This window comes from Phocoena sinus, chromosome 20, assembly GCF_008692025.1.
Source record: "Phocoena sinus isolate mPhoSin1 chromosome 20, mPhoSin1.pri, whole genome shotgun sequence".
Lineage (NCBI taxonomy): Eukaryota > Metazoa > Chordata > Mammalia > Artiodactyla > Phocoenidae > Phocoena > Phocoena sinus.
In genome coordinates this window covers 35,486,135-35,542,376 of record NC_045782.1, presented here as the reverse complement: position 1 = coordinate 35,542,376, position 56,242 = coordinate 35,486,135, and the positions used below count along the sequence as shown (strand labels likewise).

Here is a 56,242-nt window from a genome sequence, read left to right as displayed (position 1 = left end):
ATTATTGCTTTATGTAATTGTCTTTTAAATCAGGTAAAAGAGGAAAAGAGTTACAAACAAAAATACATTTATGGGAGTTCCCTGGTGGTGCAGTGGTTAAGAATCTGCCTGCTAATGCAGAGGACATGGGTTGGAGCCCTAGTCCGGGAAGATCCCACATGCCATGGAGCAACTAAGCCCATGCGCCACAACTACTGAGCCTGCGCTCTAGAGCCTGCAAGCCACAACTACTGAGCCCACGTGCCACAACTACTGAGCCTGCAAGCCACAACCACTGAGCCCACGTGCCACAACACTGAAGCCCACGCACCTAGAGCCCGTGCTCTGCAACAAGAGAAGCCACCGCAATGAGAAGCCCGCACACCACAACAAAGAGTAGCCCCCGCTCGCCGCAGCTAGAGAAAGCCCACACGCAGCAACAAAGACCCAACGCAGCCGTAAATAAATAAATATAATTAATTAATTAATTTAAAAAATACTTTTACATTTACTTGTGTATTTACTTTTGCTAATGCTCTTTATTTCTTCATGTGGATTTGAATTACTGTCTAGTTTCCTATCATTTCAACCTGAAGGACTCCCTTTAGTATTTCTTGTAGGCAATTCTGCTAGTAGTGAATTTTCTCAGTCTTTATCTGGGAATGTCTTAATTTTTTCTATGGTTTTTTTGTGTGTGTGTGTGTGTGTGTAGTACGCGGGCCTCTCACTGTTGTGGCCTCTCTCATTGCAGAGCACAGTCTGTGAACGTGCAGGCTCAGCGGCCATGGCTCACGGGCCCAGCCACTTTGCAGCATGTGGGATCTTCCCAGACCGGGGCACGAACCCGTGTCCCCTGCATCGGCAGGCGGACTCTCAACCACTGCGTCACCAGGGAAGCCCCCCTTCTATGCTTTTTGAAGGATATTTTTGCTATACATAGAATTCCTGGCTAACAGGGTTTGTTTCTTTGTTTGTTTTGGCCATGCCACGCAGCTTGTGAGGTCTTAGTTCCCCGACCAGGGATTGAATCTACACCTTGGCAGTGAAAGCACAGAATCCTAACCACTGGATCTCTCAGCACTTTGAATATGTCATCCCACTACCTTCTGGCCTCCATACTTTATGGTAAGAAATCAGCTGTTAATCTTATTGAGGATTCCTTTGTCCATGATCAGTCATTTTTCTCTTGCTGCTTTGAAGTTTCTCTCTTTGTCTTTGTCTTTTTACAGTTTGGCTCTGACGTGTCTAGGTGTGATAATTGCTAACTACTTACTGATGACTTCCAAATACATATTTCAAGCCCAGACTTCTCCTGGACCCCAGACTCATATATTCAAATGCCTACTTTTTGTCCTCACTTGAATGTGTAACAGTCACCTCAAACTTAATATGGTAAAATTGAAATCCTAATCCCACTTTCCCAAAAATATCCTGCTCTAAACATAGTCAAACCTTATCTCAGTTAATGCCAACTCCATTATTCCAGCTTTTTAAGGTAGAAACCTTGGAGTCATTCTTAATTGCTCTCATTCTCTCATTCTCATCATCCATTAATAGCAATTGTTGTCTCTACTTTTAAAATAAAACCAGAATCCTATGATTTCTTACCACTTCCACTGGTCCAAGCCACATCATCTCTCATCTAGATTATTACAATAACCTCCAACTGGGGTCCCTGCCTATCCTGGTCAGTACTGTTTTCTCAGAATTACCCTTTTAAAACAGAAGTCAGACTATGTCACTCCTCTACTCAAAACCCTCTAATGAGTCACCATTTCATTCAGAGTAAAAGTCAAAATTCTTACAAAGCTAACATTTACAAGACCTCCTCTCCCACCACCAGTATCTCTCTCATTACATCTCCAGTGATACTCCTTCTTGCTCCCTCCTCTCTATTCAAACTGGTCTATTTCTACTCCTAGAATGTGTTAATCATTCTTCTGCCACAGCACTTGCTGTTCTTTCTGCCTGGAATATGTTTCCCCCAGATATCCTCATACCTTATTGCCCCTCTTTCAAGACTTTTTCAAATATTACCTTCTCAGTGAAACTTTCTATTGTAGACAAATTGTTTTTCTTTGTGGTAACTTTTAATATCTTCTCTTTGTAGAGTGGTCTGTAGTTTGACTAAAATGGGAAATGGGATTTTTCTTTTTTTATAGCTATCCTACTTGGGATTGGTTGAGATTTCTAAACTATAGGACTCATGTTTTTTATCAGTCTGTAAACGTCTCAACCATTATATTTCAATATTTATTATTTCCCATTCTCTCTGTTCTCTCCTTCTAATATTCTAATTAGGTGGATGTTAGCTCTCATTTTGCCCTCCATGGCCCTTAACCTCCTTTTCATATTTTTGATCTTTTATTTCTTTGTGCTTCAATAGGAATAATTTTCTCAGACCTGTTTCCAGTTTGCTGACTTTTCCTTCAGCTCTCATTAATCTTTTGTTTAACCTATCCATTAAGTTTTTTCTTAACTTCAAGTACTATATTTTTCATTTTTTGTTTAATTCATTTCTTTTTTATTATTTATTTACTTATTTTTGCTTTTTACTGAAGTATAGTTGATTTACAGTGTTGTGTTAGTTTCAGGTGTACAGCACAGTGATTCAGTCATATATATATATATATATATATATATATATATAATATTCTTTTCCCTTATAGGTTATTATAAAATATTGAGTATAGTTCCCTATGCTATACAGTAGTAGGTCTTTGTTGGTTACCTATTTTATATATATTGTAGTGTGTATATGTTAATCCCAAACTCCTAATTTATCCCTCTCGCCCCCCATTTATTTCTTTTTCAAATCTGCAAGTTCTTTTTTATACCATCTTGATTTTTTCTTATGTCCCTAATCATTGTAAACATACTTAGTTTTAAATAATAACAAATGCTCTGTGACACTATGTGCCAAGCACTGTTCTAGGTACTTTATAAATATTAATTCATTTAATCCTCATAACAACCCTGTATAAGGAAGTGGAGGCACAGAGAACTTAGTCAACTTGCCCAAGATCACCTGGATAGTAAGTAGAATGCCTTGACTAGAATGCCTGGCAGTCTGGGTTTAAAGTCCACATTCTTAATCACTACACTTTACTGCCTCTTTTATAGTTGAGTTGTAATCTGAATATTGTGTTATCTGAAATTCTTGCTGTTTGTTATGTTTGCTGATCCTCGCTCATTGTGGATTGTTTCTTTATGGAGATTATGTTTCAGTTATTGTGAGAATCCTGCATGGGTCCAGAGGAGTTTGACATTGTTTCATCCCAGGGACATCCCCTGTCTAGAACAGCTTTCAATATCAGTTCCTTAGCCTGGACATTCCTGGACCCAGGGTATAGATTTGAATCCAAATCCCAACATATAGTCCTGTCACTATAAATTCTCAGGAAAGTTTTTGTTTGTTTGTTTGTTTGTTTTTCCTTTCCCACTGAGAGCCAGGAATAGGCACACAAGCTTCATTGTTACCTCCCTGTGGATGGTAGTGCACATTTGAAGTCCACCCTTCAAAGGGTGTAGCCTTTTGAGGATCTTAGGTTTATCCGCAAATTTCAATTTTAACTCCTTATTTTATACAGACCCCAAATCCTTCTATCCCCATGGGCGATTAAAAGCCAAGCCACTTAATTGCTGCGGCTGATACCCCTTTCCCTATCCCACTATATTCCCAGTCATGGCAGTTTCAGTTTAATATTACATGTTTACTGCTCTAATTTTATGTTCTCTCTTTCTTTTGGGTCCTTAGGGACTCTCGTTACTTTCTTGTGAGCTCAGCTATGCATTTAAAAGCTAGGATTTATCACCATGAATCATCTATGCCAAAAGCTCCCCCCACCCAAAAAAACCCCTCCCTTTATACTTGTTACTATTGTTGTTACAGAATATATCATCACCACCTGGGTCATTTGGCAGAGGAGATATTATTTTCAGACTGTGGGAAGTTGGTAATTTGGATATAATATAGAATATATTTTATTTTAGCTGTCAAAAACAAGGCTATGCGTTTTAAAATATGTGTGCTATATTTATGTAGCATTTTTAGGTGTTGTGGCAGGAGGATTTTCAGAATACTTAGTCTGGCCATATTGCCAGAAATGGAGTATAGCAGTCATATTTCTGCTGTCCCATGGCCATGACTGATTGGTCTAAAATTGGCCACACCAACTCTCCTGGGTTTCTACATCTCATTCACTCTGCCTGGAATATCTTCATCCATTCTCACTCTCTCCCTTGATATATCTAGCTAACATATGTTTATCCTCAAATCTCAGCCCAAAATTTTTTTTTCCAAAAAGTTCTTCCTTGGTTCTCTCCACCTCCCTTCTCTATACTTTGCAGGAAGTTTTCTTGTAGTGCTCCTTAAGATACTAGTTCTTAGTATTTATTTGCCTATTTATTTTCTTGTTAACTGAGTTTCCTTAGTGTGGAAACTGGTTCTATTCATCTGTGTTCCCCCAGCACCAAGTACACTGCTTGGAGCTGTCAAGTGATCAAAAATGTTTGTTGAACTGAATTCCTAAAGGAAGAGTGAAAAGCAAGAGGAAAAGCAAGACGATCTGAGATAAGACTCTGGGTGGAAGAGGTAGATTTGAGGAGTCAGAAATGCCTTTGGAAAGAGGGACCTGCTGGTATTATTATCCACAAGTTTGCCCTTTGCCACCTTCATCAAAAGCTTTTTTGCCATACAAATGAACTTATTTACAAAGCATAAAGAGACCCACAGATAGAAAACAAACTTATGGTTACCAAAGGGTAAAGTAGGGAGGAGGGATAACTAGGAGTTTGGGATTAACATATACACACCAAAATAGATAACCAACAAGGACCTACTGTATAGCACAGGGAACTATACCCAATATTTTGTAATAATCTATAGGAGAAAAGAATCTGAAAAAGAATATATATATATATATATATATATATATATAACCAAATCACTGTGCTGTACACCTGAAACTAACACGACATTATAAGTCAACTATAATTCAATAAGAAAATATATCTCTAATAAATCATTTTGTAACCATAAGAAAAAAGCTTTTTTGCCTACTCAGGAATCCTCTCAGAGTTCCCACAGAAGTTTTTGGGCCTCCTCCAAGCCAGCTAGTACAACCCCCAAGATGTCAGGTCTGGGTTTGAGGTTTCCCAACCTCCTTCCACTTCCTACAGCCTCTCCTGGTTTACCAGTACTTTTTACTTCAATAATTAAAGGAGCACCTCTACATGTACTATCTCATTTACTCATAACAATTCTGTTGAAAAAGGGGTATCTCCTTTTTATAGATGATGACAGAGCACTAGAGAGGTTAAGAGCCTTGCCCCAAATCACACAGCAGTAAGTGGCATTGCCAGGATTTGAATCCTGCTTATTTAACTCCAAAATTCATGTCCTAAACATGGCACTGAAATACCTGATTCCCAGCAGGTCACAGGATAAACTTGACAATGTTGAAGTTAAGCTATGAGTAGAGCTATGTGACAAATCTGGAAGTGAAAAAAAAATTAAAACATGTAGACAAAGTTAGGGATTTCCACACGAAAATATAACTTGTCCTAGAGTAGTAACAGACAGGGACTATTCACCAACCTAGGCCTGGCATTTATTTTACCTCACATTTCTATAAGGTAAGTAGTATTAACCCTGTTTTACAGGTTCCCCAGTTTTAGGGAGACTCAAGAGCTGATGGTTAAGCACTTTGGACCCAGACCGACCTGGGTCCACATACTGACTTCTTACCAAATATTCCAAACTGGAAAAAAGATGCTCTGTAACATGGGGGTAATCTGTAAAATAGGGATAATAATATCCACTTAAAAGGCTGTTGTTGGGCTTCCCTGGTGGCGCAGTGGTTGAGAGTCCGCCTGCCGATGCAGGGGACACGGGTTCGTGCCCCTGTCCGGGAAAATCCCACATGCCGCGGAGCGGCTGGGTCTGTGAGCCATGGCTGCTGAGCCTGAGTGTCCGGAGCCCATGCTCCACAACGGGAGAGGCCACAACAGTGAGAGGCCCGCGTACCGCAAAAAAAAAAGGCTGTTGTCAAGCTTAAATCATATAACAGGTGAATCCACCTAATCCAATGCTTGCCGTATGGTAAATGGTACCTTATTACACTAAAGCCAAAAGAGATGTGGTAATCTGCTCGGAGACAGACATACCTAGTTATATGATAGAGCCATGATAGGAACTCAAGTCTGTGTGATTTCAAAACTCCACATTCTTTCCATTGTACCATTCTTGCAGGATACCTTAAATCTCAATCTTAAAGTATTTTTTCTAAGAGTCCAAAGTTCAGACTTTCCAGATTAGCATAATTGTTAATATACTGCTATTATAAATCTTATACAGGGACTTCCCTGGCGGCGCAGTGGTTAAGAAACCGCCTGCCAATGCAGGGGACACGGGTTCGAGCCGTGGTCCGGGAAGATCCTACATGCCACAGAGCAACTAAGCCCATGCACCACAACTACTGAGCCTGCGCTCTAGAGCCTGTGAGCCACAACTACTGAATCCCGCACGCCTAGAGCCCATGCTCCGCAACAAGCCAAGCCACCACAATAAGAAGCCTGTGCACCACAATAAAGAGTAGCCCCTGCTCGCCACAACTAGAGAAAGCCTGCGTGCAGCAATAAAGACCCAATGCAATCAAAAATAAAGTAATTAATTAAAAAAAATTTTTTTTAAATAAATAAAGGTACATCTGGCTGAAGTCAGATTAAAAAAAAAAAAAAGGAATCCGCCTGCCAATGCAGGGGACACAGGTTTGGTCCCTGGTTTGGAAGACCCCACATGCCACTGAGCAACTAAGCCTGTGTGCCACAACTACTGAGCCTGTGCTCTAGAGCCCGCGAGCCACAACTACGGAGCCCACGTGCTGCAACTACTGACACTCACACACCTAGAGCCCGTGCTCTGCAACGAGAAGCCACCACAATGAGAAGCCTGTGCACTGCAACAAAGAGTAGCCCCCACTCACTGCAACTAGAGAAAGCCTGCCTGCCCAGCAACGAAGACCCAACACAACCAGAAAAAAAAAAAACTAATACATACTCATAAAAATATAAATCAACTTTATTATACCATACTGAATTAACTATTGTTTTATTTTTTTTAATCTTTTTTCCATTTTTTTCACAATGCTATACAGCTCTGCTTTTAAATCTTCAAAATTTGTCTTACATCATGAAAATTTTCTCAGTATAAAACATAAAACCAGAAACATGGTTTTACAGGCCTTGCCCCAATTTCTGATGCTGCCTCCTGTTCCTGGCAGCTGCCCACAGGGAGGGTTCACAGGTAGGGACCAAAGTAGGGCTAAGCACGAGCCACCTTAATGCAACCTTGGATCTGAGAGCCCAGAGGATGGCTGGGGAGAGGGGGGTAGTAAGGGTGGGGTCAGGGATTGAGACTTGGTCTTGTTGAACCCACCGTGCTCACCTCGGAGAAGCACTGAGCAAGAACCCAGGCTACATCAAAACTGCACAAGATCTGGGCAGCACAGAACATCTCCAAGACAATCGCCACGTCACAGAATCGTATCTATCTCACTGCTGACAGCCTTGTGCTGAACCTACAACATGAAGTGTAGGTCACTTCCCTACACCCAGGGAAGTGACAACCTCATCAAGGGTAAGAAATGAGCCTGGTGACCCAGAACTCGGCCCCCAGAGAAGAAGTGGATCTGTTTCTCCCCTGGTTTTTCAGGAGCCAGTTCGGGGTCCAGCACACGCCCACCCTGCCCCCAGCAACATGTGATGGTCCCCTCAGCATCTGTCCTCCCAACACTTCTTGGAATAATGAGAACTGACCCATTTTCAGGGGAATGACTTTCCTCCCTATGTTGGCCAGGGGTGTTGGGACTGTGTGATTTCTCAGTGATTTCCTAGTGTTGGTTGTTCCTCTCTTGAGGTTGGGAAGCCACAACCACCATCCCAGGAATTCTTAATAAATTTTTATTACTTAAGCTGAAAAAAAAAGGGGGGGAGGAAGGAAGGAAATTTACAGTGCTTATTTCATCAAGTGAAAATATCACAATTTATTTAACGTTTACCATTTACTTGTTTCCAATTTCAACAAATTCTGCAATGTACACCCTTTGAAGGGAATCTTTGCATTTCTGATTTTTTTCTTCAAGACCGATTTCTATGAGTGATATTCCTGGGTCAAAGAGGATAGAGAGTTTAAAGGCTCTCAATTCCTCGAGAATTTCTGAGTCAAAGAGGATGGACCATTCAAAACCTTTCAACAAACATTACCAAATCACTTTCAAGAAAAGTTCTAATTCATACTTCTCACCAGCAGTACAGAAATGCCTGGCTCACATTAGTAAAAAGAACTCTGCTTTTTGATTTAGTGAGAAAAGTTGCGTTTAAACTTCTATTTCTTTTTATAGTTTAAGATTCTTCCCTTCAATTTGTATTTCTTCTGCCTGTTTCCCATCCTTTGCTTGTTTATCAGGGTGTTACGCGTTTTGTCCTTGGAATGTTGTTTTTAACAATACAAAAATACTTAAAAAAAACAAGCAAACAAACTACTGGTTGCTAGCTCATGACTGCTCAACACTGGCAGAGGCCCACAAAGTTGCGCTCACCCACTAGAGAACTTACATGGAGGCAGGTAGCCTTTACGCCTGTCGGCGGAAGCAAGACTCCCACAAAACACTAGGGCGGGAGTTGCTGCAAAGGCATTGGCTCTCCCAGCCTGGGGAGAAACGTCTCGCGGGATCTCAGCCGCCCTTAGGGCCTCTGACCCGACTACAAATCCCAACATGCAACGCGCCTCAGGGCCCGAGCGCTCGAATGAAGGCTAAGGTCCAAGGTCATGTGTCTGTCTGTGTAAGGCGACCGGTCATCTCTCCCACGCCTTTTTCTGCTGCTTTCCACCTTGGCCGCCATTTTGTGCGGGAGGTTATAGAACCTCTGAGTCAAGCCGACTCTGTGATCGAGCCCTTCAGGGATCGGCCAATCGGAAGCCAGATCTCGGAGGAAAACCCCGCCTTTACCCGCACGGAGGCGGGAACTGCCACGAAGCTCCTGTGGAGAGAGAGGAAGAAGCTGCGGAAGACCAATAAGAAAGGAGGACTCGAGGATGTTAACCAACGAGGGCGCGGGGGGATTGCGGCCAATGAGAGTGGGGGGACCCCCGGACACGTGGGCCGGGGAGCTGAACGCTGAGTCCTAGAGCTAAAGCCCGGAGGTGAGTCAGTCACCTTGAGCCGGGCGAGCGCTGTGTTCCGAGCAGGGGCAGCGGGGCAGTGGGAGTGCAGGTGACCTGGGGCCGAAAGCCAACTATCGGCAGGGATGTGGCTGGGTTGTGTGGTGGGGCATTTGCCCCTAGGGCCGGGAAAGGCAATGGCCGTCTGTAACCTTAACAATTAATGTTAGTTACCAACGGTAATGAGCAATTTACTGTCCCGGCTGAGGCGGGCCGTGTACTGCTGTGTGAAATGGGCAGGACCCTGAACGGCACCTGCCTAGTTTCTGCCTCCCCAGTCTTCCCGGCAGATCAGCCTCTTTGGGTATCATTTCCCGGCTGGGGCTCGGGCCTCCTTCCTTTACTTCCGATCTCCGTGACCTTCCTTTAAAGACCTGTCGCGCAGAAAGTGGTGGAGAGGGAATTTGCGCTGTCCCTCTGACCTCTAATGGTCTCCTCAGCTGGGGCATGGTTCGAGGAAGACCGTGGTCCAGGGAGGACGGGCGGGGTGAAGGGGACGACCGAAGGTCGCGACTGTAAGCAAACAACCAGGCTGTCAGTGGATTTTTTTTTTTTTTTTTTTCCTCTGCAGACCGAAAAAATGCAGACCACCAGGGCACTACTCATTCCTCCTGCTCTGGTAAGCTGCGGCTCCCGGGTGCTCTGTAGCGCCAGGTGTGGGAACCATCAGTGTTTAATGAATGAACTGAGAGGAGCTTGGCATTCTGATGATGTTGCCCCTTTAGCGAAGCAGTAGGATGGATGCAGTTAACCCCTGAATAATTATTTAAGCCTGTAAACCAAGCTATCTTGGCTTTGCAATGTGGTCAGTCTGGATCTGACCTTTACCCCCAGTCTGACTTGGCCATAGTTAGCCCATTGAAACAGTGATTTTCAACATTGGCTGTACATTGGAATCATCTGGGGAGCTTTTAAAACTCCTGATGCCCAGGCTGCACCCTATGGGAGTGGAATCCATGCATCTGTATTTTTTTTATAACTCCCCAGGTGATTCTAATGTTCGACCAAGTTTCACAACTGCTACATTATATTTCTTGAAATAGTTCAAGAAAGCCTTGTTAAAGGAGTCTCTGCTTAGGTGACTGTTTCAGGAGCCTCACCAGGCTTACTGGCTCACTCCATTCAGGGTGTATAACAGTGACTACAGTTTTAGCAAAATAAGATTTTCCCCTTCTGATTCCTTTGGTGGTCTGGGTACAAACCCTTCCTGTACTTGGTTTGATGTTAGTGTGGGTTTTTGGTTTTGTTTTTTTCCATTCTGGGATATTGATTAAGGGCTGTGCTCATAGAAGTGAACTTTGTTACCCAGTTTTAAATGGAAGGGTTGCCACTGCTGACTACACCAGGGTCTCAGAACAGCTGTCTCTGGTGTGGGCATATCTGGTAGCAACAGTAACATGTTAATTGACCTTGAAATACCTTGTTTTGTTTATAATATTTGTAGTCATTTTTGACTGAAGCTCAGCAGTTAGGGGGATTTTTTGTTTTGTTTTGATTTCTTGCCTGATTTAGAGAAATGTGTCTTTCTGATTTTATAGATCCACTCTTGTACCAGGGGTCTGAGCAGGCCTGTGTGTGCCTCCTTCCTGAGTAGGCCAGAGATCCCATCTGAACAGGTAAAGGAGATTGGGCCTTCTTAAGAATTTCCCCAGACTAAGTTCCTTTAAGTTTGTTCAGTTGCCTTTAGGCCAAAGTGGGAGGAGAGTCTGTGGTGCTTTAATAGTTCTAAGTACCTCAAGGTGAGCATTGTAGGTGAGAAACTTGCAAAAGTGAAATTGGGTTTATCATGAACCCCACGAAATTTCCCTAGTCCTGTCTGGAAACGGACCCTAAGACTAATTCCAAGCATGCTCTGCAGTCTGAGCGTTCTGTACTTGCTAAGAGCTTGCCAACAATTTCTGAGCTCAGGTGGGTGGGGTGAGGGGTGGAGTCAGCCACCTGTCCTTGAGCCTATCTCCCTTCTTCCTCTCTTTCCTGCTCTACTTCCCTCTCTCTCCCCCTCCTTCTAGCCTTCCTACAGCAGTGTCCCACTCCAGGTGGCCAGGCGGGAGTTCCAGACCAGTGTTGTCTCCCGGGACATTGACACAGCAGCCAAGTTTATTGGCGCTGGGGCTGCCACAGTTGGTGTGGCTGGTTCAGGGGCCGGCATTGGAACAGTGTTTGGCAGTTTGATCATTGGCTATGCCAGGTAAGTTGTGGGGTGGCCTAAAGTGTCTTCTACTATAAATTCCATCTTATTTGGAGGAAGCCTCAGCAAGAGATCCTTCTAGCTTTGTGTTGATTTCATCTACCTCCTGTTTTCTCAGAATTTAAATATAAGTTTCCAATCTGGCTCACTTAAACTTACCATGTTGGTACTCTGCTTGCCTGTCCAATTCCCAGGATATATGCAAGCTAGGCCCTCTCCCAGTTTCAGCACTATCCATTCATCTAACCTACTTGAGTCCTCCACCACCACCCATGACCCATACCCTCACCCCTTCCTTTCCCTGTCTCTGTCCCCGGCAGGAACCCGTCTCTGAAGCAGCAGCTCTTCTCCTATGCCATTCTGGGCTTTGCCCTGTCTGAGGCTATGGGGCTCTTCTGTTTGATGGTCGCCTTCCTCATCCTCTTTGCCATGTGAGGCTCCATGAAGGTCACCTATCCACCCCTGCTGCTTCGACTCCAGGCCATGCCCGGTGCTAGAGTGTGCTAAGCTTTACCATTAAACACAATGTTTCTCTAAACTCGTATGCCTGCGCCTCTGTCCTTTGCCCTTGGGGAGGGCCTTCATAGAAAGGTGGGACAAGGAAATGGGATTGGGTCAGGAACCATTGGTGATTAGGAACTTCTCAGGGCTGAGAAGTAGCACTGCCATGACTGTAATAACGTCTCCCACAGGAGGGAACACGGATTTGTCTAATGATAATTGGTGCTTTTTTCCCTTCAAATTTACTGTAATAATACGTAACATTTTTGAGGGGCTTAATTTGCACCAAGCTCTTTACCAAGTGTTTTGCATTTTTTATCTCAGCAACACTATGAATTGTAAGTGCAGTTATTATACCTGTTCTGCAAATGAGGGAACTGAGGCTTAGGGAAGCAAAATAACTTGTCCATCATCACAGAGCTGGAAAGTGGCAGAATTGGAGATTTCCTCCCCACCCCCACCCCCGCCTCGGGCCAGCCTAAACCTTTACCTGCTGTGCTGTGCCATCTATTTTCATTTTGGCCACACAATTAAGGTGGCACAGATAGGGAAACTTTGTCCCAAAGAAGTTGTATAGCACGTTAGAGTTGGAGGTGGGCCTCCATCTGCCTGCACTTAGCTCCACCTGTAAGTTTCATTTCCTTTCTTAGAGTGCCTAAATGTTCTTGAATAAAGCAGATGAGGGACATGGTCTGTGTTCTTGGAGAACTTACAATCTTAGCTTTGCTAGGAATGAAAAGGGTGTTTGGGGGGTGCGGGGTAGTGAACCAACAAATGAATTGCTTAGAGAGCTCCTCACGGTGTCATCCTGTGCTCTCAGTCTGTGCCCAGCAGGTGCCCCCCACTTGGCCTGACGTGGGACTGATAACCCAGGTAAGAGAAAGCTAAGCTGATACATCCACAGAATGAACTCAGGGGTGCTAGTAGGCATGGTCTGTCTCAAATATGGGACCCATTTTTTGAAAACCCAATACTTCAACTTATTGCAAAACTCTGAACTAGTGAAACCAAAATAAAATTCCTAATAATTGTTAACACCTTCCAGCTGAAGGGCAGCTAGTAGGGTTAAAACACCAAAAAATGTGAGTCAATAAGAATGGATTCAATTTAATGCAATTTAAAGACAGTTATGGGACTTCCCTGTTGGCGTAGTGGTTAAGAATCCGCCTGCCAATGCAAGGGACACCGGTGCAAGCCCTGGTCCGGGAAGATTCCACGTGCCGCGGAGCCGCTAAGCCCGTGCGCCACAACTACTGAGCCTGCGCTCTAGAGCCCACGAGCAACAACTACTGAGCCCGCATGCTGCAACTACTGAAGCCCGCGCACCTAGAGCCTGTGCTCCGCAACAAGAGAAGCCACCACAGTGGGGAGCCTATGCACTACAACAGAGTAACCCCCACTTGCCGCAACTAGAGAAAGCCCGTGTGCAGCAATGAAGACCCAATGCAGCCAAAAATAAATAAATAAGATAGTCGTGCAGTTATTTAGGTGTTATTTAGTTATTTAGGTGTTAAGCATCCTCCCAGGAGTCTTGGGAATTGCTGAAAAATCAAGAGTGGAAGCAATACTGAACAATGCCATACATTATTGAATACGTGGGTACAGAAGCTATGTGCTATAGAAGAGGAAAAGCAAGGAGGCTAGTGTTGATTGTAATAACATGAGCTAACATTTGAGCACTTGTATGTCAGGCATGGTGGTAAGCATTTTCAATGAATAACTTCAACCTCCCTATGAAATAAGTCATTCTATAGGTAAGGAAAATGAGGGAGATTCAGAGAGGTGAGGAATCCTGTGAAGGTCATACGGCTGGTTAGTAAAGCTGGGATTCAAACTCCAGAACCTGTGTTCTAATCACTGTGCTGACTCATGCAAGATTCAGTGACATGCTCAAGGTCGTACAGCAGGCCAATGGTTCAATCCGAGACCACCTAACATTCAACAACCATGCTCTTCTTCCACAGGATCGCTCACCCTTGGCACATTCCTGGCCAGATAAATCATTGTCTGATAATGTTTAGCAACATCCCTAGTCTCTACCCACTAGATGCCAGTGGCAACCTCCCCTCCCCCAGTTGTGACAACCAATTGCCAAATGTAAGATTGACAAATGTCTCCTAGTTCTGGGGCAAAATCACTCCCGGTTGAGAACTGTTGGTCTACTGTAACCTGCTACTTGTCCTCTTAGTCTGTTCACCTTAAGTAACTCTCAAGATTGTCCACAGCAACCCGGTGATAGAACCTGAAGCAGAGCCCAGGAATCTTAGGGCCAAAGAGAAGGAATCAGACTGAGGTGGAAGTGGCAGCTGAGGTATCACCAAGGGAGCAATGGATTAACTGGTAATGCTGTTATGCAAATGGAATGCAGTAACCTTTTGGGATGTCGGGCTGGCATCCTTGCCAGGTCACTACCCTTTGGTGGTAATCAAGGAGCAGCCCCCAGGGAAGATGGTTACCTTTTCCTTCCTGTGAAGCTCCAGGAACTTATGTTTTTCCCAAGGGGCTGGTAAGAATTTCCCTTCATCATGGGTTCCAAAGAGCTTTGGATTGCTGGGCTTTCAAATCCAAATCAGCGGGGTTGGGAATGTGGTTGGTGGGCCCACAGAACTCTAGAATCAAGAGAGAATGTGCGGGACTTCCCTGGTGGTCCAGTGGTTAAGACTTCGCACTCCCAATGCAGGGGGCCCAGGTTCCATCCCTGGTCAGGGAGCTAGGTCCCGCATGCTGCAACTACAAGATCCAGGTGCCGCAACTAGGAGCAGCCAAATAAAGAAATACTAGGGAAAAAAAGAGAGAATGTGCTCCCACCTGCAAGCAGGCAATTAGTCCATTACCATTGAGATTCTTTATCTAAGCTCTATGGCCCATGGATGGGACCATTTTGCTTACCGCAAAATATTTGTGAGTGCATACAGAGGTGCACTGTTCTTGGGAGAAGGGTAACGACCAAAAAAACACTGAGTAACCACTGCCTTAAGAGTTCAGCAAGGTGGCAAAGACCATGAACTTGGGAGTTAGAGGGGAGTGCAAATCTCAGCCCTGCCATTTCCTAACTATGAAGTTAATTATCTCTCTTTTTTTTTTTTTTTTTTTTTAATTATCTCTCTTGAGTCTTGATTTCCCCATCTGTAAAATGGGGATGAGAACAATTCATAGTGATTGTGACAACAAAGTAAGATAATACAGGTAAATGTATGCAAATAATGATAATATATGTAATGTATACATGTACAGTATTTTTAATGTACATGTACAGTATTAATTATATGTAATATAAAGATGTATTGAGATATGTAATGAGATAACACATAACACGTGTATTATTAAAAATTTTAATAGAGCTATTACTTATAATCAGAAGCCTCCAACACCCAGTCCAAGTTCTGATTTTTCCTTTTAGCCCCCAATTTGTGACCTGGGTGGGAACTCTTCATCTATTCCTGGCACTGAGCCCAAGACAAAAGGCTAGGCCCTGGAGGGGAAGGACTGCTCCAGAGAGCAGTGGGACACAAGACCTTGGGGAAGAGGAGAAGGATCTTCACGATGTATCTATTTAGAAGGTTGAAGCACAGCAGTGACCGGGACATCAGGATACTTGCTGGTCTCTGTCCTGGGGGAGAGTGCTTGCCAGGTTGCCATGAGCAAGGTGCTACCAAACTTTGCTGCACTGAGAGATGGCTCGATGCAGTCCAGTGTGCTGGGGAGGAGAGAGAGGCTTGGATCCAGTTTCCTGTCGGAACACAGCTTGGTTGTGTCATCCATCCCTAGAGGCCGTGGGAGTGGCTTCAGAAGGCATAGTCTTGCTCTCTGGCCAAGCTACCAGGGAAAAGCAGCCAGGTGTTGCCTTGAAAAAGTCAGTGAGCACTGGACTAAGCAATGCCAGTTCACAAAGTTCTGCCAGCCTCTCCCTGGTCCTTCCTCTTCCCAGTTTAGAGGCCTTCTGGAGTTCCCTTGGGAGTTGGTGAGCTGGTCCTTCAAGCAGCTGCAGCCCTTTAGACCTTGAGTTGAAGATTCTTTGTACAAGCTTGGCCAGCCCTTTGGAAAGAAAATAGGCATTTCTGAGGAAGAGGAGGTGAAATCTTAAAGATCCGTGGCCAGGGGAAGGGCACCTGGCTACCAAACACTTCCATTGTGTTTACCATTTCTGCAATACTCACTGAACGTCAGGTCCTGGAGATACAAGATAGGTGCTCCATGCTTACTGCCCTAGAGGACGTCATATGTAGTAGCTAGACAGATGAGTAACCAAACCACTAAAATAAAAAGCAGGGCTTCCCCGGTGGCACAGTGGTTAAGAATCCACCTACCAAGGCAGGGGACACAGGTTCGAGCCCTGGTCCGGGAAGATCCCACATGCCGCGAAGCAACTAAGCCCGTGAGCTACAACTACTGAGCCTGCGTGCCACAACTACTGAAGCCCGCGCACCTAAAGCCCGTGCACCGCAACAAGAGAAGCCTCCGCAATGAGAAGCCCGCGCATCGCAACGAAGAGTAGCCCCCGCTCACCGCAACTAGAGAAAGCCGGCACACAGCAATGAAGACCCAACGCAGCCAAAAATAAATAAATATATTTTTTTAAAAAAAGCAGTACGTGCTATAATAAAGGTATGAATTACTTCAGAGGATGGAGTAATTAAAAATGACTAATAATATTAATAATATGCCTGGGGGTGTTAAGGCTTGGCAGAGAAAGTAATATTACAGCCAGGCTTGAAGGTAAGAATAATAAGAGTTATTAATTATTGGGACTTCCCTGGTGGTGCAGTGGTTAAAAATCCGCCTGCCAGTGCAGGGGACACAGGTTCGAGCCCTGGTCCGGGAAGATCCCACATGCCGCGGAGCAACTAAGCCCATGTGCCACAACTACTGAGCCCACACACCCAGAGCCCATGCTCCACAACCAGAGAAGCCACCCAATGCAGCCAAAAATAAATAAGTAAAATTTAAGATAATAATTATTATTATTATCGAACACTTACTTTGGCCAGGTATCGTGCACAGTCGTCATCACATTATCTCTTCTTTATAGCTACTATTTTTTTAATCAATATTACTGATGAAGAATAGACGCTTAGAGACTTTAAATAACTAGGATTTTCCCTAATAAAGGGAAAGCGTATTCCAGGTAGAGAAAATATGAGCACAGGCCCAGAGGAGAGAAGGCACATGGGCAAGTGAGGTGCCGATTATTTGGACAGTGCCTACCACTTTGCAAAACACTTCTAAAAATGCCACACGTAATCCTCAGAAAAACCCTGAGAGGTAGTAATTATCACCATTCTATGGATGCAGAAATAGGCTCAAAGAGGATATTTGCGGAGTGGTACACATCAAAGGTTGAACCTCTTTTTTCTGGTTCTGAGGTAAGTGGTTTTCTGTTCATTGTCCCATCTCTAATGGACCTTGTACCTGAAAACAATGGTCCAGTAATAAGTAAGGGACCCATTGAGGAGTCCTCTCACCCCATGGGCCCCCTATGGGCCTCTGCAGTCTGTAGCCATGGAGAAGCTATGAAGTAGTGTTTTTCTTTGCATGAGGTTACCCAATGACTTTTGACCATCTTACTAAGTAAATAATACCCAAGAAAAATTCTAGAATCCTTAAAAAATGAATGAAATATATAGTTTGAATAGGCAATAGATGTACAGCACAACATTTAAAAGGTACAAGTGTGTTTGTGTGTGTGTATATACATATATATATATATATATATATATATATATATATATATGCCCTTTGCCCCATCTTGTCTGCAATCAAGAGGCAACCGCTGTTACCCAGTTTCTTGCATATCCTTTCAGAGATATTTAGGCTTCTTTATTATAGAGTGGTAAAACGCTATACCAATAAAACATGAAATCTGTATAAAATATTGTATCGATTCATTTTGCTTCATGTTAAGTACCTAAGCTGTGACAGGCCCCATGCTGGATTCATAGATAATACACGATCTAGAGTCTGAAGAACGGGGAGCAGGGGGGAGTATGGGGTGGAAGCAACAGGTACCAAAGGACTGTAATTAGTACAAGGTACAATGTGATAAGTGTGAGAGAGACTTCCAAGCTGTGACAGTATCACATAGTGGTCAGAACGTTTTTTCTGGAGACAGATTTGGCTTGCTGTCACTGTGACCCATGTAAATGGCTGAACCTCTGTAAGCCTCTCTTTTTCCATCTATCAGAACGGACTAATAATAGTACTTACTTCATAGGTTTGTTGAAAGGAATAAATAAGCCATACAAAGCACTTGGCACGGGACTTGCCTGGTGGTGTAGTGGTTAAGTGGTTAAGAATCCCCCTGCCAGGGACTTCCCTGGTGGCAAAGTGGTTGGAAATCTGCCTGCCAGTGCAGGGGACACGGGTTCGAGCCCTGGTCTGGGAGGATTCCACATGCCGCGGATCAGCTAGGCCCTTGCACCACAACTACTGAAGCCCACGCGCTCTAGGGCCTGCGTGCTGCAACTCCTGAGCCCATGTGCTGCAACTGCTGAAGCCCGCACGTCTAGAGCCCATGCTCCACAACAAGAGAAGTCACTGTAATGAGAAGCCCGCGTACCGCAATAAAGAGTGGCCCCTGCTGGCCGCAACTAGAGAAAGCCTGTGCACAGCAACGAAGACCCAGCACAGCCAAAAATAATTTTAAAAATAAGATAAAATTTTAAAAATAATAATAAAAAAAGAATCCGCCTGCCAATGCAGGGGACACAGGTTCGAGCCTTGTTCCAGGAAGATCCCACATGCTGCGGAGCAACTAAGCCCGTGAGCCACAACCTACTGAGCCTGCGCTCTAGAGCCCACGTGCCACAACTACTGAGCCCTTGTGCCACAACTACTGAAGCCCGTGCGCCTAGAGCCTGCACCCGGCAACAAGAGAAGCCACCGCAATGAGAAGCCCGCGCACCGCAACGAAGAGTGGCCCCCGCTCGCTGCGACTAGACAAAGCCCACGAGCAGCGGCGAAGACCCAATGCAGCCAAAAATAAAAATAAATAGGTACAACATTAAAGAAATTAAAAAAGTTTAAAAATAAAGTTAGGCTATTCGTCTGATTTTGTATGAATATTCATAAGTGTACCCAAATTAATATGAATATTCATATGCTTTGCTACAGAAGTATCAGTATGTTTGGTTACTGAGTGCTGCCCCAGGTCTTGCTGGGAGTGTTAAATTATGATCCTGTACTTTTTTTTTTTTTTTTACTTTTTTTATTTTTGGCTGTGTTGGGTCCTAGTTGCGGCACGCGGGATCTGTGTTGAGGCATGTGGGATCTTTCGTTGCAGCGCGCAGGCTTCTCTCTAGTTGTGGCGGCGCGTTTTCTCTCTCTAGCTGTGGCGTGTGGCCTCCAGAGCGCATGGGCCCTGTAGTTTGCGGCACGGGGGTTCTAGTTGAGGTGCACGAGTTCAGTAGTTGTGGCACGCAGGCTTAGTTGCCCTGTGGCATGTGGGATCTTAGTTCCCCGACCAGGGATCGAACCCATGTCCCCTGCATTGTAAGGCGGATTCTTTACCACTGGACCACCAGGGAAGTCCCGATCCTGTATTCTGGATAGGGAAAAAAGGGAAAGCTTTTTTTTTGGACGGCTTGTTTTTGTTTTTTTGATGGCTTGTATTTTTTCAGCTTAATCTCAGTAAAGTCCTGAGGAATCCTCCCAGGATTTAAACTCACAGCCCCTTGATTCCTGCATATTCAAGGCCTTGTGGAAAGAAATGTTGAGACTGGAGTCAGGAGGCCTGATTTTCTTCTTTTTACCAAGCTTCTCTAGGTTTGTTTTATTATCCCTATGGCAACGCCTAGCAAAAGTGCCTGGCATTTAGCAAGCCCTTCATAAATATATATCGAATAAACTCTAAAACGAGGTAGTTTTTCACTCGTAGTTCCTGATTCCTTCCTTCCTTCCTCTTGGTCCTGTTGCAGGCAGGGGGCAATGGCAGCCTGCCCTCCGTGGGTGAGGGTGCAGGAAGGATAAATCACAGAGACTTTAGGACAGGAAGGGCCCTAAGCGGGTCAACTCTACTCAGCACCTCCCCACAAGGAAGCTGGATCCCCAGTCCTACCCCTTGGGCACGTCAGAGGGTCGCTTTCCTAGATGTGGTAAATGGTCCTCCTCTCCTCCCCTTTCAACGCTTGAAACTAAAATATTCCTTGGAATTGGGTCCTCAACTGCACCTAGGAGTCCGTACCCGCCTCAGAACTTCCTCCCGCAAAGCACGGAACCCGCGCAGGCCCAGTACCCTCGCTTGGCCGGCGAGCTCCGACCCCCGCCCGCCCTGGAGGACTGTGGGTGGACGCTCTTGCAGAGCGCCTCTCGCTGGTCGGGGCGGGGGTGGGCGGAGCCAACACCGCCCAGGCCGGGGAAGCGGAGGGTGGGGACACTCTGGCCCAGCTCTCGGTGGTGCGGGGAGCGGGAGGGAGCAGCGGCCGCTCTGGTCGGCGGACGTGCTGCCGAGCAGTCCCGGAAGCGAAGGAGCGATGGCGGAGAGTCCGACTGAGGAGGCGGCGACAGCAGGCGCCGGGGCGGCGGGCCCCGGGGCGAGCGGCGTCGCCGGTGTTGTTGGCGTTAGCGGCGGCGGCGGGTTCGGGCCGCCTTTCCTGCCGGATGTGTGGGCGGCGGCGGCGGCAGCGGGCGGGGCCGGGGGGCCAGGGAGCGGCCTGGCTCCGCTGCCCGGGCTCCCGCCCTCGGCCGCTGCCCACGGGGCCGCGCTGCTTAGCCACTGGGACCCCACACTCAGCTCCGACTGGGACGGCGAGCGAACCGCGCCGCAGTGTCTACTCCGGATCAAGCGGTGAGCCGGGGTTTTTCCTCCCCCAGCCCCGAGCTCCGGGGCTCGACCTTCCCCGCCGCCCCCACCCTGTACCACTACCACCCCCACTGCCCTCGCGGTGGCCCAGCTCCCAAGCCCACATCTTGCCAGCCCGGAGCGTCGGGATCCAAGTCCCCTTTCCCCCCGCCCCCAGCCCCACACGCACCAAGCCCCTCCTCGCGTATCCAGGTCCGACCCCGCCCCTCGGTAACCTCCCTTGAGCCCTCAGTCTCCAGTCCGGACACCCTCCCCCACACCTCCCGACCTCCCGCCCGAAACCCGACCCTTTGGCGCTTCAGTAACACCCCCTCCCGCCCTCCGCACCGCCCCTCTCCCCCCTTCTTCACCCCAGCCCTGTTAGATGCAGCCCGGAGGCCCCACCCAGCGGTCCCCTGCGTCGTCTCCTCCCGAGCCCCATTTGTAAGACACACACACAGCTTGCTTTGCCCGGCCTGAGACGTCAGGCCATCCTGGCTTTATTCCCGGCCTCCTCAACCCCCTCCACAGAGTCCCCTACCCAAGTCTAGGTCGCTTCCCACGCATGCCAGCAGCCTTCTCTTGAACCACTTTTCCAGAACCCCAAAGCTCTCTACTCTCACACCTGTTCCAGGAACTCAAGCTTCCATCCCCCCGCCGCCCCCCCACCCAGTCTCACATTGGCTTGTGATATCCCAGTCAAGACTTTCTTTTCTGTATTCTTTCTTCTGAGTCATGTGATTTACTTTCTGAAGCAAATGTACCCAATTGAAATATAGGAACAAAGGCCCAAGGCCCTTCTGTGCTTATTTCTTGGGTGACTGATCTCAGATCATATCATTTAATAGATAATGTTTTTGTGAAATTGCTTAGCATAGTACCTATCCCATAGGAAAAGGGAATGCTTTTTAGCTGCTATTAATCCTGAAACCTGTTTGCTGATAGCCAGACTCTCTCCCCATGCCACCATCACAGTCATCCTCATCTAGGTAATCACATTCCCCACATTCCAAGTTCTTTCAGATGTTTCTACCTACTTTCAAGGTTGTACTAAAAATTAAACAGCATACTGTGTGTAAAGTACCTGGCCCAGTGCCTGACACAGTTTGCCAGCTCCATCAAGGCTGCCACCTCTAACAAGAAACTCAGCACTCCTCAACTCTTGTACTCCTTCAGCCATTTCAGTCTTCCAATCCTAACATACCTCTGAGTTCTGCCAATACTTCTTTTCCTCCACTCTGTCACTTGTTTGCACTTTTTTATGTCCCTCTGTACCGTAGCAAGTCCCTAGATTTCCCACCTATAGGCCCTTGCTCACAACTGATCCATTCTAGTTTATGAGCTATGACCTAGAAGTCCTCTCATCTTCTATAGTAATGACTTCATGTCATCCTCCACCTGTGAGATTCTCAGCAGTTTCAGAGGGTCCCCATCCCAACATGAAGAGGTCTGTACACTATTAGTCTCCTGGGCAAGAAGGCCATTATTGCTCCCTGCTAGCTCACTTGCTTCATATAATCCCCGTGCTAGCAACGGTCCACTGTGTGGTTTATGGAATTAGTTTTTTAGTGGAGTTGATTATGCCATCCCAGTTACCGAGAAATCTTCATTTAGCATTCAGCCGTAGTACCTGGGAATCTCGGAGGTGGGGAGTGAATGAAGTGCCATGTGGGAGGAAGTGAGAGTAAATGGGATGTGGCTTTTCCAGGGTGACATTGGATACCATTGGGATCTCTGATTTTTTTTTTCCCCCTCTCCCTTCCCTCCCCCTGAGGAAACAATGCCCCTTTGATGATAATTTGCTCTCTGCTTGCCTGACAAATACTCAGCTGAGATTTCTCAGCCAACAAGACGGTGCAAACATTTGTGGTACCAAGCACCACTTTCTCGAACCCTGGCCTCACTGAGGTGATAACAACTGTCCTGCTCAAGGGATTCCCCTTTTTTCTCCTCTCCCTCACTCCCTCCCCCACTTCCTCTTGGTGTTATACAGGGATATCATGTCCATTTATAAGGAGCCTCCTCCAGGAATGTTCGTTGTACCTGATACTGTTGACATGACTAAGGTATGTACCTTGGTGGGGTTTGGGGGTTATTGGGAAATTGGGCCCATAAAGTTGAAAGAGCCTAAAAGAGATTATCCAGCTCACATCTCTGATTACACAGATGAATAAATCAAAACCCCAAGAGAGTAAGTGGCTTGCCCAAGGTCACACAGTGAGGTGGAACGGAGCCTTGAACAGGTATCTGTTTTGGGGTGCCAAAAGGTCCTGGTTGGCTTGGAAAAGCCCAGTTTATGCCTGTTGTCCAAGCTTAATTATTAACAGAGCACTCTTTACCTCTCAAAAGTGCTCCAGTTAGGATGATAAATTATATGGTCACCCTATTGTACTAGCCAGCTCTTCCCCCATCCTGCCACTCTTGACCTTTAAGTGTGGTGCTGTAAGTCAGATGCCAAGAAGGTTGGGGATGGGACAAGCTTGAGTGAACAGTGTTTGTAGTTACAGGGCCTTGTTTAGGCTCCTGTCCTTACTGATTGCTTTTGAATATCCTTTCCACCCCAAAGACCGTTCCTCTCTTGTCCACACACAGACACAAGAGAAAGCTTAAATTCCTCTGGCATAGATACCTAGACTTCTGTGTCATTGATTGCTCTACCCTGAGAAGTGAATTTTTACTTAAACTGATACCGGGAAGAAATCATATTACCTAAATCTAGTGTTGTTTAAATGAAAACTCCTTTTAGTGTCAAATTTCTTATAGTAAAAATTCAGATTTGGTATTATTTGTGTGTCTGTTTTGTTTTGAATAGGTTTCCCTTTAAATTGATTTTTTTCTTTTTATGTGGTTGGAAATGTTTTTCCTGGGACATATTGTTCTTAGTCAAGTATTAGTGTTAATATGCTAGTCCCTGGGGTCCCAGAATTGATGTCATGTTGATACCATTTGAGCTTGCTATTCCAAATGACTGAAGGGTAAAAGATAACAGGATGCCACCAGGGCAAGGTGGGGACTATAGACAGAGGCATTGGATTGCAGGTCCTTTTTCCTCTTGCTGTTTAAATTCTGAGCAGACTTAAGTGCCTAGGAGCCTTTGTAGATGAAGAAATATAACTGAGTCAGTTAGGTTTTCTTCCCTTCAAGAAGGGAAGTCTTGTTCAATAAATCACAGCTGGAGGAAGAGAACTTAGCATTTTGTTTCAAGTGCTGCTGATTTTTTTATATTATTATTAACCTACAGTGTTGGGGAAAGTTCTGGGGATAGTCTATGGCTCCGAGTGGACCCTGAGTTTCCCCATTTTTCTTTGTATCTTTCACACAGCTGGATGCTGCCTGAGCCACATCCTCCACAGTAGGTTTGAGCCTCTGCGGAGGAGACAGATACCGTAGGCCTCCATCACAACCCTCAGCTCTGCCCTGTGATTGGCACCGGTGCTGTGGCCTCCAATCCCTTTCTTCTTTTCCATTCATCTCCTCCCCTTTGTGCCACATAAATGGAGGGTGGAGTTGCATCGTACGCATGTTTAACCTAGGCAAATCAAACATACGTACTCAGTAAAAATATGTATTGATTTCTTAAAATTAAGCATGCTAGGACAATATTTTACAGATGTATATTATGTTTTGCACGTTGGTGTTCTATCCATTTGTTATATAAAATACTGATCAGGGAAGTCTGAACAAAAAACATGCTTTAAGGGAGTTTAAGGGACACTCAAGGGTGATTCTGGCTAGATTCAATTTTCACCTTGGGCTCTAACTTTAGAATGTAACCCCTGAGTAAGATGCCACTACACTGTAATGGGGTTTCTTAAAATTCCAAAAATATTTATTGGTGTGAGTGAGCACAGGCTATTCATTTTTCATGGTGAGGATATGGAATATGGATTCAGATGAAGGTCCTGCTTCTGGCGTGGGTAGCAAGTGGAAGCCAGGAGGGTTTGGGATGGGACATCACCTCACAATTTTGAGATGGGGTTTTATTTTGCAGATTCATGCATTGATCACAGGCCCATTTGACACTCCTTATGAAGGGGGTTTCTTCCTGTTCGTGTTTCGGTGTCCGCCCGACTATCCCATCCACCCACCTCGGGTCAAACTGATGACAACGGGCAATAACACAGTGAGGTTTAACCCCAACTTCTACCGCAATGGGAAAGTCTGCTTGAGTATTCTAGGGTAAGAGGAGACTTCTAAGTGGCCAAGTTGGTTGTTAGCAAATATTACTCTAGGCCAGCCTTCATCAACCAGGGTTTCTCATCTGAATCACAGGACACAGAAAATGATGGGAGTGACTGTTTCCTCAATTCTCCCCCGGATGGTACTTGATTACTGTCATTCTAGATGCAGAAAAAGAAGTTAATTCGTGACGTACAGTGGATGCCTTAGTGAAGTGGTTCACCCCGAGCAGCAGTAGCATCTGGGAATTTATAGCCATGTAGAGTCTGGGCCCCCACCCTAGAATTATTATATCAAGAACTCTGGGGGTAGGGCCAGCAGTCTGTGTCTTACAGGCTCTCCAGTTGATTCTGGTGCAAACTGTTGGAGAACCACTCCCTTAGGGCATCAGGGCTTAATTCTCTCCTGAGCAGGTTGAGAAAGGCTGCAGATCCTGTGCCATTCAAGGCTGTGAATGTCTTATTCCTGAGTCTCTCGTGAGTGGCTTTGGAGGCAGTGGTGGTGATGATGATGATTATGTTTTAGCAACTGAATGAAAAATGTCTGAGGTTGGAAGTCACATCAGATATGAAACACAGATGTTTCGAGTACATTTTTGTTTCTGGGTGCTACCAAGATTTTGCTTCATGTGGCTCTCATCCATTCCCTTTTAATCTCCTTCGGGGTTAAAAATTCAGAATGGAAATATCTTCTAGCATATTCTGGATTGGTCTTTTTAGTGTGGTCTGAATTTCCCTGGGGCATAGAACAAGTAAAAGTTGAAGTTAAGAAAGTTGCCCAGACTGATGATACTGTTTTCTTTCTTCCTGTCTGATCCAATATATTAGGTTTGTGTAGGGAAAAGGCAGCTGAAACAAACTTCTCCCTCTGCCCAGTTCTCTCAGATCGAAGAATATGTTCTGTGATTGCGGCAGTGAGAAAGTCTTTTGAAGGAGGTTGTCCTTAAAGAAGTCCTTTATCTCGTTAGGGTATAGGATTGTCTGTGCTGGAAGGATAGTGGTATATATAAACCACAGTGGTAAGGAAACTTAGTTGTTGTTTCTGTATGCAAGTTGTTCTTGTGTTTTTGTATTAGGTTTTCCTTCATTAGGCCAATATAAAACTATTTCGAGCAAACATCAGTTCACGGTAGAAACAGGGGAAGTAAGATGGTGGGGTAAAAGTGGCAGAAGTATCGGGTGGAAAAGGAGAAGCTACTCTGACTTTGAAAATTTGCCGTCAAGAATCAGAGTAGAAAATTCCCATGCGTACTTAGTTGACTATTCACTTTAACAGCTGCATTCCTTTCCTCCCTACCTAGAAAAAAATATTGGGCTGACTTACAAAAGAAATTGAATGAGTTTACCCTGTTGACTTCAATGCCCGAATACTAGATGCTTCGGAGAGCACAAGGTCTAGGGTTCCTGGGGGACCGAAGCTGAGAAGAGAGGTTGAGAGGCACTGAAGAGCGAGCTCTGAGGAAGTTACTGTTCCCCATTACTTACTGACCTTCCCTCAAGGCCAGCAGGGAAAGGGAAGTGGCGAGTTAACTTGAACAAGGCAGTCCTGGTTCGGGTTGTGTTCAGCTTCCAGCTCAGGTGCCATCTCTTCAATTAATTGAGTTAAAAATAAATGTCCTTAATGTCCAAGCTTCCCTCCTTCTCCCAGCATTCCATCAGGCATACGAAAGAGAGGAGCAATTTTGGTGTTTCTCTGTTGTTGAAGATGTTGTTCATGTATTATTTTCAAACCCTCCACACTCTAGAAGTGCCCCTTATTCCCTTTCTGTCCTTTGGCAGAGTTCTGTAGTTTTCAGAGGATTTGACACTCTTTGGGGGTTTGATAGAGAGCTGGATCCCCGATCATCAACCCCACCACATGGCCTCTAACCAGGGAGCTTCAGTCCCTTCTCTGCCTCTGTGCTCTACTTCTCTCTCCTCTCTGACTCCATCACCACCCATAAATAAATAAGCTCTTTAAGATCCATAGAGGTTAACATTTAGCTTGCCTTTGGAGCTGTTTTCTTACCTTATTTCTTTCATTTTGATGAAGGGAACCTTCCCTGGCTACTGTTTCTCTCCTAGCCCAAAGAAAATCCCTTCAAAGTTACTTTGCTTGCTTTGCCCTCTTTTGTGACACTTGATAAGAGGATTAGGCAGTTGAGTGATCTCTGGTGAATGAGGGTGAGATGGAGGCTGGGAAATTCCAGAGTATTAATAGTGAAAGAGAAAGTGAGTCACTTATGATGGTGCTTCCAGGCCCCGGGGTACTCGTACACTGGTCTTTCTGTAGGGCCTTTCCCGTCTCTCTCTGCCTCACCCTCTTCCCTTCCCTCTGATGTGTTTTGCAGTACATGGACTGGCCCTGCCTGGAGCCCAGCCCAGAGCATCTCTTCCGTGCTCATCTCCATCCAGTCCCTGATGACTGAGAACCCTTATCACAATGAACCTGGCTTTGAGCAGGTAAGGCCAGGTGGGCCCAGCTTTGGGGTGTAGAATATTGGGTTTTGAGAGATCTGAAAGATCTACTTGAGGGTTTTTGTTTTGTTTTTGACCTGGCTCAGCCCCATGTATTAAACTCGTCACTGTGGGAGAAAAAAGGAGCTGGCATGTGTGTGCCTTAATAATGAATTTTTTTCCCTATTACAATAACATTGTCAAGTTATTTCCATTTGACTTGGATTAAAGTCAGTGGAGTCATTTGGAAATTGATTCTGCGTCTGTTTTGGGGGCTCTTGGAGCCAGTGTGTTCTTCTGTATGCCTTCATTCCCCAGTATCCCTTTAAGGTGCTCCCTAGTGACTACTGCTGAGCCAGACTTTCTTTTGGAGTTACGAAGTACTGTTACCTGCAGAACCACAGGAACAGTCATTGGCTAGGGCAAGAATATTTTAGTCAGTGCTGCCAAATAGAAGGTGGAGAAAACTCATAATTTCCAAGGGTGTACTATATGCCAGCCCCTTCCAAACTTTTATATGTAACTTCTCATTTAATCCTCATACTAACTCTGCAAGATAAATGTTATCCCCATTTTCAGCTGAGGTAATGGTGACTCGGAGAGGTTAGTTAACTTTCACAAGGACACACAGATCAGGATGTAGTCCCAGGAGCCCAAAGTCTTCCATTGTTTCAAAGCCCCTTCCAGATTACTCATGAGCACAGGAAAAGAGTTCCAGTGATATTATCAAAAGATATAATAATTCAGTTTAAATGATTAAAACAGCTTAATTCATTTTGAAACTATTTGAGATGACACTAACATTGGTGATTCTTCTGTAGTCTTAAACAAAGGGAAATACCCTTTAAGAATGAAAAAAATTGGGCTTCCCTGGTGGCGCAGTGGTTGGAGGTCCGCCTGCCGATGTGGGGGACACGGGTTCGTGCCCCGGTCTGGGAGGGTCCCACATGCCGCGGAGCGGCTGGGCCCGTGGGCCGTGGCCGCTGAGCCTGTGCGTCCGTGGCCTGTGCTCCTCGGCGGGAGAGGCCACAGCAGTGAGAGGCCCGCGTACGGTAAAAAAAAAAAAAAAAAAAAGGAACAAAAATTATTCCCTAAGCCATCCTTTCAAACAAATAGTGAATGTGATTTCAGGAGTAGGTGGAAATGGAAACGGACCTCATTGGCTAACCAAGGACCTGATTTTTACGTCTTGTTTGGAAATTCAAGAGATGGGACTTTTATTCTTAAAACTACCAAACATTCTTGGTTCACAGAACCCCCTTGTCTTGGTAGTTTTTTTTCACAGTTCCCTAGGCAGAAAGAAATGCCACACTGTTCCATTTGTTAAGTAGTTAGGTCTAAACAACTTACTTCCTTCTCAGATGACTACACTGACTTAATAATAGGATGTGTACACCTGTTCAGTGCCATACGACTTTTAAAATCTTGGAATCAGATCAGAGCCACCACCCTCATTTCTGTTCCCTCCTGTTTTCATATGCTACTTGCTATTTATTAAAGTAGTGACTGAAAATCCAGCTTTGTGAAAACAATATGTCATCAAAAGGAATGTAATACAGTTCAACATTAAAACTGAACTACCTAGGGCTTCCCTGGTGGCGCAGCGGTTGGGAGTCCACCTGCCGGTGCGGGGGACGCGGGTTCGTGCCCCGGTCCGGGAGGATCCCGCATGCCGCGGAGCGGCTGGGCCCGTGAGCCATGGCCGCTGGGCCTGCGCTTCCTGAGCCTGTGCTTCGCAACGGGAGAGGCCACAACAGTGAGAGGCCCGCGTACCACAACAACAACAACAAAAAACTGAACTACCTATCTCAAGGTAGTAGTTTGCATGGAATTTCACAGGTGTTGAATACTGTGGTTTTCCTCAAAAAGTTTACAGTATCCCATAGTGCCCTTCTCATTTCGCTGTGGTGCACGTTGGGAACGTGGTGGTAGGCTGAAGGCATGTGTGTATTTCCTGTTCATTACATGTTTTGATCAGAGCCAAGGCTCTGATTGACTAGAGTTGGTGGTGGGAGGGGGGAACAAGGGAAGAGTTAAAGGGTGGAACGCCATGCTCCCGTCTGTTCACGCCCACATGTTCCTATCAGCTCTCCAGACCAGGTTCGGAGTTTTTTCTTTTGAAAACTTCAGGTTCTACTTCTGATAGACAATAGTTGAATTCAGTGATGGTGGAATCCACAGATGTGTAAAGGAGTTACCCAGGAAGCATCCTGATATCTATAGGTTTTTCAGGCTAAGACTCCTAGCATCATTTATACCTTTTTGTCCCACCATTATTCTTATACATGGTTATTTCCCACTTAATCCTTCCTGCGAGGCCTTTCATTTCAGGCTTAGGGAAATTTGATGGATGTGGTTTGCTGCTTATAGGTCAAATGACCCATAACAGAGGATGGGTACTGGTATGTGTGGCGGGGGGGTGGTGGTGCGGGGTGAGTGGTCTCAAGGACTTAGTTGCTCTTCATGGATCTGACATATAGTGGGAAAGGTATCCTCTTAGTTCATTTGCTTGGGTCACGTACCCCATACTAATCCTAAGATCTCTTCCCATTGGCTTTTCTTTTCACCTAAATTTTGTACTTGGATACTGTGGTGTCTGTCACATTATAGGAGAGACATCCAGGAGACAGCAAAAATTACAATGAATGTATTCGGCATGAGACCATCAGAGTGGCGGTCTGTGACATGATGGAAGGGAAGTGTCCCTGCCCTGAACCCTTACGGTATGTGTGAAGAGAGCCCACTTGCTATTTGGTATTCCTTCTGGTATTCCTTCTGGATATTTAGCTTGTTCGTACATTTGAGAACCTTTGCGGAAAGATGTGGTTCATGCTTTTAAAGAGCAAGTGACCAAGGGGTTACCCAAAAGGAAGTTCAGAGAGCTTTTCGGTTCTTGGAGAGTGCCGAGCCTGATGGGAAAGACATAGTCCATGCCTTCAGGGAGCCCCTGTTTGACTAAAGACACTTAACTGTTATACAGCCAAATGAGGTGTAGAGTACTTCATAATAAACCCATTTCTTAGGGTTCAAGTTTATTTCTTGGTGTTAAAAACTAGATGAGCAAAGAGTTAATGAAACAAACTTTTCTAGGAAGTGGGGGGGCAACGGTTTTTTCTTTCTTTTTTCTTAATTGACGTACAGTTGATTACAATGTTTCAGGTGTATCTAGGAGAATTTTGAGTAAGGTTTGGGATTAGGGATGGCCTGTGGAAAACGAATGAGAATGAGCGAAGTCATGAGTTGAAGTTGGAGTTCAAATGATCAGTATTAACAGTCACTCTCATTTTATAATCCTTAGGGTATAAGGGAAATCAACCATGGGCAGTCAGCTGTTTCTTTTTCCATTTTCCATTGAAAGATCTTTGTAGGAAACCAAATCTGGTCTTGGGAACTCTAGCTGCTGAATTTGGCATTAAGGTTAGATGGTGAAGGGGTGGTGCCTTCCCCTCTTGTTCCTAAGTGAAGCTTCTTTGCTTGTTTTCCAGAGGGGTGATGGAGAAGTCCTTCCTGGAGTATTATGACTTCTATGAGGTGGCCTGCAAAGATCGTCTGCACCTTCAAGGCCAGACTATGCAGGTAACAGAGCCCCTGCTGCTGACTCCAGAGGCCTTACAACAGACCATGTAAACCCCCCTCACAAGGGTGACATCCACATCTCTCATAGAGTTCAGAGCCAAAAGGAACCTGGTGCATTGAGTAGCTGAGGCCCAGAGAGAGACTGAAGTCATATGGAGTTGGTTCTAGGTTCCTGGCATAAAGTAGGTACTCAAGAGTAGAATCTGAATCCTCCTGCTTTCTAGCCTGGAACTCCTTCCCTTCTTGGTCAGTAGTCTTTTCAAACCAAGAACATTCGGCCCTCTCAGAACTTAGGGATTATGAGAGTCATCTGTTGGAATTCCATCCCTAGCTCAGGGGGGTGCTAAGAGAAGGAATGCTTAGGGAAACATTGGGTGTGCAATTATTGTTGAAAGAACCTAATACAAGGATGGTAACCAGTTGTTCATTCTCTGCCTCTACTGGGGAAATGTGCTTCTGCTTCCAATAAAAATGCAGAATTTAGGCTTGCTTAAAAGAAGAGGTTCTTATTAAACCGAATTGTAAATAGGATCCAATATAAGCAACTGGTTGAGAAGCTTCCTGTCCTGAAGGGCCAGTCCTGTGTCTGTTGGACCATTTACTTGCTTAGAAAAGTGGTGACTTGGATAAGTGGCTAAAGCCTCTTCAGGTTCTTTCCAGTTATTTTTGGTCTATGTTCCCACCCAGCCAGCACCACCAGCAGTGGGAGTAACTGTTTCCTCAGGTGCTGCTCAGAGATGGTAGCTTCCCTGTCCTCCCTTCAAGGACTTCCCTCCTACGTCCCGCATTTAAACTCAAAGGGCAGGACCAGCTCAAGACTGACTTGTCTCCTGAACCTTTTTTGAGAACATACCGAGGATGATGCATGCTGTAGCTTGTTCCCCATCAGGAATTATCATTGCTGGTATCTAGCAGCATTTCTAATATTCAGTCTGTGAAGGAAAACCAACTCATGACAAGGGAAGGGCAGGGAGGAGCAGCATCTGGGAAGGTGGAGAATGGGTGGAAATGGAGCCAGTGAGGGAAGGAGGAAGGTTTGGGAAATTAACAGCTCCAGAGTAAGTGTGGAGTTCAGTTTTGGGAGAACATAACCCTCAAATGTGAAAAGTATGGGCTGTAGTCACAAGAGACTGACTTACATCCACTGGCCCTTGATCATGATGGTAATGTGTGGGCAGAAGTGTGGAAGGAGTTTAGGTGGGAGAAGCAGACGTTATGTGAGAGGGAAAATCGTGGACTTTTTGTAACAGCCAAAAGGAAAGAGGTCTCCACTTGTTTGAACGCTGGGCAAGCTACTTTGCTGCCATAATCCTTATTTAGCATTTTAAATTTCTTTTTTTACACCCTTCACCCCACCCATAGTTATTTTTGAGACTTTAAGGACAGTTAACCCCTTTCCACGTAATGTTTGGTTATCTTTGATCTCGAATGACAAGGACTGGAGTGATGCCCAGAAACCTGGACAGGAATGTGATGACTGGTCCGTGGAGAGGAGGGCAGGTGCTTATCCGAAGTCAGAACTCCTTCATTCTAGACCTGCCTGTGATCTCAGAAAAGCAAATTACCCTTTTTGAGTATAGGGAATGAAGGATAATTTTCCCCTTATATAGTTTGTATGAGGTTAATTGAAAACACCAGCACACTTAATGATTACAGTCCTGGTCTTGAATTTCTCTTCCCTATCTATCTCGCCGTTACTGTGTCCCCCCTTCTGCACAGTGGCTTGCTTTGGGGGAATGCAAACACATTTTAATGTTGGCCCAAGCCAGACCTATCTGGGGTGGTGAACGTGCCACAATATTCCTAAACAAAGATGATGTTGTCTGCTGTTGGCAACTCTCTGTGCTATGCCCCCTTCTGTCCCCATGCTCAGAAGTTGAGCGTGTGTTTCACGTGGGCCTAAAGCTGCTCTGTCTAGGGTGAGCCACCCAGACTTGAATCTTCCTTCCCGCTTGTCTCCTTTCCCCCACAGGACCCTTTTGGAGAGAAGCGGGGCCACTTTGACTACCAGTCCCTCTTGATGCGCCTGGGACTGATTCGTCAGAAAGTGCTGGAGAGGCTCCATAATGAGAACGCCGAAATGGACTCTGATAGCAGCTCGTCTGGGACAGAGACAGACCTGCACGGGAGCCTGAGGGTTTAGACCCTGCTCCCCTCTCCCCTCCCCCCACTCGAGAGTCCCAGCAAAGTCCCTTCCCCCCACCCCAGGGATGGAGAGGCACTTGTGTATCTCCCTCCAAATGTGACATCATCCTGCAAGATGGCAAGAACCAAGCAAGCTTGGATCCCAGGGTGTGGAAGTGGGGAGGCTGTTCCCGATCTGACCTCCTTGGCTCTCGAGCATCTGGGGCTGTGTTCATCCCATATCAGGGGCCAAGGTACCTATGCAGGAGCACCTAGGGCGAGGGCCTCTGGCAAAAACAAAACAACCAACACACCTCTCCACAGGGCCAGGTCCTTAGGGACAGGTGGAGACAGAAATTGCAATTCCTAGAGGGAGTGTGCCCAAACGATTTATGGGGATATCTGGAAGGGAGCTTGGGGTGGGGAGCTGTCTGTGACACTTAAGCAGTCTGGGTGGTTGTCTGTCTGTCTTCAGTTTTGAAGCAGGGCTTCCCAATGCCCTTTTCCTCCCTGTCTCTTTACCCCCATTATTTCCCACAGGCCAGCCTAATTTTGTTTTTCCTAATTTATAGTCACTGTTCTAGACAGACCAAAGAGAAGGAACAGTGGTGGAGTCTAGGCTGCTGACGAGTAAGCTTTACCAGCACCTGAGCACCTTTCTCCTCTGCCCCCCATTCCCTCACCCACTCTAGATTTAAGACAGAAGGTAAATGTGACTGGGCCTGAACCGAGGTCTTGGGAAAGCCTGCACAGGCACCATAAGAAGCTGACTTGCCGTTCGTTCCCGCAATCACCGATTTGAAAAGTTCCCAATGCAGACAACTGTTGTGTGTTTGGGATTAGAGCCACTACATAGAACAGTCTCTTACAGATTTTTCATAAATACTAGTCACAATGAGGGTATTACTCCTGGGGGTGGGGTACAGGGGGGAGGCTGATGCTAGTCCTATTGTATTTTGTTTGGCTATCCTTGTGTGTTTTCACCTCAGCCTGTAGTCCCCCTCCTCATTTCAAGGCCCAGGGAGGGGGCTTCCATGATGGTGGGGCTTCCGTGGTGGCGCAGTGGTGGTTGAGAGTCTGCCTGCCGATGCAGGGGACACGGGTTCATGCCCCGGTCCGGGAAGATCCCACATGCTGCGGAGCGGCTGGGCCCGTGAGCCATGGCCGCTGAGCCTGCGCGTCCAGAGCCTGTGCTCCGCAACGGGAGAGGCCACAACAGTGAGAGGCCCGTGTACCGCTTAAAAAAAAAAAAAAAAGGCCCAGGGAGTTGTGGGGAGCAAGGGTGGCCAATGGCAGAGGGGATTGGGGCTGGGACTCTGTGAAGACTCCTCTCCTTCTCCCTGCCCCCCCACCCCCAGCTGCTCTGTCACTGACTCTGATGGGTGTTTGCCTGGCTGTGTCGCTTCTCTATCTATTTAGCTGCAGTGATCCTTTATCTGGTTGGCTCAGAAAAATGTGCTTTAGGTGCCCTGTGACACTGGGCATCAAGGGAACCCATCCTTCCCCTTTTTGATGTGTTCTCCTGTACTTTCCAGATTCTTACTGATAGGTCTCCCAGGGGGGTATTGGTGAACCACATGACACAGGGCCTCAGTCAGTATCCAGCCACATGTAAGGGAGAGGATAACTTGTACCTGCTCTGCCCGCTGCTAGAGAGGCCTCTGCCTTGTGGGTCATGAGACTTCCTGGGGAAGTTGGGAAGGGGGTTGGGCACAAAGGAGAATGTCCTACTTGGGAGGGCAGGAAGCAAAGGAACTGGACAGGAAGTGGGCTTGGGGGACAGAAGTATAGCTTTGAAACCTGAAGGCTGGGCCTCTTCACAAGAAGACTGAAGAAGGGGCCCTGCTTCCAATTTCCCTCTTCCATTCCCAGAGCTAGTACAGGGCTTGGAAGAATGCCCTTGGTCTGTTGGTCCAGTGTTACCTGTCATACATTTAAGTGTTCCCACTTTCAAGTGACAATCCTCTCCTTGGTCCTGCCATGGGCAGAGCATGTCTGGCGTACCAGCCTGACTTTCACGTCCTAATCTTGAGTTGAGGAACTATATGCACAGGAGTCAAAGAGATGTCTTTATATCTGACTGTACATAAATGACGTTTTTTGTTTTTTTTTTTTTTCTTTTTGGTGCAATAAAGTTTGTTTTGGCAGAAGGAGGAAGCGCCTATGGGTGTGGGAGGGTTTGTGTAAAAGGAAGAACGGGATTGTTTTGACAGCCACACCTCTCACCTAGGCCTGAAACTGTCAGGGATAAAGATAGTGCTCAGTGGAAGCCAAAAACTTGGGTTATGTGGTGTGGGTGGAAGCAGGACTACTGGTGGCAAAAGTTCCCATCATTAAGAAATAGGGTCCTTTTTTTTGAGGCTGTAACTTTGGCAGTCAGGAAAGGAATGCCATCTTAGCCTCGGCTGCTTCGAAAGAAATACCTGTTCAGGAAGTGAGCTTGTCCTCAAGGACAGGCAGAGGTAGAGATGGGCTCAGGCTATATATTCCCCTTGCTAAGGGAAAGGTGTCTTAGTATAGATAGTCCAAACCATTGGGTTTTCAGTTTTCCGATACCAAACTACCCCTTCTTAGGAATTCAGAATTCAGACCATGAAGATGGGGCTTAATGCTGGCCTCCCAGCTCATCACCTTCTCTACTTGCCATAGAAGGCTCTTGCTTTCTGGTACAGAGGCTTTTCCTCTTGGCTGACCATGTGTGTCGGAAGAAATTATACACAAAATGTCCTGCCAGCCTGTGCCACGCAAAGCTGCATACAAGAAAGCGTGGGCCCAGGCTCTAGCTTTGGCTCTGCTTAAGGTGGTGGCCTCTGGTCAATTAGATTCCTCACCTGCCAAAGTTAAGGACACCTATTTAACTTTTAAGGTTGTGAGGACTATACAAGGTGTATATAAAACTGGGTGTCTGGTAGGTGTTCAATAAATGATTCCCTTTCCCACCCCTAAGGTTAGAGGGATGACCTGATGATCACTATAGGAGGAAAAGGTAGTAAGGAATTTGAGGAATACTGCATCCACTATTGGTTAACTCCCCTCAAATTAAATTTTCTTTTCTGTAACCACCATTTAACATTGACCTCTATTTCCTTCATACTCGTAGCTGACCCTGCTGCCATAACCTGGAACCTCTACAAAGGAAGCTGGAAGAGACTGAAAGGGTGACTATTTACTGGTCCGTTAGGGTCTGCTCATTTGAGATAAGGAACATTTTATGAGGAAGGGGTTTGAATTAACAGAGGCTATAATTTATGTCTCAGGGCCACAGAAACTAGACTGTCTAGCCAGGAGACAGAAGGCCTTCATTCTAGGCCCAGCTCTACCATGAACTTGTAGATGACCTGTGCAAGTCATTTTATACATGTTCACTGTTATCTATGTTACTCAGGTTATCCTTAGCGGATAAAAAAGGTTTTCTCCCATAAAGATGCAATGTGAAGGCACTTTAAAAAAAAAAAAAGTAATGGCTGAAGAATACTGGGGGAAGAAAAAAATTGGAATTTTTTTTGGTTTTTTTGGTTCTTTTTTAAAACAAAGTTGTTGAGGTTTTATTCACCACCAGCTCCTCCCTCTTCTCCCTGCCTGCTGCTGTGCCCCCTTCCGCATTCCCAGTCAGGGGAGGGCTTCTTTGGCCTCCTCAGCTGTAATCTCCTGGGAGTAGAGGTCAGTGAAGAGAGCTGGCAGCCAGTAGTGGGCCTCGCCTGGGGCCTGCAGGTCCAGCCAAGCCAGCCCTTCCTTCAGCAGGTGTTCCTGGCAGAAAAAGGAAAAATCAACTGAGAAAGGGGGGTTTACATAATGTAGGGTAGATAATCCTCAAACCTATCTTGGCTTCAGTGGGGTTTTCAAACTAAATCTACAAGAGTGCCTTCACATATTTACACAGCCAAATTAGAATGATTTGTTTAGCCTAGGTCTTTGCCTGAGGTGTGAGAAATGCCACCAAGTTGCTTAATCTGTGCTGCTGGGAAAGAGGATAACGACAAAGTGGGATGTTGTGGAAGGAAGGGCTACAGAAATATTTGCTATATGGCTTTGAGCAAATCACTAACTCCATTCCCTAAAACAAAATGGAGAGCAGTACCTTTCAGTTAACTTATGGAGTAACAGACAGCTAGGGGGAAACCTTTTTGGAAAAGTTAACGGAAAAACCGTATTAGTATTAGAATGGACTCACAGTTCCTATAGCTGGAAGTATGCTCCAGATGGGTTGGTTCTACCCAATATCATTAAATGTTTGTTATCCCCACTTCAGATGAAGTTAGGTCTATAGTTCAACTGCCTGCATGAGGAGAAAGGTGTTGAAAGCCAGGGTTCCTACGTGCTCATGCACTCCCTCTTCACATCAGTCTTCATCAGTACCATGAAATGTGTATATATAAAACTATATGTAACATGCACTACAATAGTATATAGTTACAGCAATGTAGTTACCAGCAGTTAATAATCCCCTTCACTCTGTACTAACAGTGTTACTTCCAGTACAAGCCACAGTAACCATCTGACCAGGCTTTCCAGGTCAGCAGAGAGAGGCATTGGTGACTCCCCAATGGCAGTGGCAGCCTGGCTGTACCCATGTGCCAGGGCTGGAAGCCTGCCTTTGTGAGTTCTACCTCTCAGTGCCATCTTCAGAGAAATGCTGGGGTTACTTCTGGTGTGGCAGCAGCAGCCTTCCAGGCAAGAAGTCAGCAGAGAGAGAGAGGCCAAAGCGCTTGCCTGTGTGGTACCTGTCTACCCTCCTCTTCCCATCTGGGGCCCATCTTTTCTGGGCCATTCCAAAAGTCACATACCAGCACTTGCCGCGCTCGCTCCGTCTCCCATTTAAGACTGGCTTTGATGTCACTGACAGTCACATAGCCACTTTTCTGAAGGAAGGAGGAATGGAGGCTGTGTCAGTTAAGAGTGTCCTTTCCCTTAGAATCCAGCATCTGCCCAGGGACAATTAATTTACCCAGGCAGGAGGGGGAACTGCCCTTGGGTGAAGCCTAAGAGAGCACAGAAGAATGTTTAGAGGTCCCAGTAGACAGCAAGAGAGAAGTGACTTTCAGGATGACAGAGGTAGGTTGAGGGGTTCAGTCCTAAAAAGTAGAGTTGAGTCCCTGGTACTAAAATATTAATGTAGACTTTACCAGAGAACTCTAAAGTGACAAGGAAAGATTCAGAATGATTAACTGATAGGAAGAAATGGTGATCATCATAAACTGTTCATAATCTAAAATATTTAAGTATTCAGCCCCTGTCCTGCCTCACCCTAACCATTCCCCAATCCAGAAAAGCCCCCTCCCTCGTTTAGTTCTATTCTACATTACAGAATTGAGAAAACTGAACATGTCTTCCCTAAAAACATGATAAGGATTTCGAGGAAGATGATATAGCTTAAGGCATTGCTGAGGAACAGGAGGATGGCAAACAAGATTAAACATTTTTTCAAAGAATCCATAAAGTAGTTTTATGAAGACATCAAAAAATCTGTCCACCAAGGAAATTCAGTTAGTGGTCTGCATGTCTGTCTACACTAGACTGTAAGCTCCTTGAGAGCAGGAACTATATGGTACCCATCTTTATATGCTCCTACAGCCTGGCCCAGTGCTTTGCACTATAGCTGCTCAATAAACGTCTGCTAAATAAGCACAGGTCTGAGTAGTGCATCCGTTAGTTTCAGCAAAAGACCTGAGTGATGGAGGGGAGATCAGAAAATCCCCTCCCAGACTGCCTCTACACGCACATGCGCGCGTGCACGCACAGACACACACGCGCACACGCACACATACACACACTCCCCCTCCCTCCCTCCCCCTCTCCTCTCTCTCTCCCTTCCTCCCTCCCTCCCTCCCCCCTCACACACACGCACACATACACTCTCCCGCCCTCCCCCTCCCTCTCTCCCTCCCTCCCTCTCTCCTCTCTCCCTCCCTCCCTCTCCTCCCTCCCTCCCTCCCTCCCCCCCCACACGCACACACGCACACATACACTCTCCCTCCCTCTCTCCTCTCTCCCTCCCTCCCTCCCTCTCTCCCTCCCTCCCCCCCCACACACACGCACACACGCACACATACACACACTCCCCCTCCCTCCCCCTCCCTCCCTCCCTCCCTCTCTCCTCTCTCTCTCCCTTCCTCCCTCCCTCCCTCCCCCCTCACACACACGCACACATACACTCTCCCGCCCTCCCCCTCCCTCTCTCCCTCCCTCCCTCTCCCTCCCTCCCTCTCTCCTCTCTCCCTCCCTCCCTCTCTCCCTCCCCCCCCACACGCACACACGCACACATACACTCTCCCTCCCTCTCTCCTCTCTCCCTCCCTCCCTCCCTCCCTCCCCCCCCACACACGCACACACGCACATACACTCTCCCTCCCTCCCCCTCCCTCTCTCCTCCCTCCCTCCCTCCCCCCCCCCCCACACACACGCACACGGCCCACCAGTACCTCTGCCAGCTGCAGCACCACAGTGTGATCCATATTAAGCTCAGCTGGAACAGACTGAATGAGGTAAGTGCCGCCCACAGGGATGATGCCGAAGCCAGTGCCCAGTGCCTTTAGTTTCTTGATGGCCCTGATCAGGTCGTCTCTGAGGTGAGGAAGAGCTGCTTAAAGACCCCTGGCAGACCAGACCTAGCAACAATGCAGTTTCAGCTCTGCCCTGGGCAGGATACCATGACTGAAGACTCAAAAGGCCGCACAACATTTAACTACATCAGTAAAAAGGCAGGGTCAAAGTGCACCAAATGGTGCTTGGACATTCCAGGGAAATGGTATAGGAGTCAGGCTCTCCACTTAGCAAACCATTCCAATACCAGACAGAGGTAAAAAATATGCTTCCAGGAGCCCATCAGGAAATGTGAATAAGTGAGCTGAACTTAAGAGACAATAGGGAGTACTGTAAACTATGGCAAAATAGAGATTTGAAAGGGGCAACCCAGCTGATTACTGCCATTTGGAAATTCAGGCCCAGTAGTGCCAGATTTTGATTTCTTAGTTGACAACTAACTGAAATTAAAGAAAACCCACAAGATAATGTGTAGACCACATATCCAGCCCACATACTGAGAGTCTTTTTTACCTTTTCTCAAATTGGAGTCACACAAAGGCTAGTGAACCAGGTCAATTTACACCCCATCTTCTGAGCCCAACTCCTTTCCCCAGCCTTTCTCAGTGCCAGCTCTAGTCTCCTTGACCACAAATAATGTCAACAGTGTATACAGCCCCGAGTACGTTTAAAAAGAAGAAAAAAAAAAAGTGTATACACACACCCACATTATTTTTATGCATGAAAAAAATGCTTAGAAGGAAATCTACCAAAACTTTTAACAGTTGTAATATCTCAGTTGAGAATGGGTTTTTTGTTTTTTTATATCTCTATTTTCAGATTTATAAAATAAAAACATTTCTTCTGATCATGAAGAGGAATAAAAATGATTCTTAAACTAGCCTAGACGAACGAGTGGTAAGGAGAAAAGATTTCCACCTTTTTTAAAGACCTTTCTATACTCCAAGGGGTTGGAAGGCAAAACCTACTGGCTGACATCCTGGGCGAATTTGCCCCTTCCTTTTAACACCTGTTGATGTAGTTCCTCCAGAGTTATCAGACCTATTGGAGAGGGGGACAGAAAGCAGTTGAAGGATTACCTTTATGACTTTAAAAAAAAAAAAAAGACAGCATCTCTGAAAAACTGTAAATGCTCTCTTGACACCAAGGCTATGTCTACAGCCAATGATTTCTGTCTATAGCCAATGATTTCTAACTAGGTTTAAGTTTTATTTCTTAACTTCAACACAGACCATTCAGTGTTCTTATTAAGATGATATCACTGAATGATCGTTTTAAAGCTAACATTCTGGGGAGCACAGAGACTCCATTGGCATCACCGCACCTTGGAGAAGCAGGGCAGGCCTATAGTAACTAATGAGAAAATCATAACCCGGACACATCATCTATCAGGGAAAAAGGCCTATTTCCTACCTGCCTGTATGTTCTGTAACAACTAGGAGCTAAGCCTTCCTGGCCAAAGACCTTCGGAGAATAGAGATAATCATTCAGATTTACCCTTGGCCATGGAGACTGGTCATGGATTCAACATCATGAAGCACTAAGATACTTCTCAGGACCTAACAGCTTCTCAAGACCTTACTGGCCTGCAGACTGCAGGATAGGAAAGATCATCTTTCAAGATTTTTTCCCTCTCAGAGAAGCCCAAAGCCCAGTCCAGGACCGAGCCACCCTCACCTCCATTCCGGTGTTTCAGGGCCAGGCACACTTCGATAATCTGGACACCCAGCTCGTAATAGAAGTCTCCCACGCCTAGCATCTCAGACCAAAATCCTTTTCCAGCTAAAAGACAGAAAAACAAAAGCTAGGTTATTCAATAGTTACATCTTTTCTTTCAAAGTTAGATTAAAACATCTATTCTAGTGCTTGCTTCGGCAGCCCATATACTTAAAAAAATACATCTATTCTATGGGAAGTCTTCTCTGCCCAGCCTTACGTCCTTCTGCTCCACTTACAACTCAGGATCCTCAGCACAATCTGACTCTTGGTAATTCCTACTAAACAACAGGTTCAGACAGTTCTAAAGGTGGGCAATCTATTTGGCTGCTAACTCTGGCTCAGGATACTATAAAAGTGAGTTTCCTTTCCCAAAGCATGCAGTGAAATATAATGGGACATATGGTCTAGACAGGCTAAGAAAAAGAATATGCAGACCTGGCATTCAAAAATCCATTGAAGATATTTTATTGAGTAAAAAATGCAAGTTACAGAGTAATAATTACAGCATAATCCCATATATTTTTATATATATATATATATATATATATTTTTTTTTTTTTTTTTTTTTTTTTTTTTTTTTTTGCGGTACACGGGCCTCTCACTGTTGTGGCCTCTCCCGTTGCAGAGCACAGGCTCCAGACACGCAGGCTCAGCAGCCATGGCTCATGGCCCCAGCCGCTCTGCAGCATGTGGGATCTTCCCGGACTGGGACATGAACCCGTGTCCCCTGCATCGGCAGGCAGACTCTCAACCACTGCGCCACCAGGGAAGCCCAATCCCATATATTTTTAAAAAACAGTTTATAAATATGATGAAGGTGTCTAGAAAGATATACCTTAAACTGTTAACAGTACTTTATCTCTGCAATTACGGGCAGGGTCAGAAGACTTCCACTTTCTCGTTTTCTTTTTTCTCCTTTGTTGACTGACTGCCTGAATACATGCTACTTTTATCAAAACTTTTTTTTTTTAACAAAGGGAAAAATAGTCATAAAAAATTCCACAGCACAGCATTCCAGGGAAGATCATGTACACGGCTACTCAGCCTGCACTCCAACCTCTCCATCTTTCCCATCAAACTGGATACTCAGCCATCCTGCCAGGGACTCCCTGAAGACAACATCCTCTGGATCTCCCTGTAGGCCCTTATAGAAGACGCCCCAACAGTAGTGACAACAACTAGGTGAGCTTTGTCCCTTAGCAACCCTAGAAGAACACTGGACCCCTACAGACAACTTACAGGCCAGAGGATCCACCCCAATGGTGGCACACATGTCCTGGAACTGCACCCGGAACTCAGGATTCTTCCGTATCTCCTGCTTGTGCTTGCTGGCAAATTCTTCCAGGTTGGTCTTGAACATGTCCAACTGCTTTGACATCTGCAGGATGAATCACAGTTAAGTTTAGAGAACTTCCTTCATCACAAAATACAAAATTAAAGAAATAGAAAAAAAATTTTTTTCCTTGTGCTGAGAACTCTTAGGGTTTACTCTCTTAACAACTCTCATTATATAACATACAACAGCATTAATTATATTTCGCTTGTTGTAAGTGCTTCTTTTCTTTTTCCCAGAAGAAAAAAATGTTATTAAATTGAAGGTGCAATCAACAAGGACCTATTGCATAGCACAGGGAACTCTACTCAATATCCTGTAATAACCTATATGGGAAAAGAATCTGAAAAAGAACAGACATATGTTTATGTATAACTGAATCACTGTGCTGTACACCTGAAACGAACAAAACATTGTAAATCAACTATACTCAAAAATAAAATAAAAATTTTTTTTAATCTAATGAAATTAATTAGTTGAAGAGGCACCTAATAATTCTGCAGCATTCACACGGTGGGAAATCTTCAGCCACTGACAGAAAGGCTAGATAGGAGAGAAAGGAAGCCTGGCATGAATTAGGTGTGTTGTTTTAACCTCTGAGTCAAGAACCTCCTTGGGGATAACCATAGATAAAGAATCTCTGAGGAAGGGATGTGGCTCTACCAGAGTAGATTCTAAAGCTAAATACTTTTGGTTTGGGGATATTCTGACTTCCCATTTGCATTACTCCTTCTCTTTCCCTAATTAACAACCTATCTTCAGCTCACCAAGAATAACCACTCCTGGCCCAGCATCTCCTCATTTCCAACATATTAGAAATTTACACATTATTATAATCACCATTTCCAGTTGATTCCTGCACGTTATCTCCCCTGAGTGGGAGCTTTTGAACAGCACACCCTGTGTCTATTTATTTTCCTCAGTTCAAGGGCCCATTTCCCTGCCTCACTGCCTCCTTCTCTTCTTCACCAGGCAAAATAACTGAGTAAACAACAGGGCATGTACAGAAAAGGGAAGTGTTAGAGAAGGAAACTGCAGGAGCCATACCCCCATCACTGACACTTCTGGTATGCACCTAGATGTGATGGTGGTGGGTGCCACAGGTTAGGCAATATTTTCAGGTTATTCTTAGGTATTTAAAGTAAAAACCCAAAAGACCTAAATCAAACAACTCTACCACTTACTACCCATGTAACCTTGGATAAAGCACTTAACACCTCAGTGCCCTCAATTTGAAAGTGCGAAGAACAGAGTTCCTTCCTGATAGGACTGTCAGGAGGAATGAACAAGACAGTGTATGTAAAGAAAACGGACATGTGCCTGGGACGCTACAAGCAGGTAATCACTCAAAGATGTTAGCTATCATTGTTATCAGCAAGTCACCTAAATGATCTGAGCAGCCCAGAAACTGGGGTTTGCCAAATGCCCTATTTTTAGTTCGATCCAAACAATCTGGTTTATATCAAAGGTGTCCTGCCCAGCCTTGTCGGATCTCCTTTGCTGCCTGGAGCCCTCCATCCCACTCACCTGCGCCAGCTGGTCCTCAGCCAAGACAGTCCCTCGCTCCTTATACTTGGCCTGTCAGACAAATAGACCAGGATGAGTTGAGAGAGTGGGTGCTGGGGGCTCCCACTTGTACTGCCTCCGCAGAAGTATTAAGAGGGTCTCGCAAATGGTTTTTCTTAGGGAGAGGGGGTGAGGAAGTAGAATAGACGACTCGACTGTAGTCTAATTGGGGGAAGTGGGGGAAAGGGCTGATGGATCTAGGGATGCTGACATTCCAATACACCGGAAGCTGGAGAAACTCAATTCCCTGGGACCGAGAAACCCGCGTCAGATTCTGTTGGGAGGCGATCTGAGGGTACAGAGCTCTGCGCGGAGAGACTTCTGTCTCTCGCGGGTCTGGAGTGATTGTAGGGCCCGCCTCCTTCCCCTCACCTCCGCAAGCTTCTTCTTGGCGATGGCGCCGGCTCCTACTCCGCGGCGGTGCATCCCCACCGTGGCCCGCGGGCCGCCCCGCTGCCGGGACCCCGGGTCTCCGCGTCCCGGGATCCTCCACCAGCTCCCCCACGCGGATGCGCAAACTGGACGTCATCTCCGCGCGCCGGAAGCTACGCCCAGACTTCCGGCCGCCGGGCTGAACTCCCCCACTGCCAGGGGCTGGGCGTCCCCGCCTCGTGCTCCAGCCGGGATCCGCGAAACTGTTTGCGGCCCAGCGCTCCCCACACAGGTGGACGCCTCGGACCCTCTCGAGTTCATGCGACTGCCCCCACCGCCACCCCAGCCTGCAAGTGAAGGCCCGCCGCTGCGCACTGGCCGTCTGTTGCGTGCGACGCGCTGAGTTGGGCGCCGAGCGTTCCATATTAAACATAAAACAATCCGTTCTACGCTAATGGAGCTTGCCTTTTGGAATCACACGTAGAGCTTCTGACTGGGGAAGGCCTTACAGTTAAGAACTTGGACTCTGGAATTAGTTTACCTGGTTCCATAGCTCACTTCCACTACGTATGGTCCAGTAACTTAAGGCAAATACCTTAATCTCTTTGTGTTCCATTTTCCACAGTTGAGAAAGAGTAATACCTACTCATGAAGTCATTCTGAGAATTAAGCCAGAAAATATATAACAAAGCATTTAGTGCAATGCCTGGCACAGAAATAAGTATCAGCTATGTTATTCATCAGTTCTGGGGTGAAATCAGTTATCTGTGTGTTTAGGAAGTTCCATAGGTGATTTCCATAGCATTATTGAGTCTTACAAAAAAGGAGCCAAGGGAGGTTTCAGTCAGGGAGTAATAATATCAAAATTTTGTCATAGGAAAATTAGTGGCAACCTAGACTTAATTTTAAGTCAGTTGTAGCAATCCAAAGTAGAAATGATGGGGGCCAGAACTAAGATGGTGGCAGAAAGGATAGAGAGAATGAGACAGATTACGGACAAAGTAAGAAAATGAGATGGTAAAACTGATGAGATGGGGGCAGAGTGGGTGGGAAAAGTTAGCAGGATGTTCAATGTCCTGGCTTGGGCAACTGCGTGATGCCATTCAGAGAGAGAGGTAGGAAGAGACCACAGGATGAAGCTGAGGAAATAAGAGTGGTTTTCAAAATGTTGAAATTGAGGTCTGTGGGACATCCCAGGAGAGATGGCCAATTGTCATTCAGATGTACTGGGCTACAGATCAAGGCAAAACCATGGATGTGAATAATGTTACCAGAGAGGTTTCAAGTAAAAGGAAAAAAAGAGGATGGGAGCAAGGACTTCCCTCGTGGTCCAGTGGTTAAGACCCCATGCTCCCAATGTGGCAGGGGACAGGGGGGTGGGGGTGAGAGAAGGAGTTCGATCCCTGGTGGGTGAACTAAGATCCTGCATGCTGCACCATGCAACGTAAAAAAAAAAAAAAAAAAAAAAAGAGGATGGGAGCAGAGAGATCCGTGGCAGGATATTTAGTTGCCATTTGGGGCCTTGAGGGATGGTGGAGCCATGAGCCAATGAGTCTGGGTCCCTGAGGATTTCACGGAGCAAAAGCTGTCACACCAGCTCCGGGCTGCCTGCCTCTGGGTGTTTACAAGAAAGAGGAATAATGCTCTATCTTGCTAAAAATATTTAGCACTGTTATTTGTGTTTTTCTGTATTTTGAAAGAATAACCAAGGCTAAAACAATTATTTAGGCTATCATAGTCCTACCTTCAGATCCACTCCGATACATACCCTTAGACACTAAACTCAGATAACATAAGCCCCCCTAAACACAAACTTACTTTCTCAGACACAGATTTGTCCCCGCCCAACACATACATTTGACACCCTCTCATACACATTGACTTCCTCCATTATACCCTGTCTATGAAAAATGCATTAGCCTCATGTATGCACATACTGACCTCATATTTTCATATTCTTACTACACCACTCCCTAACACAAAAACTCCGTCCCTTAGGTGCCCACTGACACCATCTAGACACACCTGCCTCACTTCTCACTCTCTGACTCACACTGTATGGCTCTTTAAGGTACACACACTGATCCCTCACTCACACTCATGACTTCAGATTTAACTATTCAGACCCTCAAATGCACACATACATACTCCCTGAGGTACACACATTGACCCTTGATAAACTTCGTCGCCACCCTCAAGCAGACATGTTCATTCCCTTCTTCAGACACATTTGTTCTCCTCTATAATTTAAGAGAAAGTATGCTGACCAGTAATGTGCTGGTAAATGTTTAACAATCACCTCTCCAGGTTGGGAGGGCGGTGCTCTGATTTATATCATTTGCCAATTTCCATAGTGTAAATACTCTGACCACAGCCTTTGGAGCTATTGTTTCAAGCTATGGATGGTTTTACAGCCTGCTCACAGAATTCCTGACAATTTCACAATGGCTCTCAGAAGCACTCTGCCCCAGTGCACCACTGAATGTGACCGTCACAGATGCTCTCAGTTGCTTTAAGTGACTAGTGAGTCATTGGCCTTATGGCAGAGTGGCTAAGAGCATGGGCTTTAACTCTCTGCCTCAGGGAGGCAGTGTAGTGCGCGGTTGACAGCTATGATGCTGTCATTACCTCGAAGGACTGTGATGAGGCTTTAAATGAGATCACCATGACTTTTTTTAAATGATGTTTCTAAATCTGAATAAAAGCCAAAAAAAATAAAAAACCAAAAGTTGGAAAAAAATGGCGTCTCGAAAGTCCTGAGCACTAATGCCTGGCCCATAGTGAGACAGTTGTACAACATTTTTTTAAATAACACTTAACAGATTCACTGATTCACAGAGACACCCAAGACTACAGAAATATAGATCTGAACTCCTCCCCAATACAATCAGTTCTATCATGGAGAATCACTAAAATATAACCTCTGAGCAAAGGCGTGCTCTAAATTGTGTGGTACACACTCTTAGAACTCTAGGAGTTTAGAGGAGAGGAAGCCCAAAATGTTAAGAACTGGAAGAGATTGCAAACTGGCAGCCCTCAGGCAAATTCAGTTCTCCAAAGAGTTTTGTTTGGTCATCAGAATACCTTTAGGGGCACATTTCTTTTCCATTTTCACAGTCCCAATCCTTCCCCTTATTTTACACACTCCCCACTTTGCTTATTTAGGTTACTGGCCCAGCCATTCAGCCAATCCAGTTTGCCACTCCCTGATTTTAAACTAATACCCCAGTGTTTTTATATATTACTTTTTTTTTTTTTTAAGAAGATGTTGGGGGTAGGAGTTTATTAATTTATTTATTTATTTTTGCTGTGTTGGGTCTTCGTTTCTGTGCGAGGGCTTTCTCTAGTTGCCGCAAGCGGGGGCCACTCTTCATCGCGGTGCGCGGGCCTCTCACTATCGCGGCCTCTCTTGTTGCGGAGCACAGGCTCCAGAAGCGCAGGCTCAGTAGTTGTGGCTCACGGGGATAGTTGCTCCGCGGCATGTGGGATCCTCCCAGACCAGGGCTCGAACCCGTGTCCCCTGCATTAGCAAACAGATTCTCAACCGCTGCGCCACCAGGGAAGCCCTACCCCAGTGTTTTTAAACTGAGGTTTAAGTGTGTGAATAATAATAACAAAAGTTAACTTTTATTGACCACTTACTTTGTGCCAGGCATTATTTTAAAATACTTCAACCCTATGAAGTGAGTACTTTTTAATCTTTTCCAGACAGCAAACTGAGCTTCAGAGAGAGAGGAACTAACTTGCCAAGTCACGGACCTAGAGAGTGATTTGAATCTAGGTGTGTTTGACTCTAGTATGCTAAAATATGACTAGATCAAGGGGAGAGGAGGGGACATTAGGCAAAGGTAACCTAAACTAAGCGGGAAAGAGAGACAGCCTTGCCTTCCGTGGATGCAGAGCCCTGGGAGAAGGCAGCATGCCGAGGTGGGAAAACATTTAAACACCGGAAGAAAGAGGTATTGACTTTTGGACAAACTGAGTTCTCCCACTTCCCTTCACCTTCACTGGCAACTCCCTAGTGTGAAATCTGGAATCCCTCAAAAGCCTCTTCCACATTCATCCCTCTTCGTCTCAATATCATTCTCACCATCATCAGGGTGACCGTTCGGGGATGCAAATAGATCATCTCTGACCTGCCCCTGCTTAAAATCCTTCAAGTACTTGTCCTTGCACTGAGGATAAACTCTCAAAGCTTTAACATGGCCTTTGAGGCCCTGCCTCTGCCCACCTGCCCAGTCTCTACTTGTGCCGTTCTCACCGTTGCCCATTTTGCCATGCAACCATAGCACTGGCTAATATTTATGAAGGCTCCCGTCACCCTTTGGCCATTTTATCCTTCAAATCTCACTCAGCTTAAACGTCATTTTCTCAGAGAGGCCCTCCTGACTGCCCACTCCATCTAGATGAGGCTTCTCTGTCCTCTCACAGCTCCCTAGTGTTTCTTCACATAACTCTGCATGTTATGTAATTATTAATGTGTTTGTGTGTTTAAAGATTAAAGTCTGTCTCCACCACTGGACTGTAAACCCCCTGGGGACAAGGATTGTGTCTGTTTCCATGATTGCTGTATACCCAGCGTTCAGCGCAGTCTCTGCCTGTGTTAAGTTTCCAGTAAGTGTTCGTGGAAACAATAGATGAATTAACAGATGGGTAAGAGCCATATCTGCTTTTCACTGGGTGGTGCACACACGAAGACAAATGAACAGTTAGCGCTCTGTAGACACGTGAATGTGTTTTGACAACGGGCACAAAGATTTATTTCAGCTTGAACTTGGTTTTGTTTCTTTGGGGTATCCTGGGGTGGGGCTGAGGCAGGAGCTGAGTAAGTGAAGGACAGAGTCCAGTTCTGAGCTGGGTTTGGTCAGAGTCACTGAAACCTGTGCAGAGTGGAGAGAGGAGTGGAGCAGTGGAGAGGAGGGTCAGTATCGGCTTAAAGGCAGCAAAGTAAATGTATCCTGGCACCCAGCCATAGTTCAACTGCTCCTACCTCCAGATTACCTCTCTAATTATAAGTAATCAAAAAGATTCCAAAAAGCACAGAGACTGTTACCCACTTTCCTGTGGAGATTTTCTCATACTCTCTTCTCCATTGTTCAGGTCACATGCCTCTCTTCCTTCTAACCCTCTTACAGGAAGCCATCCCAGATTTGTTCCCTCAGTCTCTCAACTTCCCAGCACCAAAGTCTGAATTTGTTTTGGTTTCTGTGCCTCGGTGTCTGCATCTTAAATGAGTGTCCTGTCTCACCATTCGGGTGGGTGGATCTCTCCATGGTATTGAGCCACCCCTTGTTTCTGAGACATAATACATTGAAAGACTTCCTAGTTTAGGAGGAGGATTTGAGGACTATTGAGACCAGCAGCAGCTACAGAGAAGGGCAACATGCCTCCAACTCTAGGGGTTCCATCACTGAGAAGGTGCCATGGCACAACGGTACCAAGGAAAAGCTAAGGTTAGGATGGGCTCGGGTGGGTAGGGCAGGTGAGAGCAGCATCCCACCTGGAGGAGATTGAGGAAGAAGTGCAAGTGGTACTAATAACTGTCAAGGTTACCAAACTCTTAGTACTCTGCAGATGTTGATTTCAGCCTTTTCCTCGAATTATCTTATTTAAACCCCACCAAATCCCATGAAGTGGTTTAAGTAGCCCCAATTTTCACAAAAACCCCAAGGTTCAGAGAGTCTAAGTAATTTGTCAGCATGTGTTGAGGTGAAGATGTGAACCCGTGTCTGACCCCAGAGTGCGAGCTCACAACCACTATGCAAGATGCCCAAAGCTACCAAACTCCCACCTGAGCCTGCAGAGCTCCATCTGATCCACTATCCAGGACAGCAGCTCTCGAATCTGTAAATCCTTTAGCAAACCGTCATCACTGGGGTTCTTGGGTAGGGAGCTACAAAGGAGAAAGCCTCAGGCAGGCGCCTTTAGCCTGGGCACCACCCAGAGAGAGTAAATACCGGACCTGGGACTCCAACGTGGTGGGACAAGGTGGGGTGGGGGTGGGGTGTACGAGTCAACACAGCTGCCTCTCAGTTGTCTCAGCTTTCAAAGCTCCACCCAGACCTGTCGGCCGGGGAATATAGGCTCTTCCATACAGGCAAAGAGAAACAGTTCTGGTGGGAGACATCCCACCCATCCACCTCTCCAAGTGTCCCAGAGTGCATTCCAAAACCCCAAGAGATTACTTTGGGAATATTCACTCTTTAGAAGGATCTGTGTCATCAATTCCTCAGCTTCCTACAGAGATGGGGTAACTGATTTCAGGGGACTGGCCTTCAGAGGGTCCCAGTTTCACAAAAGCCTTCCTGAAGTTTGGCAGGCAGAAGTGGAGAAGCCAGTTTCTGAGGTCTCTTTTGTGCCCCACTCCTGGACTTGGTGACTCTGCACACTAGGTCATCCACCTTAGAAACTGTGGCCCTAGATTCCCTCCCAGGACCCCCACCCCCTTTCCTCCCAGGCTTTCCCTTAGGCTTGGGCTGTCCTCCAGGAGTTCTGTGAAGACCCCTCTTTGAACTCTGAGTAGAAGGGGATGCTTATCTGGGGCCTAGCCCTGCTCTGGAGTCTGGGAGAGGGAACAATGAGGTGGGGTCAAGAGGCCCCCCGCCCCCACCGCTGACCCCTTCCCCTGTGGGCTGACTCACCCCTGCTGCGCCCTTGCCTCCTCCTTCCTGTTAGATTGATGGGCCAGCTCTAGGGCCCGGGCCTCCCTCTGGGTGATGTTGTGTTTCCAGCTGGTAAAATAAAGATTAGGGAGTGGGTGGGGCCAGGCGGGACTCCAGATGTTCTCCAGCCCAAAGAAGCTCCAAATCTTTTGGTACCTCAACCCAAGGAGCAGAGGGGAACTCTTTCTCTACTCAGCCTCCCCGCTGCTTGTCTTCAGCTATCAGTGACAAGCTTTTCAGGAGCTACCATGCTGGCCAAACAGTGAGGGCAGGGGAAAAGATTTTGCATAGAGAAGAACGATGAAAGCAGTTTATCCTATTTCCAAAGTCTGAAGCTGCCGCCACCAAGTAGTCATTGGCAGCAATTCAGCTCCCCTGGTTCATGCCCAGCCCCCCGGGGATCCTCTGTGAGTCCCATACATCTTCCCGACCCCTCCTCTTAGAAGAAAAGGATTGGAAAGTTGCCCAAATCCTGCCCCAACCCCCGACCAGACTGCTGCCTGAGCCAGGGTCCCAGGCAGGGCCGCCATGCAGTCCAGCTCCCCAGCAGCACCTAAGCGAAAGGTGCCACCTGGCCTTGTGCATCACACGGGGGCACAGGGAGCAGGGAAGGGCACGCATGACTCACTCGCTCTTCTTCCCCTTCTGCGCCAGCAGCCAGTTCACAAAATCTTGTTGGCGGATCTTGTCCATGGCGATGCTATAGTCACTGATGAAAGTGCCTTCAGCGTACCTGGGGCCTCGTGGTTGGGAGCCGCTGGCCTTAGTGTGGAATCTGAGGGGCAGGGAGGGGAGAGAGAGGGAAACTAGGATGCCATAGAAGGAGCAGAGGGTGCGAAGATAAATGATTGTCACCAGCAGGGGCTGCTATTTGGAAAGGAAGCAGCCCATTTCTAGGGAGTCAGTTTTTATGGAGACACCCTCTTGTCCATGCATCAAGCCCCTGGGGCTTTATCCTCAGCTCAAGCACCCACTTCCAGCATCCTCGGTGTTTGAGGCTCTGCTTCTGGGCAAAGATCAGGGGTCCCCCTCATCCCTAAGGACTGAGCCATAGTTTTCTCCTTTGCTCCTCTTGCCCTGGCCCCACCAGATTCAGTTCTTTGGTTCTCAGTTTCCTAACAATAGTGAGCTCTCATACAACAGCACTTACTATGAGTCAGGTCCTCTACAAGCCCTTTAATACAGAAACTTACTAAATCCTCACACCACCCCAAGGAGGCAGACACTATGTAGATCTCCCTTTGGTAAGTGAGGAAACCACCGTGCAAAGAGATTAACTTAGCATACAGTGTAGGTATGATCCAGGGTTTACCCCAGGTAGTCCGGGTCCAGGTCTACGGTCTTTAACTTCTGCACGATGTTGTCTGTCCTTGTATATATGTGACAGCTGCATCTCAAACTCAGCCAAGTTGACAGGGGCATATGGCTGGTCCTTGCATATGAGAAGGCCTAACTCTACGCAGACACGTCTCTCGGCCTCCCGAACACACAAACAGAGCTCCCTGCTATAGTCATTCATAATCTTCCCTGCCTTTTCCTCACAGCGCTCATGACAGTTTGAAGCTTTGCCTAGATGGTTCTTCATCTGCTTTCCCCTTGGGCCTATATGCTCCACGGGGGCAGGTGGCATTTGTGGACCACTCTTCAGGTATATCCCTTGTGCCTGGCACACAGGAAGCCTGCTGTAAAATTTGATCAAACGCACACATAAGTGACTGGTTAAGGCTTTCATTAGGAAGGGAGATGCTATCGTCTACTTCAGACACTTAACCACTGAGAAGTCCTTCCAGAGATCTAAGCACACTCTCTCCAGCTACAACAGTAGCTCGTAAAAAAAGACTCCCTGGGGCTTCCCTGGTGGCGCGGTGGTTGGGAGTCCGCCTGCCGATGCAGGGGACACGGGTTCGTGCCCCGGTCCGGGAAGATCCCACGTGCCGCGGAGCGGCTGGGCCCGTGAGCCATGGCCGCTGAGCCTGCGTGTCCGGAACCTGTGCGCCGCAACGGGAGAGGCCGCGGCAGTGAGAGGCCCGCGTACCGCAAAAAGAAAAAAAAAAGACTCCCTGGTTCTAGCCTCACTCTGCACTCAGACTGCTGAAAAGTTTTTTTCCGTCGAACATCTTTCCTCTTGGCCTGGGATTCCTCCCTTTCTCATCTCCCCCTTGAAAATAGAACCCAGTCACCCCCCAAGCCTCCTCCCCGGCACCTGACCCCTTCCTTCTCACCCCAACCTGGAGTGACCTTCTTCCTTCTCTCCTAGCACCAATGCCAGGAGCAGGGACACCAGCAGCAGAGAGAAGGTCTTCATGGCCACCGCCTTCCAATGGTTACTTCCTGAGCTAAGAGAGAAAAGGACCAGCATGAGGTAGAAGCCCTGTGCTGAGGAAGCAAGCAATATGGCCACGCACTCCCGGTGCCCCAGAGCCTGTGGGGAGTCTGAAAGCTGGGGGGCCCTGTGCCCTGGGAGTTGGAGCTTTTCTAAGAGGCTAGAGCAACACCTTGGGGATGGTGGGAGGAGCTGGCATTAGAGTTAGAAGGGACGTTAGAAGGGATATGGAGCCTGGATGAGAGTGGACCTGCTTCTTGTTTTTTAGGTGGAGTCTGAGTGGGGTGGGAGGAGGGCAGCAGGGGGGCGATCCTGGCAGGAGAAAGCAGTGAAGGCCTGTGTGCAGGGACACCCCCTTCCTGGCCCCTGTGGCTAGACATCACAGGCACGTGGACTGGCAAGATTCTCCCTTCAGAGCCTCCAAAGTTCATACCAGCCAGCCTTCCAGCTCTCAGATTGGCTGTCACCTAAATCTTCGCAGCCCTCTTGGCCTGAGTGAAAACCGTAAGTAGAACCCCTCCCCCCCAGCCTTCACTATCCCCACTTAGGGATGTCCTACGCTTCTACCGAGGGCAAGCCCCGTTTCATCAGGGCATCTTCAGCAGAGACCAAGAACAGTAAGGAGCCTTCCTCCCAAGCCCTGAACACCAAAGCTAGGTCTACAGATGTGTGGATTTTCCTGCGTTGTCACCTGGGTGTTAAAGGAACCCTCAGCCCCACCTTTTCTTTCTTTCACGGAGGAAAAGAAAGTGAGGGGCTAGGGTGCCAAACATCTCAGGGGTGCCAAGACCCACCTCCTCTCCAGTGTCCTGTCCACGTCCACGTCCACCCCCATCCCAGCTGCTCTCTTACCAGCCTTCCTTTCCAGCTCTCCCAGAAGAAAGATAGGGCAGGGGTCTCCTCCTCCCTTCTGACTCTTTGGAACCTGTCTCAAGAAAGTCTGCCCCGGCTCCTTTATATCCAGATGTCACAGACCTACTGATTAGCCTAAAAGCATCTTATCTCAAGAAATTAATCCCACAGCTCCTGCCACACTAAGTCCATTTTACACGTAATAAAGTTGCCCTTTCCACCTGAACTGCGCTAATTGGTAATTAACATTTGGGTATCTCCAGCTGCTCTCTGGGCCTGGCCTGTGGGCAGGGTACCTTAAGTGCCCCTTTTCTTCTTCCCCCTCCTCCCTTCTGGGCAGGGAAGCCCAGTATTCCTCCACTTCCTTTTATAGGTGCCCTCGGTTAGAAAGGATGGGTGCCCTTGGTGAGGGCAGGCTTGGGTAAGGTGACACTAACTTGGGGGGGGGCACTGCCATAGACATTAGACTACTCCTGGGTCAGAGAGAGAGGGGCCACAGTGACCCGCGGCTTTGTCAATGTGGCAGTGTCTCCAGCTCGATATCTAGGGGGTGTCCAGCTGCCTGGGGAAAGGGCGGGAGAGTGATGGAGCAGAGGGTTGAGGGAACATGAAGGATGGGGGTTTCCTGGTGGTAGCTGGTGAACTGAGAACTTCTACTCAAGCTGCCTTCCTGCTGAGGGGCAGGCAGGGTGGGGAAAAGAGGCACGTGTACACCGTGGGGACGCAGAGGAAGGCGGACCAGCTACAACTCTAACTGTAAAGATTTATGAGGTCCAAGCCTCTCTCCTCCAATGCTCTGCTCTCCTGTAAGAGAGAAGTATATGCCCCTGTGTTCTGCCATCAGAGTGGGGCCTCTGAGGCTGCGCTGTGCCTCGATCAGACCCGGGGCCCTCAGACTGGAGACTCCTTGAGGTGCACCCTTTGCCTTTCTCCAAGCACTTAGTGCATGGCTCTGTCCCCAAGGGCTCTCAGTCCGGAAAGGGCGGGGCACAGCCTGCACGTTAGGCCGACCCCCAAGGCCTCCTTCCCAGGCTCTTCCCTCTCCACTCTCTGTGGGTACTTTGAACCCTAAACAGCCCCGCTCCTGCCCTGCCTGTTAGCTGCAGGGCTGAGTAAAGGCCGCTTTCCTTTCCAGGTCAACTCCCCAGCCTGGGAGCCGGTCCAGCATGAAATTAAGTGCTTGTGTGGGATGAGAGGTAGCTGACTAGGATGGTCACTTACCTCTGCTTCCTGGAAACCTCACTGACCCACCACCCACTTTCCACCGTCTCGAAAAACTTCTCTCTGGGCAAGCTCTCCAGATTCCATCTCCTAGCTATCAATGGGCAGAGATTAGACGTCAATTCAGATTTGGCCTCCAAAGGGGGTGCGGAGGCTGCTTGTGATCCTGCTTCCTGCTGAGCGGCACAGTAAATGGGCTCAAAAGGGTTGGTGCGAAACCTGAGCCCCACTGCCGGAGGCACAGCATATCCAAAAAGTGTGGACATCATTCCCTGGGACCCCTAAGTCTCACGCCAAACCAGAGTCAAGGAACGTTCTGGGATGGGTCCCAGCAGCCCTGAACCCCTGCCTGGTGCTCTGGGGATTTGTTTGGGGGTGAGCTGCTCTGAAGGCCAGCTGCACTTTTGGTCCCTAGCCCACTTCCTCTTGGAAGTGACCTCTCTGCAGCCCCCTTCCCTGTTTCCCTTTGATTTGGGGCTCTCATGCCCAACAGTGGACAAATTAGGGAGAAATGTGGCCTGGGTCCTGGGGAAGGGACAGATGTGGGGAGGACCAGGGAAGGAGATCAGAGAAGATACCAGACTCCCAGGGGAACCTACAGCCCCGACCCCGCACGGCGTATTGGGAGGCCAGGGAATGGGAAAGATGGCCTTGGGAAGTTTCTGGGGATCAG

At 46.8% G+C, this 56,242-nt stretch overlaps 4 protein-coding genes and 1 non-coding gene across 10 annotated transcripts; 3 read left to right on the top strand and 2 right to left on the bottom strand.

Moving 5' to 3' along the window:
• Nucleotides 1-7,055: 7,055 nt before the first annotated feature.
• On the top strand, nt 7,056-7,342 carry LOC116746519. Its single transcript, XR_004347774.1, has one exon. It is a non-coding gene; the product is annotated as a small nucleolar RNA U89 (small nucleolar RNA).
• Nucleotides 7,343-9,081: 1,739 nt separating this feature from the next.
• On the top strand, nt 9,082-16,190 carry ATP5MC1 (ATP synthase membrane subunit c locus 1). 4 transcript variants are annotated; one of them, XM_032615649.1, is made up of 5 exons: nt 9,082-9,184; nt 9,774-9,821; nt 10,741-10,818; nt 11,212-11,390; nt 11,711-11,928. In XM_032615649.1, exons 2-5 carry the CDS (start codon nt 9,783-9,785, stop codon nt 11,823-11,825), a joined length of 411 nt encoding a protein of 136 aa, XP_032471540.1. In that variant the 5' UTR covers nt 9,082-9,184; nt 9,774-9,782; the 3' UTR covers nt 11,826-11,928. The 4 variants fall into 4 exon arrangements, with proteins under 4 accessions (XP_032471540.1, XP_032471539.1, XP_032471542.1 ...); XM_032615648.1 differs by having other exon boundaries at nt 9,133-9,254; XM_032615651.1 differs by lacking the exon at nt 11,711-11,928 and adding an exon at nt 12,712-16,190 and having other exon boundaries at nt 9,141-9,254.
• Nucleotides 16,191-20,245: 4,055 nt separating this feature from the next.
• On the top strand, nt 20,246-35,131 carry UBE2Z (ubiquitin conjugating enzyme E2 Z). 2 transcript variants are annotated; one of them, XM_032615645.1, is made up of 7 exons: nt 20,248-20,673; nt 22,661-22,733; nt 24,659-24,846; nt 27,176-27,287; nt 29,892-30,004; nt 30,767-30,857; nt 32,830-35,131. In XM_032615645.1, the coding sequence occupies exons 1-7, from the start codon at nt 20,360-20,362 to the stop codon at nt 32,998-33,000; spliced, it is 1,062 nt and encodes a 353-aa protein (XP_032471536.1). In that variant the 5' UTR covers nt 20,248-20,359; the 3' UTR covers nt 33,001-35,131. The 2 variants fall into 2 exon arrangements, with proteins under 2 accessions (XP_032471537.1, XP_032471536.1); XM_032615646.1 differs by lacking the exons at nt 22,661-22,733; nt 24,659-24,846 and having other exon boundaries at nt 20,246-20,673.
• On the bottom strand, nt 35,038-44,664 carry SNF8 (SNF8 subunit of ESCRT-II). The gene is made up of 8 exons (XM_032615647.1): nt 44,512-44,664; nt 44,101-44,151; nt 42,480-42,618; nt 41,199-41,303; nt 40,490-40,562; nt 39,401-39,542; nt 37,766-37,840; nt 35,038-36,728 (listed from the first exon to the last, which is right to left on the bottom strand). The coding sequence occupies exons 1-8, from the start codon at nt 44,563-44,565 to the stop codon at nt 36,591-36,593; spliced, it is 777 nt and encodes a 258-aa protein (XP_032471538.1). The 5' UTR covers nt 44,566-44,664; the 3' UTR covers nt 35,038-36,590.
• Nucleotides 44,665-49,252: 4,588 nt separating this feature from the next.
• GIP (gastric inhibitory polypeptide) lies at nt 49,253-54,409 on the bottom strand. Of its 2 annotated transcripts, none has more exons than XM_032617348.1 (6): nt 54,366-54,397; nt 53,396-53,500; nt 51,802-51,948; nt 51,153-51,242; nt 50,303-50,404; nt 49,253-49,391 (listed from the first exon to the last, which is right to left on the bottom strand). In XM_032617348.1, the coding sequence occupies exons 2-6, from the start codon at nt 53,476-53,478 to the stop codon at nt 49,382-49,384; spliced, it is 432 nt and encodes a 143-aa protein (XP_032473239.1). In that variant the 5' UTR covers nt 53,479-53,500; nt 54,366-54,397; the 3' UTR covers nt 49,253-49,381. The 2 variants fall into 2 exon arrangements, with proteins under 2 accessions (XP_032473239.1, XP_032473240.1); XM_032617349.1 differs by having other exon boundaries at nt 49,258-49,391; nt 53,402-53,504; nt 54,349-54,409.
• Nucleotides 54,410-56,242: the final 1,833 nt, after the last annotated feature.

Coding starts and splice junctions, on each gene's coding strand:
- ATP5MC1 (XM_032615650.1), top strand. CDS start 9,630: ATGGTCTCCTCAGCTGGGGCATGGTTCGAGGAAGACCGTGGTCCAGGG. Junction 9,822..10,740: donor TACTCATTCCTCCTGCTCTG/GTAAGCTGCGGC, acceptor CTGATTTTATAG/ATCCACTCTTGTACCAGGGG. Junction 10,819..11,211: donor CAGAGATCCCATCTGAACAG/GTAAAGGAGATT, acceptor CCCTCCTTCTAG/CCTTCCTACAGCAGTGTCCC.
- UBE2Z (XM_032615645.1), top strand. CDS start 20,360: ATGGCGGAGAGTCCGACTGAGGAGGCGGCGACAGCAGGCGCCGGGGCG. Junction 20,674..22,660: donor TGTCTACTCCGGATCAAGCG/GTGAGCCGGGGT, acceptor GGTGTTATACAG/GGATATCATGTCCATTTATA. Junction 27,288..29,891: donor ATGAACCTGGCTTTGAGCAG/GTAAGGCCAGGT, acceptor GTCACATTATAG/GAGAGACATCCAGGAGACAG.
- SNF8 (XM_032615647.1), bottom strand. CDS start 44,565: ATGCACCGCCGCGGAGTAGGAGCCGGCGCCATCGCCAAGAAGAAGCTT. Junction 40,563..41,198: donor CCTGAAACACCGGAATGGAG/GTGAGGGTGGCT, acceptor CCTCTCCAATAG/GTCTGATAACTCTGGAGGAA. Junction 36,729..37,765: donor AGCGAGCGCGGCAAGTGCTG/GTATGTGACTTT, acceptor TTTTTCTGCCAG/GAACACCTGCTGAAGGAAGG.
- GIP (XM_032617348.1), bottom strand. CDS start 53,478: ATGAAGACCTTCTCTCTGCTGCTGGTGTCCCTGCTCCTGGCATTGGTG. Junction 51,949..53,395: donor GAAGGTCACTCCAGGTTGGG/GTGAGAAGGAAG, acceptor CCTGCCCCTCAG/ATTCCACACTAAGGCCAGCG. Junction 50,405..51,152: donor GAGGCAAGGGCGCAGCAGGG/GTGAGTCAGCCC, acceptor TCTCCTTTGTAG/CTCCCTACCCAAGAACCCCA.